Genomic DNA, 72,089 nt, shown 5'->3' with positions numbered 1-72,089 from the left:
CAACACTCTCCTCACTGCAAATCAGCTTAAATTTGATATGGCATGTAGCAGAGTTTAATTCATTAACAAATTCCTCAAGGGTTCCAATGTCGCCCAGCCAAACGCCAAAAATATCGTCTATATATCGCCACCAGGTGGCGCCATACTGTAGAAAAAGTGGGTTACTATAGACAAAATATTCTTCAAACATATTCATGTAGATATTGGCGTATGTAGGGGCGACATTGGAACCCATGGCTGTGCCTTGGAGCTGCATGTAATAATGATCTTCAAAAAGAAAATAATTGCATCTCAGGATAATACTTAACAATCGTAAAATAAATTCCCTTTGCTGGGGATTATATTACTTATCCTGACTCATTATTTTACTCACAGCACCAATGCCAGCCTTGTGTGTAATAGACGTATACAATGAATTAACGTCTAAGCTAAAGAGGATCCCTTTAGTGTTCTCAATTGGTATGTTTTGTAATTTTGTCAGAAAATCCCCAGTGTCCTTAATAAAAGAACTTGAATAAACATAAGGTCTCAAAACTTTGTCTAGAAAAATGGATATACTAGACAATAAGGACCCCATCCCTGCCACTATAGGGCGGCCTGGATGGGCAGTAGGGTTTTTATGTACCTTGGGGAGGGTATAGAGGACCGGGGTAATGTCCTCTGTGTCTTAAAGGAACTGTGCAGCATTATTGTCAATGATACCCTTCTTAACTGCTGTCTGTACACAAAATATAACCTCCTTTTTGATCTTAAAAAGAGGATTGTACTCCAGCTTTTGATATACATCCTTATCAGATAATTGGTTATAAATTTCATTGACATAATAATGTTTGTCAAGGAGCACTGTGGCTCCGCCCTTATCAGCCCCTTTTATGACCAGTGATTTATTTTTCTTAAGCTTATCAAGGGCTTTCCTCTCATCACCCTATCAACCTTATAACCTTTTTGATTACAATGATGTTTAAAAAGTTCTGACACATCTCTCTCTACTAATTTAATGAAAGTTTGAACCCATGCATTCACCTGTGCCGGTGTAAAAGTACTTTTTTTCATCAAACCTAGAGATTTCAAGTTTAAAGCCTGCATACATTCAGTTGAGGTCTGACTCATAGTATCACATTCAGGAGTGTCTGCAAAAAAACTTTTTAATTTAACCAATCTGAAGAAGCGAAACAAATCTTTATGCATCTCAAACATATCAAACACATGCTGTGGACAGTAAGATAGTCCCTTGTTCAGCTACCGGTGTGTACTATTCACTCTCTGGCAGAAAAGGGATGAAGATTTCTGCAAGGAAAATGATGATGATCTTAGCACTTTGTAACTAAGATCCACTGCTGTTCTCACAAGGGCTGAAGAGTACAGGAAAACTTCAGTTGGGGGAACGGTTTGCATGCTAATCTGCATTGAGGTATGTTTAGTCTATTTTTTTCTAGACAGACTGTGATAATTCTAGAAAAGGCTGGCAATATCCCCATGAGGGAAGGGTAAGCTGTATTCAGAGACTTAGTAGGAATCCCAGCTTGCATAAAAGGGCTCATTGGTTACTGGTGACACTGATAGGAAAAAACTTTTTTTATTGCAAACATAACGTTTTTTGGAGGCACTTTATGGGTTATTGTGGCTTGTTTAAGGGTTATTAACCCACATGGCTAGTTTAGAAACACTCTGGTGTGTTTCTTTTAGGCCCCATAACATCGAGTGAGGTGGGAGGGGCCTATTTTCACGCCTAAGATGCGCAGTTTCTTTTACTCAGAGACATCCAGCTGCTTCTCCAGAGGGTCCTGCTGTGTTTGATGGCTTAAAAGAAGTTTTTCCCCCCACAAATCTTTCCTAAAGGGCAGGTAGGCACCACAGCAGAGCTGTGGCAAGGTGCTGAACGTTTTTTTACCGGTTTTTGATGTTTTGTCAATCTGGTTTTTACATTAAAGGGTTAATCGTTTATTTGTTAAGCTGTGCAAAATTACTAAGGCTTTATGATGCTACTGTAAAAAATTTTTTAAGTTTACTGCTTTTTTACACTGTTTTGCAGAGTTTGTGCATCTTTTTTTTCTCTTAAAGGCACAGTACTATTTTTTTCTAAGTATTATTTGCTTTGATTAAAGTGTTTTCCAAGCTTGCTTGTTTCATTACTAGCCTGTTTAACATGTCTGACATCAAGGAAAATCTTTGTTCAATGTGTTTAGAAGCCATTGTGGAACCCCCTCTTAGAATGTGTCCCACTTGCACGGATATGTCTATCAATTATAAAGAGCATATTTTAGCACTTAAAAATAAAGCAATAGATGATTCTCAGACAGAAGGAAATGAGGGTTTGCCATCTAGCTCTCCCCAAGTGTCACAACCAGTAATGCCCGCACAAGTGGTGCCAAGTACCTCTAGTGAATCGAATTCATTTACTTTACAAGACATGGCCACAGTTATGAATACAACCCTCACAGAGGTTTTATCTAAGCTGCCTGGTTTACAAGAAAAGCGTGACAGCTCTGGGTTAAGAACAAATGCTGAGCCGTCTGACACTTTAGTAGCCGTATCTGATATACCCTCACAATGTTCTGATGTAGGGGTAAGGGATTTGTTATCTGAGGGAGAAATTTCTGATTCAGGAAAGACGCTCCCTCAGACAGATTCTGATATGACGGCCTTTAAATTTAAGCTTGAACACCTCCACTTATTGCTCAGGGAGGTATTAGTGACTCTAGATGATTGTGACCCTATAGTGGTCCCAGAGAAATTATGTAAAATGGACAAATACTTAGAGGTTCCTGTTTACACTGATGTTTTTCCAGTCGCTAAGAGGATTGTGAATATTGTTACTAAGGAGTGGGATAGACCAGGTATTCCGTTCGCTCCCCCTCCTGTTTTTAAGAAAATGATTCCCATATCTGACACCATGCGGGACTCGTGGCAGACGGTTCCTAAGGTGGAGGGAGCTATTTCTACTCTTGTTAAGCGTACAACTATATCTATTGAAGACAGTTGTGCTTTCAAAGATCCTATAGATAAAAAATTAGAACGTCTCCTGAAGAAAATTTTTGTTCATCAAGGTTTTCTTCTCCATCCTATTGCGTGCATTGTTCCTGTAACTACTGCAGCTGCTTTCTGGTTCAAGGCTCTAGAAGAGGCTCTTCAGATGGAGACTCCATTAGAGGATATTATGGATTAAGGCCCTTAAGTTTGCTAATTCTTTCATTACAGATGCCGCTTTTCAACTGGCTAAATTAGCGGCAAAGAATTCAGGTTTTGCCATCTTAGCATGCAGGGCATTATGGCTTAAGTCCTGGTGTGCTAATGTGTCACTTTTGAACATCCCTTTCAAAGGAAAGAACCTATTCGGGCCTGAACTGAAAGAGATTATCTCAGACATCACTGGAGGGAAAGGCCATGCCCTCCCTCAGGATAAAACAAATAAAATAAGGACCAAACTAAATAATTTTCATTCCTTTCGGAACTTCAAGGGTGGTCCCGCTTCAGCTTCCTCTGCTGCAAAGCAAGAGGGGAATTTTGCCCAATCCAAGTCAGTCTGGAGACCTGATCTAGTAGGGGGCCGACTCTCTCTCTTCGCTCAGGCTTGGGCAAGAGATGTTCATGATTCCTGGACTTTAGAAATTGTGTCCCAGGGATATCTTCTGGACTTCAAAGACTCCCCCCCAAGAAGGAGATTTCACATTTCTCAATTGTCTGCAAACCAGACAAAGAGAGAGGCGTTCTTACGCTGTGTAGAAGATCTACATACCATGGGAGTGATCCGCCCAGTTCCAAAAGCGGGAACAAGGGCTAGGGTTTTACTCAAACCTGTTTGTGGTTCCCAAAAAAGAGGGAACTTTCAGACCAATCTTGGATCTCAAAATTCTAAGCAAATTCCTCAGACTACCATCATTCAAGATGGAGACTATTTGGACTATTCTACCGTTGATCCAGGAGGGTCAATATATGACTACCGTGGACTTAAAGGTTGCGTATCTACACATCCCTATTCACAGAGATCATCATCAATTCCTCAGATTCATCTTTCTGGACAGGCATTACCAGTTCGTGGCCCTTCCCTTCGGGTTGGCCACGGCTCCCAGAATTTTCACAAAGGTGCTAGGGTCCCTTTTGGTGGTTCTAAGACCGCGGGATATAGCAGTGGCACCTTATCTAGATGACATCTTAATTCAGGCATTGACTTTCCAGCTAGCCAAGTCTTACATGGACATCGTGTTGGCTTTTCTGAGATCTCACGGGTGGAAGGTGAACATAAAAAAGAGTTCTCTCTTCCCTCTCACAAGAGTTTCCTTCCTAGGGACTGTGATAGACTTGGTAGAAATGAAAATATTTCTGATGGAGGTCAGAAAATCAAAACTCTTAACCACTTTCCGAGCTCTTCATTCCATTCCTCAGCCATCAGTGGCTCAGTGTATGGAGGTATCAGACTCATGGTAGCAGCAATGGACATAGTACCTTTTGCCCGCCTACACCTCAGACCACTGCAACTATGCATGCTCAAACAGTGGAATGGGGATTATGCAGATTTATCTCCTCAACTACATCTGGACCAGGAGACCAGAGATTCTCTTCTCTGGTGGTTGTCACAGGACAACCTGTCTCAGGGAATGTGTTTCCGCAGGCCAGAGTGGCTCATAGTAATGACAGATGCCAGCCTGCTAGGCTGGGGTGCAGTCTGGAACTCTGTGAAAGTACAGGGCTTATGGTATCAGGAGGAAACTCTCCTCCCAATAAACATTCTAGAACTTAGAGCGATATTCAATGCGCTTCAGGCGTGGCCTCAGCTAGCTGTGGCCAAATTCATCAGATTTCAGCCGGACAACATCACGACTGTAGCTTATATCAATCATCAAGGAGGAACATGGAGTTCTCTAGCGATGATGGAGGTAACCAAAATAATCCGATGGGTGGAGGATCACTCTTGCCATCTCTCAGTAATCTATATCCCAGGGGTAGAGAACTGGGAGGCGGATTTCCTAAGTCGTCAGACTTTTCATCCGGGGGAGTGGGAGCTCCATCCGGAGGTATTTGCCCAGCTGACTCAGCTATGGGGCACACCAGAATTGGATCTGATGGTGTCCCATCAGAACGCCAAGCTTCCGTGTTACAGGTCCAGGAACCGGGATCCCCAGGTGGTACTGATAGATGCTTTAGCCGTGGGGCATAGCAGTGACTACAATATATGACTACCGTGGACTTAAAGGATGCATATCTACACATCCCTATTCACAGAGATCATCATCAATTCCGCCTTTCTGGACAGGCATTACCAGTTCGTGGCCCTTCCCTTCGGGTTACCCACGACTCCCAGAATTTTCACAAAGGTGCTAGGGTCCCTTTTGGCGGTTCTAAGACCGTGGGGCATAGCATTGGTGCCTTATCTAGACGACATCTTAATTCAGGCGTCGACTTTCCAGCTAGCCAAGGCTTACACAGACATCATGTTGGCTTTTCTGAGATCTCAAGGGGTGGAAGGTGAACATAAAAAAGAGTTCTCTCTACCCTCTCACAAGAGTTTCCTTCCTAGGGACTCTGATAGACTCGGTAGAAATGAAAATATTTCTGACGGAGGTCAGAAAATCAAAACTCTTAACCACTTGCCGAGCTCTTCATTCCATTCCTCGGCCATCAGTGGCTCAGTGTATGGAGGTAATCGGACTCATGGTAGCGGCAATGGACATAGTTCCTTTTCATCAGATTTCAGTCAGACAACATCACGACTGTAGCTTATATCAATCATCAAGGAGGAACACAGAGTTCTCTAGCGATGATGGAGGTAACCAAAATAATCCGATGGTCGGAGGATCACTCTTGCCATCTCTCAGCAATCCATATCCCAGGGGTAGAGAACTGGGAGGCGGATTTCCTAAGTCGTCAGACTTTTCATCCGTGGGAGTGGGAGCTCCATCCGGAGGTATTTGCCCAGCTGACTCAGCTATGGGGCACACCAGAATTGGATCTGATGGCATCCCGTCAGAACGCCAAGCTTCCGTGTTACGGGTCCAGGTCCCGGGATCCCCAGGCGGTACTGATAGTTGCTCTAGCAGTGCCCTGGTCCTTCAATCTGGCCTATGTATTTCCACAGTTTCCTCTCCTCCCACTTCTAGTTGCCAGAATCAAGCAGGAGAGAGCTTTGGTGATTCTGATAGCACCTGCGTGGCCACCAGGACTTGGTATGCAGACCTAGTGGACATTTGTTCCACCGTGGATTCTGCCAATGAGGCAGGACCTTCTAATCCAAGGTCCGTTCCAGCATCCAAATCTAATTTCTCTGCATCTGACTGCTTGGAGATTGAACGCTTGATTCTATCAAAGCGTGGTTTCTCTGAGTCGGTCATAGATACCCTGATTCAAGCTAGAAAGCCTTCACCAGGAAAATCTATCATAAGATATGGTGCAAATATCTTTATTGGTGTGAATCCAAGGGTTACTCATGGAGTAAGATTAGGATTCCTAGAATATTGTCTTTTTTCCAAGAAGGATTGGAGAAGGGATTACCTGCTAGCTCTTTAAAAAGACAGATATCTGCTTTGTCTATTCTTTTACACAAATGTCTGGCAGATCTCCCAGACGTTCAGGCATTTAGTCAGGCTTTAGTCAGAATCAAGCCTGTGTTTAAACCCATTGCTCCGCCATGGAGCCTAAACTTAGTTCTTAAAGTTCTTCAAGGGGTTCCTTTTGAACCTATGCATTCCATAGATATTAAGCTTCTATCTTGGAAAGTTCCGTTTTTAGTAGCTATCTCTTCGGCTCGAAGAGTTTCTGAGTTATCTACTTTGCAATGTGACTCACCTTATCTTGTTTTCCATGCAGATAAGGTGGTTTTGCGTACCAAACCTGGATTCCTTCCTAAGGTTGTTTCTAATAGGAATATCAATCAGGAAATTGTTGTTCCTTCGTTGTGTCCTAATCCTTCTTCAAAGAAGGAATGTCTGTTGCACAATCTTGATGTGTTTCGTGCTTTAAAGTTGTACTTACAAGCAACTAAAGATTTCCGTCAAAAATCTTCATTGTTTGTTGTTTACTCTGGTAAGCGGAGAGGTCAAAAGGCTACGGCTACCTCTCTTTCCTTTTGGATGAAAAGCATCATCCGTTTGGCTTATGAGACTGCTGGCCAGCAGCCTCCTGAAAGGATTACTGCTCATTCTACTAGAGCAGTGGCTTTCACATAGGCTTTTAAAAATTAGGCTTCTGTTGAACAGATTTGTAAGGCGGCGACTTGGTCTTCGTTCATACTTTTTCCAAATTTTACAAATTCAATACTTTTGCTTCTTCGGAGGCTATTTTTGGGAGAAAGGTTCTACAAGCAGTGGTGCCTTCCGTTTAAGGTACCTGTCTTGTCCCTCTCTTCATCCGTGTCCTAAAGCTTTGGTATTGGTATCCCACAAGTATGGATGAATCCGTGGACTCGATACATCTCACAAGAGAAAACATAATTTATGCTTACCTGATAAATTTATTTCTCTTGTGATGTATCGAGTCCACGGCCCGCCCTGTTTATTTAAGACAGGTATTTTTATTTAAAAAACTTCAGTCACCTCTGCACCCTATAGTTTCTCCTTTTTCTTCCTAGCCTTCGGTCGAATGACTGGGGGGTGGAGCTAAGGGAGAAGCTATATAGACAGCTCTGCTGTGGGTGCTCTCTTTGCCACTTCCTGTAAGGAAGGAGAATATCCCAAAAGTATGGATGAATCCGTGGACTCGATACATCACAAGAGAAATAAATTTATCAGGTAAGCATAAATTATGTTTTTTTAGCGTTGCTTCTTCTGAGCATGTCTTCACTTGTTTTGTTTCAGCGTTTCTTCTTTTGAGCATGTCTTCACTTGTTTTGTTTCAGCGTTACTTCTTCTGAGCATGGCCTCTAGTTATCAAGCCATCAACCTCAAATACGCTGGAATTCCACAGCGTATTTGTGGTGAGGCTGATTCGCCTAAGTTATCAAGCCCTGCTGCCCGGCAAAAGTAGAATTTTGTGATGTAAGCTTCGATCCGCCGGATTCAGTCCAACACAGATCGATTCTTACATCACTCCAGATGTTCTGAACGCAAGTTCGGCACAATCTGACTACTTTTGCTAGTTATCAAATGACTAGCAGGTACGCTCGGCACTTTTCCGGCCCAGCGTACCTGGTTTTCAATAGGAATCAATGGGAGTCTGACCATAGCGAAAGCTCATGTTCGCTGCTGCCAGACATCCCATTGATTCCTATGGGAAACGTCTGCACCTAACACCCTAACATGTACCACGAGTCTAAACACCCCTAATATGTTCCCCCTACACCACCCACTGCCACTCTAATAAACTTATTAACCCCCAAACCGCCGCTCCCGGACCCCGCCACCAATGTTCCCTCTAATTTTTTTTCCGTGCGTGCAATTATTTTTTTCTGTGTGCGGCACTATATATATATATATATATATATATAAAAACCCATCAGTTGTACAGTGTTACCCTCCAATGGTCATCTGCCCGGGTGCCAACATGCAGTCAATATTCCAAAAGAAATGGTCGCACTCTCAGGTCTTTTAGTGAAAAATCGTGGTAAATTTTAATGAAACGTTTTCGGGGTATTCTTCCCCATCATCAGCATAAACATACAGTGCATCAAACAAACTTAAATAGAAGCCTATTGCTCGTTAAACATAAATCAAAAATACCTGTGTGTGAAGATTTCTCAGTGTGGTGGCGCCAAACAGTGTGTGTGTGGACCGCATGTTTGCGTTCCACTATGTGAACCGGAAGTGTTAAGTGCAGTATTGTATCCGGTATCCTCATTTCTATACAAAGCTTATAATGTTATAATATCGATACAAACTTACTGTGTTAATAAATTACGTTACTAAAGTATGTAATAGTGTTTCAAACTCTGTGCCATTATTGACAGTGTAACTTATTCTACGTATTGTTACAATTGCGTGAATTTATTTAGCCGGTGCCTCCTGCACTGCTCATAGGCTCATATATATGTAAGTGCATTGTTCCCTATTGTCTAAATTACATCTCCCTTACTGGAGTGCTACTATTGTTCGTTATGATGATCTCTGTGACAGGTTCTATAGAGTTCGCTGTCATCTTCTAGTTGTCATAGGAACCATTTGTTCTGCCGGTTCTACTTGGGCGGATGGATCTATTGGTTTACCTAGTTCAGATTTACCACTATTCTATGGCCAGTATGCATTACCTTCATGTCTCACTATTAACATGATTTTTTGGACTTCATTCATTTACATATCACTTGTACTTGTCCTGGAATGTGCTTGTTAGAGGGGCTAAAAGTATTCTCTGGCACTTATTGTATGTAGTATATGTATATCATCTTAAGTATCGTATATGTTTTCCTAGGCTGTCTTTATAGATTATGTGATTGATCCCCTCCTATGGACCTAGGTACCAGTAAAGGAAAATAAAATCATCTAACCATTTAGCATGGGTAAAAATACAAAATTATTAGTAAAAAATAAGAAATATATAGAAACTAAAAATAAGAAATAGCAACCTAACTGCTGTTGCTACATTACACACTTAGCTCTAGTAATGTATAATTGGTATTGATTTTGTTCTAAATTATATCTATCTCTCTTGTGCCTGTATACACATTACATATATTATATACATCTTAGCTCTCTTAATATGTATTAGAGAAAGCTATTGTTGCCCTGTTAGTCCATATAGTTACTCCGTGTCAAATTTCTATATAGTGATGTCCATCCTTAATTGAATCTTTGAGTTCATCATAGTTGGACAGTCCTAGTGCAGTGTCCCTATTTTTTGGTGTTGGCACAAACTGACCCTTGGACGTATGGGATGTCATCCTCAATTGGATGGTTGATGTCATCTCTGTCATGGTTATATATCCATGGTTCCTAGACCTGTGTCTTTTCTGATGTTCCTGTCGGTTATTCTCTGCACGTTAAGATTGTCGCCTTAGATTGGTGCAGATGGATCATCTCTGTGTGGTTGCCATGGATTTAAAGGAAGCTCCGTATTTTAAGTCTGCATGAGAACTTGTTGGCAATTGGCATTAATATGCCGAGTGATGTTGCATTGGAGGAATCATTACCATGACTCCCCCAACGCCAGGTAGTGCACCCTGCGCTGAATGGTCTACCCCCCAAGAGGCCTGACCCTCAGTGCATTGTCACATATTACTCAAGGTGTAATTGCCATGCCCCAGTATGTGTCTCGGCTTAAATGAGCGCTTTAAAATCCGGAGGTGAGTTTAACCCTCCTGGGGCTACCGTGCCCAATCTATATATCCATTCAGCTTCTCTTCTAAGCAGGGCCTTATTTCTGTCACCACCCCTATCAAGGGGGGGGATGTGATCAATCAGGATATATCTGATAGTGGACACCTGGTGTCTCATGTCGGCACAGTGTCTGGCCACCGGTTGGTCCGATCCTCCTTGTTCTAATGCCAGCCGTATTGCCCGTCTGTGGTTAGCCATCCTATCGCGGAGTGTTCCGCTCGTCTTGCCCACGTAGAACCGGGCACATGGACAGAATAATAGGTAAACTACAAATGTTGTAGTGCAGGATATTGAGTGCTTGATCTTGAATACTTTATTCGTGTGAGGATGGTGAAAGTTTTTAGTTGTTATGAGACCATTACATGTTGTGCACCCTAGGCACCTGTATGAACCTTTGATGTTAGTATGGGCAGTATCCATGTAACTTGATTTAGGGTCTGTGCGTACCAAGCTGTCCTTAAGGTTAGTTCCCCTCCGGTATGCTACCATTGGTGTCAGGTTGTGCGTGAAGGTCAATTTAGGGTCAGACTGCACTATTGGCCAGTGTTCTCTTAGTATGTTACCAGCTTGTGTGGTGTTAGGTGAAAACGTTGTTGCCATTATCAATTTGTTCAGCTTCTCTGTCAGATTCCCCTTATGTATCAGGCTGTCCTGAGAGTGTGGAAGGACTTGTTTTAGGGTACTGTCAAGTATCTGTTGCTTGTATCCCCGCTGTAAGAATTTGTCTCGCATGAGCTGTAGCTGTGAGACCCCTGTGGCTCTGTTTGAATTATTCCGCATTACTCTAGTCATCTGTGATTTGACTATCCCTTTTAATAGGGCTGGGGGGTGACAGCTTGTTGCACTTAAAATGGAATTTTTATCAGTAGGCTTGCTGTAGAGTGTGGTGCCTAAGGAATTACCATCTATGTAGATAGTGAGGTCTAGGAATTGTATCTCTTTATGGTGGTGCGTGATCTTGAATCTCACTGGTGTAGGGGTATTATTCCATTTCATAAACCACTCTGACAGCGCCTGTTGTCCGCCACGCCACACCATGAACACATCATCGATGTATCTTGCGTAGTAAACAACCTGCGATGTGTCAGTGCTCCATAGGAATTGGTTTTCAAATTGAGACATATATATATTGGCATACGATGGGGCCATGTTAGACCCCATCGCAGTGCCTGTAAGTTGCAAATAAAAAGATGTCTCAAAGCGAAAGTAGTTCCTAGTGAGGCAGTATTCCATTAGTGTCAAAAAATAGTCAATGGGGGGTCCCTCATATAGTGTACTGTCTATGAGGTGTTGTTTGGTAGCCATGAGTCCTGTGTCATGAGGGATGATAGTGTAGAGACTGTTGACATCCAGGGTGACCAGGATGTCTCCAGTCTCCACACGCACATCCCTCATCTTCCTAATGAGGTCATTAGTGTCTGAAATGAATGATCTGACAGTCTTGACAATGGGTTGGAGGAAAATATCTATTACTTGTGCCACTGGCTGTGTAAGTGATTGTACTGCGGAGACTATGGGTCGCCCTGGTGGGTGGTGTAGGGTTTTGTGTATCTTTGGGGTGGTGTATAGTATTGGGATTCTTGGATGTGTTGTAGTGCAGTATTCAAAGAGTTGTTCCGTTAGGTATCCTTGTTCAAATCCTAATTTAAGGATACCATCCAGTTCTTTCTTGTATTTGACCGTAGGGTCACCTGGTAACTTGCTATAAGTGTTGTTGTCAGTCAATTGCTTAAGTATGTCTTCTTTGTAATCCTCATAGTCCATCAGGACTATTGCCCCACCTTTATCCGCAGGGCGAATGACCAGAGCATGGTCATTTTGTAAGGTTTTAATAGCTGCTCTTTCAGTGTTTGTGAGGTTGTGTCTCCATTTGTTGGACTTATTCTGTGTTTCCATATCTTGTGCTACTAGCCTCATAAATGTCTTGGTGCTAGCACTACTGTTTGTTGGCTCAAATGTACTGGGTTTTTTGCACTTATGGATAGGATTAGTAAGTTCTGGTGTTATTGGGGCGTTCTGAAAATATTCTTTAATTTTCATTGTGCGATTCAATTTATACAAGTCCAATTTAAGGTCCATTTCATTAGTTTTATGACTTGGTATAAACGATAGACCTTTATTGAGCATGGAGCTCTCTGCTGCTGTAAGAGCATGCCTACTAAGATTGATCACTATATCCTCCGTCTGTTGCGGCGTGTGGGTCTGTGTCTGTCCCCTTGCCCTCCTGATGTGTGGTCTAGAGTGCCTCCCCCTCCTCTGCGTGACCTTGTGGTAACCCCTAAAAAATGATGATCTGGGGTGGATTGTCCCCTATGTATATATGGGGGATGGTATGGGGGTTGCGTCTGGTATGTATTTGGTGATGTGGGTGTGTGTCTTGTGATGCTAGTGTCTGTTTCTGATGAATCAGCACCACTGGTGTCAACTGTTGTAAATTGTACTCTCCTAGGTCGAAAAGGTCTCCTAGGTCTACCCTCTGATGTACTGGTTAGCCACTTGTAGACTCTACCATTAGTGTAGTCTGCTTTCACAGATTCAAGTTTCCTGTTTTTAAATACTGCTAATTCAGTTTTATATTTATCAACTTGTTGCTGTAATTTGGTGAGCCAGTTTTCCTGCTGATCTGCTGCAAGTGTTTCATTATGTATTTGTTCAAATGCTACTATCTCATTTTTGACCTTGTTAAGTACTGTAGTGACCTCCTCTATTACTAGTAAGATAAGATCTAGGGAGCACTTATTTAATATGTGGCACCACTTCTTTCTAAATTCAGGATTGTCACGACCTATTGTAGGGATATTTTTTACCCTGAAACCCCTAGGGATATGGTTTAACCTGTGATATTCTGAGAGATAGCTACCGTGTAGTGTTAGGTCTGTTTCCCGCTTTTTGAGTTTCAATAAGTTATGGTATATATTAACAGGGGTCTCACCAGCCGTCGCTCTGCTGATAGGGGCGAACAGGATTCTTGCCGCATCATCTGGGGTGTATGTGACTGTGCCGATCTGGGCCCCACGGGCTTGTGCTCCTACATCCGGATCTTGTTCCATGGTAGTTGTCCCAATGGGAGGAAGGGTCAAAGACGTAAGGGGAACTGGTTCCATAACTGCGCTTGCTGTAAGTTGTAGAAATGTTCAGCGTGGATCCCAATTTATTGTAGTGTGAGCACTGGAGAAATTCAATACCAAATCCAAAACTATAGTTCACTGAGTGAAAAAATCAGGCTGAGGGGGTACACTTGTATAAGAATATCAAAACCCATCAGTTGTACAGTGTTACCCTCCAATGGTCATCTGCCCGGGTGCCAACATGCAGTCAATATTCCAAAAGAAATGGTCGCACTCTCAGGTCTTTTAGTGAAAAATCGTGGTAAATTTTAATGAAACGTTTTCGGGGTATTCTTCCCCATCATCAGCATAAACATACAGTGCATCAAACAAACTTAAATAGAAGCCTATTGCTCGTTAAACATAAATCAAAAATACCTGTGTGTGAAGATTACTCAGTAAAATCAATACCAATTATACATTACTAGAGCTAAGTGTGTAATGTAGCAACAGCAGTTAGGTTGCTATTTCTTATTTTTAGTTTCTATATATTTCTTATTTTTTACTAATAATTTTGTATTTTTACCCATGCTAAATGGTTAGATGATTTTATTTTCCTTTACTGGTACCTAGGTCCATAGGAGGGGATCAATCACATAATCTATAAAGACAGCCTAGGAAAACATATACGATACTTAAGATGATATACATATACTACATACAATAAGTGCCAGAGAATACTTTTAGCCCCTCTAACAAGCACATTCCAGGACAAGTACAAGTGATATGTAAATGAATGAAGTCCAAAAAATCATGTTAATAGTGAGACATGAAGGTAATGCATACTGGCCATAGAATAGTGGTAAATCTGAACTAGGTAAACCAATAGATCCATCCGCCCAAGTAGAACCGGCAGAACAAATGGTTCCTATGACAACTAGAAGATGACAGCGAACTCTATAGAACCTGTCACAGAGATCATCATAACGAACAATAGTAGCACTCCAGTAAGGGAGATGTAATTTAGACAATAGGGAACAATGCACATACATATATATGAGCCTATGAGCAGTGCAGGAGGCACCGGCTAAATAAATTCACGCAATTGTAACAATACGTAGAATAAGTTACACTGTCAATAATGGCACAGAGTTTGAAACACTATTACATACTTTAGTAACGTAATTTATTAACACAGTAAGTTTGTATCGATATTATAACATTATAAGCTTTGTATAGAAATGAGGATACCGGATACAATACTGCACTTAACACTTCCGGTTCACATAGTGGAACGCAAACATGCGGTCCACACACACACTGTTTGGCGCCACCACACTGAGAAATCTTCACACACAGGTATTTTTGATTTATGTTTAACGAGCAATAGGCTTCTATTTAAGTTTGTTTGATGCACTGTATGTTTATGCTGATGATGGGGAAGAATACCCCGAAAACGTTTCATTAAAATTTACCACGATTTTTCACTAAAAGACCTGAGAGTGCGACCATTTCTTTTGGAATATATATATATATATATATATATATATATATGTGGATATATATATATATATATGTGGATAATGATATATATATATATATATATATATACACACACACATATATACAGTGCTAGACATATATAGATTATTATATATTCTATATTATCAGGGATGATAGATAGTGTGTCTCTCTCTCTCTCTCTCTCTCTCTCTCTCTCTATATATATATATATATATATATATATATATATATATATATATATTTATATTTAACATTTTATTACAGATTATATTATTAAATATTTCAAGCTTTTTACACCGGATTTACTTTAACCACGTCTATAAAAACATCCTAACATAAAATATTCCTGCTTTAAAATATAAACATATATATATATATATATATATATATATATATATACACACACACAGCATAATGAAATAAACCTGGAGACAGAGTTATAATCACCTTATAACAACATTTACTGAGACCTGGGGTGTGAGAATATTTTGTTGGAATATTCACAATTCTTAAAGTTCATGTGAATACCCTCAGTTTTTACCAACTTCTAGTGCAAAAAACAGGCCCCCTTTATTTAATTGCTGATAACTGATTTTCGCATATATATATATATATATATATATATATATATACACACACGCATATATATATATACACTAAAATCAGTTATCAGCAATGTGAGATAGATATATATATATATCCTAGTTTGTGGATCCAAGCACTCACTGTACGTAGATATGCCTGGGTGCAGTCTATGGTAGATAGGTAGAAACTTTGGTAGAGAAGAGGCACTCACATGTCTTAAATAACATAATCTTTATTTCATAAATTCAGTCAACGTTTCAGTCCTCGCAGGGACCTTTGTCAAGACTGTTCCCAGTGGTAGGCTGTGTAGTATAATCAGCGGTTGACTGAATTTATGAAATAAAGATTGTTATTTAAGACCTGTGAGTGCCTCTTCTCTACCAAAGTTTATATATATATATATATACTAAAATCAGTTAACAGCAATGTGATATAAATATATATACATATACTAAAATCAGTTAACAGCAATGTGATATAAATATATATACATATACTAAAATCAGTTATCAGCAATGTGATATAAATATATATACATATACTAAAATCAGTTATCAGCAATGTGATATAAATACAGGGAGTGCAGAATTATTAGGCAAATGAGTATTTTGACCACATCATCCTCTTTATGCATGTTGTCTTACTCCAAGCTGTATAGGTTCGAAAGCCTACTACCAATTAAGCATATTAGGTGATGTGCATCTCTGTAATGAGAAGGGGTGTGGTCTAATGACATCAACACCCTATATCAGGTGTGCATAATTATTAGGCAACTTCCTTTCCTTTGGCAAAATGGGTCAAAAGAAGGACTTGACAGGCTCAGAAAAGACACAAATAGTGAGATATCTTGCAGAGCGATGCAGCACTCTAAAAATTGCAAAGCTTCTGAAGCGTGATCATCGAACAATCAAGCGTTTCATTCAAAATAGTCAACAGGGTCGCAAGAAGCGTGTGGAAAAACCAAGGCGCAAAATAACTGCCCATGAACTGAGAAAAGTCAAGCGTGCAGCTGCCAAGATGCCACTTGCCACCAGTTTGGCCATATTTCAGAGCTGCAACATAACTGGAGTGCCCAAAAGCACAAGGTGTGCAATACTCAGAGACATGGCCAAGGTAAGAAAGGCTGAAAGACGACCACCACTGAACAAGACACACAAGCTGAAAAGTCAAGACTGGGCCAAGAAATATCTCAAGACTGATTTTTCTAAGGTTTTATGGACTGATGAAATGAGAGTGAGTCTTGATGGGCCAGATGGATGGGCCCGTGGCTGGATTGGTAAAGGGCAGAGAGCTCCAGTCCGACTCAGACGCCAGCAAGGTGGAGGTGGAGTACTGGTTTGGGCTGGTATCATCAAAGATGAGCTTGTGGGGCCTTTTTGGGTTGAGGATGGAGTCAAGCTCAACTCCCAGTCCTACTGCCAGTTTCTGGAAGACACCTTCTTCAAGCAGTGGTACAGGAAGAAGTCTGCATCCTTCAAGAAAAACATGATTTTCATGCAGGACAATGCTCCATCACACGCGTCCAAGTACTCCACAGCGTGGCTGGCAAGAAAGGGTATAAAAAAAGAAAATCTAATGACATGGCCTCCTTGTTCACCTGATCTGAACCCCATTGAGAACCTGTGGTCCATCATCAAATGTGAGATTTACAAGGAGGGAAAACAGTACACCTCTCTGAACAGTGTCTGGGAGGCTGTGGTTGCTGCTGCACGCAATGTTGATGGTGAACAGATCAAAACACTGACAGAATCCATGGATGGCAGGCTTTTGAGTGTCCTTACAAAGAAAGGTGGCTATATTGGTCACTGATTTGTTTTTGTTTTGTTTTTGAATGTCAGAAATGTATATTTGTGAATGTTGAGATGTTATATTGGTTTCACTGGTAAAAATAAATAATTGAAATGGGTATATATTTGTTTTTTGTTAAGTTGCCTAATAATTATGCACAGTAATAGTCACCTGCACACACAGATATCCCCCTAAAATAGCTATAACTAAAAACAAACTAAAAACTACTTCCAAAAATATTCAGCTTTGATATTAATGAGTTTTTTGGGTTCATCGAGAACATGGTTGTTGTTCAATAATAAAATTAATCCTCAATAATACAACTTGCCTAATAATTCTGCACTCCCTGTATATATACATATACTAAAATCAGTTATCAGCAATGTGATATAAATATATATATCACATTGCTGTTAACTGATTTTAGCAAATATAGAAGAGAGAAAAAGTCTAAAAATAAGATTACATCTTTGAGAAGCTCAGCCTTACCACCAGTATATAAAGTACACTTGAACATCCCATATTCCTGATCTACTACTGTTTCCTTTAGGAGAGCTATAAATTACTCACCGGCAGCTCACACAAACAGTAGCAACTAGCAAGAACGGAACAGCTGCCCATGTGACCTCCTGCTCCGTTTGCGTTTACCATACATTCTTCCTAAATATGTTAGCACACAGAGGAGAGCACAGTTAACCCCATGTCTACCAACAAGGGTTGCTTGCAGCAAAAAAAAAACAGCAGCACCCTCTGGCAGAGCAGACACGGGGTGGAAAGAAATAAAGGAAGCTCTTTTAAAATTATTTTATAAGGGGAAGTAAGCTATACTTTAATCACAGATTCTGTGTTCCTGTATACAGCGCTGCTACCAGCACCGAGCTAATGTACTTTTAAGCTGAGTACATTAGCTCGGTGCTGGCATACAGGAACACAGAATCAGGCTAGATGAGTGACAGATTGCTGGGTCCAATGCGCAGTGCATGCGGCACTTGACAAATTAGTTCTACAGGCATTTTCCTCTCTCTGCTTCTGCTCACAGCAGGTGCTGCGCGGCCTAATATTCTGCCTGCGCTACACCAGAAGGGAAGGTGTGCGGCCACGCAGCCGCGCACCTTAGAGGGAACAGTGCCCACCACCACCTACATAATCATTAAATAAATTAAATAAATTAACTACAAATACCTACAATTAAATACAATTAAATAAACTAACTAAGTAAGAAATATAAAAAAAACTAAGTTACAAAAAAATAAAAAAATATTACAAGATTTTTAAGCTAATTACACCTAATCTAAGCCCACTAATAAAATAACAAAGCCCCCCAAAATAAAAAAATGCAGTACCCTATTCTAAAATATGAAAGTTAACAACTCTATTACCTTTTTTTTTTTTTTTGCTCAATGAATTGGATGCACCGGAAGCCAGATTAGTGAAACAGGTAACTTTATTCAAAGAAATCTTAAAAAGCATTACAATGCTAAATGGCAATAGAATCTCCTACTTCAACGTGAGTGGTGTGTGTCCCACTCCAGGGACTGCTTGCTGACGCGTTTCGGCGCAAAAGGCCGTAATCGTAGCTGCAGTCACTTGTCCTAATGATCCTTATATATCCATTAGAACAAGCTAATAGGTTAAAAACAAACTCCACCTTCTTTTACCTGTAGTGGAACTTTAAACACACCCACAATATGGTTTATTAGATATTTTAAAGGTAAAGAAAACATAATAAAACAACTTCTTTCCCATTATCTACAAATACATATTTATAAAACCATAACCTCACTTACAGTTATTTAAACTCCTTTCTTACATGTTGCAAAAATATTTTTGGACTGCTATTGAGATAAAACATTATACACTTTTACTCTGTAAACCCTGATTATTCTAATCTTTCTAAAGAACATTCTATACCAATTAATGTGAAAACATATATAAGTCTAGCTTGTATGTTCAATTTAGATAAGCATAATAATAATGATACAGCAACAATTTTAGTGTACATAGTCTCTTGTAACAGTTCTAAAACTGTGTCAACATCTTACAATTAATAATTCTCTCTCAGAGAAATGATCTATGTAAAAAGGGGGGGTTGTGGGTCCTTTTAAACACTCGCAACTTCTCAAGAATCATGTCAATGCTAACAGTACTCTAATGTGGACAGTAACAATCAAAACCTTATGGTATTTACCGGTTAATCTGCATAACTACCTATATGCTTATTTATTTTGCATATAATGTTACTCTTCCTTTTTATGCTCAAAATTCTAATAACCTATGTTTTCCATAAATACCTATTGAATAGTACGCTAATGTGTAACAACTCCAATTCTCTATAGCAATACTACGATAAAATGAATACTTGTATAAACAAATGGATACACAGGCCCAGTGATTCTATTCCCAAAAATTGATCAGATCGAACTCGGAATTTAACCCACTGGGTATTCTGGTTCTGAGCCTATGTATCCAATATGCCTCTCTTTTATACAACACTTTTTCTCTATCACCTCCTCTGTACCCACATTTCACTAGTTCAATAATTTTCCATCTAAAGGATTTGGTATTGCTACCATGCTCTCTTTTAAAATGTTGTACTAGAGGTGTGGTGAGTTTGCCAGCTTTAATGTTTGTTAAGTGTTCCCTTATCCTTTCTCTGGTTTCTCTCGTTGTTAAACCTGTATACTGTATCCTACATTCAATGCAGGTAATAAGATATACAGGGAGTGCAGAATTATTAGGCAAATGAGTATTTTGACCACATCATCCTCTTTATGCATGTTGTCTTACTCCAAGCTGTATAGGCTCGAAAGCCTACTACCAATTAAGCATATTAGGTGATGTGCATCTCTGTAATGAGAAGGGGTGTGGTCTAATGACATCAACACCCTATATCAGGTGTGCATAATTATTAGGCAACTTCCTTTCCTTTGGCAAAATGGGTCAAAAGAAGGACTTGACAGGCTCAGAAAAGTAAAAAATAGTGAGATATCTTGCAGAGGGATGCAGCACTCTTAAAATTGCAAAGCTTCTGAAGCGTGATCATCGAACAATCAAGCTTTTCTTTCAAAATAGTCAACAGGGTCGCAAGAAGCGTGTGGAGAAACCAAGGCGCAAAATAACTGCCCATGAACTGAGAAAAGTCAAGCGTGCAGCTGCCAAGATGCCACTTGCCACCAGTTTGGCCATATTTCAGAGCTGCAACATCACTGGAGTGCCCAAAAGCACAAGGTGTGCAATACTCAGAGACATGGCCAAGGTAAGAAAGGCTGAAAGACGACCACCACTGAACAAGACACACAAGCTGAAACGTCAAGACTGGGCCAAGAAATATCTCAAGACTGATTTTTCTAAGGTTTTATGGACTGATGAAATGAGAGTGAGTCTTGATGGGCCAGATGGATGGGCCCGTGGCTGGATTGGTAAAGGGCAGAGAGCTCCAGTCCAACTCAGACGCCAGCAAGGTGGAGGTGGAGTACTGGTTTGGGCTGGTATCATCAAAGATGAGCTTGTGGGGCCTTTTCGGGTTGAGGATGGAGTCAAGCTCAACTCCCAGTCCTACTGCCAGTTTCTGGAAGACACCTTCTTCAAGCAGTGGTACAGGAAGAAGTCTGCATCCCTCAAGAAAAACATGATTTTCATGCAGGACAATGCTCCATCACACACGTCCAAGTACTCCACAGCGTGGCTGGCAAGAAAGGATATAAAAGAAGAAAATCTAATGACATGGCCTCCTTGTTCACCTGATCTGAACCCCATTGAGAACCTGTGGTCCATCATCAAATGTGAGATTTACAAGGAGGGAAAACAGTACACCTCTCTGAACAGTGTCTGGGAGGCTGTGGTTGCTGCTGCACGCAATGTTGATGGTGAACAGATCAAAACACTGACAGAATCCATGGATGGCAGGCTTTTGAGTGTCCTTGCAAAGAAAGGTGGCTATATTGGTCACTGATTTGTTTTTGTTTTGTTTTTGAATGTCAGAAATGTATATTTGTGAATGTTGAGATGTTATATTGGTTTCACTGGTAAAAATAAATAATTGAAATGGGCATATATTTGTTTTTTGTTAAGTTGCCTAATAATTATGCACAGTAATAGTCACCTGCACACACAGATATCCCCCTAAAATAGCTATAACTAAAAACAAACTAAAAACTACTTCCAAAACTATTCAGCTTTGATATTAATGAGTTTTTTGGGTTCATTGAGAACATGGTGGTTGTTCAATAATAAAATTAATCCTAAAAAATACAACTTGCCTAATAATTCTGCACTCCCTGTACAGCAAAACTCGATCTGCAATTTGAACACGAAGAGTGATCAAATTTTTCCCCAGTAACAGTACTTTCGAATCCATCACCTTGTTGTAAGAATTCACACGCTGTGCACTGTGAATAACTACATTTATACGTGCCTTTAAATCTTAACCAGGAAGAATTGTTATTTGGTTTTTCAGATTTAAGCAGTGTAGGTGCTAAAATATTGCCTATGCTCCTCCCTCTTCTAAAGGCATATCTACACCCTTTTGGTATTATATGTGTCAATTTATCATCCGCTGTTAGCATAGAGAAGTGCTTCCTTAGTATGTTACAAATTTGATGATATTGTAAACTATATTCTGTGATGAATGTGACTCCCTCAAACTTATCATTACTTCTTTCCTTGTGTTTGAAAAAAGATGTTCTGTCTGTTGCAGCAATCCTATCTTTCGAAGCTTTAATCTCACTGTACTTGTATCCTCTATTACGAAATCTCTCCTCCAGCTCCAGAGCTTGTCTTTCAAATTCCTTTAGATGGAAAATTATTGAACTAGTGAAATGTGGATACAGAGGAGGTGATAGAGAAAAAGTGTTGTATAAAAGAGAGGCATATTGGATACATAGGCTCAGAACCAGAATACCCAGTGGGTTAAATTCCGCGTTCGATCTGATCAATTTTTGGGAATAGAATCACTGGGCCTGTGTATCCATTTGTTTATACAAGTATTCATTTTATCGTAGTATTGCTATAGAGAATTGTAGTTGTTACACATTAGCGTACTATTCAATAGGTATTTATGGAAAACATAGGTTATTAGAATTTTGAGCATAAAAATGAAGAGTAACATTATATGCAAAATAAATAAGCATATAGGTAGTTATGCAGATTAACCGGTAAATACCATAAGGTTTTGATTGTTACTGTCCACATTAGAGTACTGTTAGCATTGACATGATTCTTGAGAAGTTGCGAGTGTTTAAAAGGACCCACAACCCCCCCCCCCCCTTTTACATAGATCATTTCTCTGAGAGAGAATTATTAATTGTAAGATGTTGACACAGTTTTAGAACTGTTACAAGAGACTATGTACACTAAAATTGTTGCTGTATCATTATTATTATGCTTATCTAAATTGAACATACAAGCTAGACTTATATATGTTTTCACATTAATTGGTATAGAATGTTATTTAGAAAGATTAGAATAATCAGGGTTTACAGAGTAAAAGTGTATAATGTTTTATCTCAATAGCAGTCCAAAAATATTTTTGCAACATGTAAGAAAGCAGTTTAAATAACTGTAAGTGAGGTTATGGTTTTATAAATATGTATTTGTAGATAATGGGAAAGAAGTTGTTTTATTATGTTTTCTTTACCTTTAAAATATATAATAAACCATATTGTAGGTGTGTTTAAAGTTCCACTACAGGTAAAAGAAGGTGGAGTTTGTTTTTAACCTATTAGCTTGTTCCAATGGATATATAAGGATCATTGGGACAAGTGACTGCAGCTACGATTACGGCCTTTTGTGCCGAAACGCGTCAGCAAGCAGTGCCTGGAGTGGGACACACACCACTCACGTTGAAGTAGGAGATTCTATTGCCATTTAGCATTGTAATGCTTTTTAAGATTTCTTTGAATAAAGTTACATTTTTCACTAATCTGGCTTCCGGTGCATCCAATTCATTGAGCAAAGAATTATTTCGAAACAGAGGTTTGCACGGCAGAGGATTGGAATCCTGCAAGCATTAGTCCACTCACCTCACAGACGGCTGGGAGACGCGATACCGGAAGTGAGGTCTGATGACATCAGACGCCGAAGGATCGATGGAGACCTGAAGCTAGAGGAGCTAGACAAGTCACTGAGGGTCAATTCCTTGTATAATACAAGTGGATAGAATTGACACTTACAGTGTGAAGCGGCTCAGCTTCCAAAGGGACGGTCACATCAAATATCCAGGTAAAAATACAGAAGCCGGTGTCGATGACCTAAACGGAGGTGAGTGGTGAAGATACTATTGTATAGTTCCACACTTTCTATTTGGAACAATGATGTTTGAGAGGTAAACCCTAACATTCAAGTTGCGAAGAGATCTTTATAGTATATATACAGGTGCTGACACTGTTTGCAAACTCTATTACCTTACCAGCCCTTAAAAGGGCCTTTTGCGGGGCATGCCACAAAGAAATCAGCTCTTTTGCATGTTAAAAAAATACAACCCCCCCACAACATTAAAACCCACCACCCACATACCCCTTCTCTAACCCACCCAATCCCCCCATAAAAAACCTAACACTAGCCCCCCTGAAGATCATCCTACCTTTAGCCATCTTCAGCCAGCCGACCACAGATGGAACAGAAGAGGACATCCACAGCGGCCAAAGTCTTCATCCAAGGGGCGCTGAAGAGGTCTTCCATCCGATAGAAGTCTTCATCCAGGCGGTGTCTTCAATCTTCATCCATCCAGAGCGGAGCCATCTTCATCCATCGATGCCTACTCGCCGAATGAATATTCCTTTAAGTGACGTCATCCAAGATGGCGTACCTCGAATTCCGATTGGCTGATAGGAATCTATCAGCCAATCGGAATTAAGGTAGGAAAAATCTGATTGGCTGATCCAATCAGATTGAGATTGCATTCTATTGGATGATCGGAAAAGCCAATAGAATGCGAGCTCAATCTGATTGGATCAGCCAATCAGATTGAACTTGAATCTGATTGGCTGATTGGATCAGCCAATCAGATTTTTACTAACTTAATTCCGATTGGCTGATAGAATCCTATCAGCCAATCGGAATTCGAGGGGCGCCATCTTGGATGACGTCACTTAAAGGAATATTCATTCGGTGAGTAGGCGTCGGTGGATGAAGATGGCTCCGCGTCGGCTGCTTTGAAGATGGCTCCGCTCAGCTTTGGATGGATGAAGATTGAAGACGCCACCTGGATGAAGACTTCTATCGGATGCAAGACCTCTTCAGCGCCCATTGGATGAAGACTTCGGCCGCTGCGGATGTCCTCTTCTGTTCCATCAGTGGTCGGCTGGCTGAAGACGGCTAAAGGTAGGATGACCTTCAGGGGGGTAGTGTTAGGTTTTTTTAAGGGGGGATTGGGTGGGTTAGAGTAGGGGTATGTGGGTGGTGGGTTTTAATGTTGGGGGGTTGTATTTTTTTTAACATGCAAAAGAGCTGATTTCTTTGGGGCATGCCCCTCAAAAGGCCCTTTTAAGGGCTGGTAAGGTAATAGAGCTGTTAAATTTCGTAATTTAGAATAGGGTAGGGCATTTTTTATTTTGGGGGGCTTTGTTATTTTATTAGGGGGCTTAGATTAGGTGTAATTAGCTTAAAAATCTTGTAATATTTTTTTATTTTTTGTAACTTATTTTTTTTTAATTTTTGTACTTTAGTTAGTTTGTTTAATTGTATTTAATTGTAGGTATTTGTAGATAATTAATTTAATTTATTTAATGATAGTGTAGTGTTAGGTTTAATTGTAACTTAGGTTAGGATTTATTTTGCAGGTAATTTTGTATTTATTTTAGCTAGGTAGTTATTAAATAGTTAATAACTATTTAATAACTATTCTACCTAGTTAAAATAAATACAAAGTTACCTGTAAAATAAATATAAATCCTAAAATAGCTACAATGTAATTATTAATTAGATTGTAGCTATATTAGGGTTTATTTTATAGGTAAGTATTTAGTTTTAAATAGTAATAACTAATTTAATAAGAGTGATATTTATTTAGATTTATTTAATTAATATTTAAGTTAGGGGGGTGTTAGGGTTAGACTTAGGTTTAGGGGTTAATAATTTTATTATAGGTTGCAGCGGTATAGGAGGGGCAAGATAGGGGTTAATACATTTATTATAGATGGCGACGGTGTAGGGGGGGCAGATTAGGGGTTAATAAGTTTAATATAGGTTGCGGCGGGGTCCGGGAGCGGCGGTTTAGGGGTTAAACAATTTATTTAGCTGTGGCGGGGTACGGTAGCGGCGGATTAGGGGTTAATCAGTTTATTAGAGTGGTGGTGGGCTCAGGGAGCGGCGGTTTAGGGGTTAATACATTTATTATAGTTGCGGCGGGGTCTAGGAGTGGCGGTTTAGGGGTTAATAACTTTATTTAGTTGCGGGGGGCTCCGGGGGCGCCGGTATAGGGGGTGGAACAGTGTAGTTTAGTGTGGGTGCTTAGTGACAGCTTATCAATAAAGCTGTAGAAAAGCCGAAGAGCAGCGAGATTGGATGAGTGATAACTGTCACAGTCCGCTGCTCATCGCCCCCTACTTGGTGCGCGGCTTTTTGGCAGTTTTTTTTATAACTTTGGCGAGCATATTCAGGTCCGCGGCGGCGATGCGAGGTGAGCTTAGGCGGGCGTATTGGGGCCGGCGATGGCAGGTAAGTAGACACGTTTATAACTAGAAGCCCATGTCTTCACTTGTTTTTTTTTGTGTTGCTTCTTTTGAGCATGTCTACACTTGTTTTGTTTCTCTAGTGTTACTTCTGAGCAGTCCACTTTTTTTTTTTTTTCAGTGTTACTTCTGATCATTTCTTTACTTCTTTTGTTTTGTTTCAGCATTGCTTCTTCTTAGCATGTCTTTACGTGTTTTGTTTTTTTCCTGTGTTACTTCTTCTGAGTTTTTCTTCACTTGTTTTTTTTGTCCAGTGTTACTTCTTCTGAAAATGTCTTCAGTTGTTTTATTATTTTAAAGTTACTTCTTCTGAGCATGTCTTCACTTGTTTTGTTTCAGCGTTACTTTTTCTGAGCATGTCTTCAATTGTTTTGTTTCAGCGTTACTTTTTCTGAGCATGTCTTGAATTGTTTTGTTTAGTGTTACTTTTTCTGAGCATGTCTTCACTTGTTTTGTTTGTGTTACTTTTTATGAGCATGTCTTCATTTGTTTTGTTTCAGCGTTACTTCTGAGCATGTCTTCACTTGTTTTGTTTCAAAGTTGCTTTTTCTGAGCATGTCTTCACTTCTTTTGTTTCTCCATTGTTACCTCTTCTGAGCATGTCTTCACTTGTTTTGTTTCAGCGTTGCTTCTTCTGAGCATGTTTTCACTTGTTTTGTTTCTCCAGTGTTACTTCTTCTGAGCATGTCTTCACTTGTTTTGTTTCTCCAGTGTTACTTCTTCTGAGCATGTCTTCACTTGTTTTGTTTCTCCAGTGTTGCTTCTTCTGAGCATGTCTTCACTTGTTTTGTTTCAGCGTTACTTCTTTACTTGTTTTGTTTCAGAGTTGCTTCTTCTGAGCATGTCTTCACTTGTTTTGTTTCTCCAGTGTTACTTCTTCTGAGCATGTCTTCACGTGTTTTGTTTCAGCGTTGCTTCTTTCAAGCATGACTTCACTTGTTTTGTTTCAGCGTTACTTCTTCTGAGCATGTCTTCATTTGTTTTGTTTCTCCAGTGTTACTTCTTCTGAGCATGTCTGCACTTGTTATGTTTCAGCGTTACTTCTTCTGAGCATGTCTTCACGTGTTTTGTTTCAGCGTTGCTTCTTTCAAGCATGACTTCACTTGTTTTGTTTCAGCGTTACTTCTTCTGAGCATGTCTTCATTTGTTTTGTTTCTCCAGTGTTACTTCTTCTGAGCATGTCTGCACTTGTTATGTTTCAGCGTTACTTCTTCTGAGCATGTCTTCACTTGTTTTGTTTCAGAGTTACTTCTTCTGAGCATGTCTTCATTTGTTTTGTTTCAGAGTTACTTCTTCTGAGCATGTCTTCATTTGTTTTGTTTCAGCGTTACTTCTTCTGAGCATGTCTTCATTTGTTTTGTTTCAGCGTTGCTACTTCTGAGCATGTCTTCACTTGTTTTGTTTCAGCGTTACTTCTTCTGAGCATGTCTTCATTTGTTTTGTTACAGCGTTGCTTCTTCTGAGCATGTCTTCATTTGTTTTGTTTCTCCAGTGTTGCTTCTTCTGAGCATGTCTTCACTTGTTTTGTTTCAGTGTTACTTCTTCTGAGCATGTCTTCACTTGTTTTGTTTCAGCGTTGCTTCTTCTGAGCATGTCTTCACTTGTTTTGTTTCAGCGTTACTTCTTCTGAGCATGTCTTCACTTGTTTTGTTACAGCGTTGCTTCTTCTGAGTTTCTCCAGTGTTACTTCTTCTGAGCATGTCTGCACTTGTTTTGTTTCAGTGTTGCTTCTTCTGAGCATGTCTTCACTTGTTTTGTTTCAGAGTTACTTCATCTGAGCATGTCTTCACTTGTTTTGTTTCAGCGTTACTTCTTCTGAGCATGTCTTCACTTGTTTTGTTTCAGCGTTACTTCTTCAGAGCATGTCTTCACTTGTTCTGTTTTGTTTCAGCGTTACTTCTTCTGAGCATGTCTTCACTTGTTTTGTTTCAGCGTTACTTCTTCTGAGCATGTCTTCACTTGTTTTGTTTCAGCGTTGCTTCTTCTGAGCATGTCTTCACTTGCTTTGTTTCAGCGTTACTTCTTCTGAGCATGTCTTCACTTGTTTTGTTACAGCGTTGCTTCTTCTGAGCATGTCTTCATTTGTTTTGTTTCTCCAGTGTTACTTCTTCTGAGCATGTCTGCACTTGTTTTGTTTCAGTGTTGCTTCTTCTGAGCATGTCTTCACTTGTTTTGTTTCAGAGTTACTTCATCTGAGCATGTCTTCACTTGTTTTGTTTCAGCGTTGCTTCTTCTGATCATGTCTTCACTTGTTTTGTTTCAGTGCTACTTCTTCTGAGCATGGGGGGTAGTTATCAACGCGTCTACTTTACCTGCCTTCGCCGGTTTAATACGCCCGCCTAAGCTCGCCTACCATCGCCACTGCGGACCTGCAAAATTTCGCCTAAGTAATCAATAAAGCTGTCAAAAAGCCGCGCACCAAGTACGGGGCAATGAGCAGCGGACTGTGATAGTTATCACTCATCCGATCTTGCTGCTCTTCGGCTTTTTCCCAGCTTTATTGCTAGCTTGTCACTAAGCACCCACATTAACTACACTGTTCTACCCCCTATACTGGCACCCCCTGAGCCCCCCGCAACTAAATAAAGCTATTAACCCCTAAACCGCCGCTCCTAGACCCCGCTGCAACTCTTATAAATGTATTAACCCCTAGACCGCCGCTCCCGGACACCGCCGCCACCTACATTATACCTAGTAATCCCTATCCTGCCCCCCTATACCGTTGCCACCTATAATAAAGTAATTAACCCCTATCCTGCCGATCCCGGACCTCGACGCAACCAAATAAATAGTTTAACCCCATAAACCGCTGCTCCCGGACCCCGCCGCAACCTATATTAAACTTATTAACCCCTAATCTGCCCCCCCCCTACACCGTCGCCACCTATAATAAAGTTATTAACCCCTATCATGCCCCCCTTACACAGCCACCACTGTAATAAAATTATTAACGCCTAAACCTAAGTCTAACACTAACCCTAAATCCCCCCTAACTTAAATATGAATTAAATAAATCTAAATAATATTTCTCTTATTAAATAAATTAATCCTATTTAAAACTAAATACTTACCTTTAAAATAAACCCTAATATAGCTACAATATAAATAATAATTATATTGTAGCTATCTTAGGATTTAGTTTTATTTTACAGGCATCTTTCAATTTATTTTAACTAGGTACAATAGCTATTAAATAGTTATTAACTATTTAATAGCTACCTAGCTAAAATAAAGAGAAATTTACCAGTAAAATAAAAACTAACCTAAGTTACAATTACACCTAACACTACACTATACTTTAATAAATTATTCCTATTTAAAACTAAATACTTACCTGTAAAATAAACTCTAGGATAGCTACAATATAATTAATAATTACATTGTAGCTATTTTAGGATTTATATTTATTTTACAGGTAACTTGGTATTTATTTTAGCTAGTTAGAATAGTTATTAAATAGTTATTAACTATTTAATAACTACCTAGCTAAAAGAAATACAAAATTACCTGTAAAATAAATCCTAACCTAAGTTACAATTAAACCTAACATTACACTATCATTACATTAATTAAATAAATTAGCTACAAATAACTACAATTAAATTAAATAAACTAACTAAAGTACAAAAAATAAAAAAAAACTAAGTTACAAAAAATAAAAAAAATAAGTTACAAACATTTAAAACATATTACAACAATTTTAAGCTACTTACACCTAATCTAAGCCCCCTAATAAAATAACAAAGCCCCCCAAAATAAAAAAATGCCCTACTCTATTCTAAATTAAAAAAGCTCAAATCTCTTTTACCTTACCAGCCCTTAAAAGGGCCTTTTGCAGGGCATGCCCCAAAGAATTCAGCTCTTGTAAAAGAAAAATACAACCCCCCCAACATTAAAACCCACCACCCACATACCCCTAATCTATCCCAAACCCCCCTTAAATAAACCTAACACTACCCCCTGAAGATCATCCTACCTTTAGTCGTCTTCAGCCAGCCGACCCACCGATGGAACCGAAGAGGAGATCCGGAGCGGAAGAAGTCATCATCCAGGTGGCGCTGAAGAAGTCTTCCATCCGATGAAGTCATCATCAAGGCGGCACTGAAGAAGTCTTCCATCCGATAGAAGTCTTCATCCATGCGGCGTCTTCAATCTTCATCCATCCGGAGTGGAGCCATCTTCAGACGAGCCGACGCGGAGCCATCCTCTTCTTCCGGACGACTACAGACGAATGGATATTCCTTTAAGGGTCGTCATCAAAGATGGCGTCCCTTCAATTCCGATTGGCTGATTGGATTCTATCAGCCAATCAGAATTAAGGTAGAAAAAATTTGATTGGCTGATTGAATCAGCCAATCAGATTGAAGTTCAATCCAATTGGCTGATCCAATCAGCCAATCAGATTGAGCTCGCATTCTATTAGCTGATCGGAACAGCCAATAGAATGTGAGCTCAATCTGATTGGCTGATTGAATCAGCCAATCGGATTGAACTTCAATCTGATTGGCTGATTCAATCAGCCAATCAGATTTTTCCTACCTTAATTCCGATTGGCTGATAGAATCCTATCAGCCAATCGGAATTGAAGGGACACCATCTTGGATGACGTCCCTTAAGGGAATATCCATTCGTCGGTAGTTGTCGGGAAGAAGAGGATGGCTCCGCGTCGGCTTGTCTGAAGATGGCTCCGCTCCGGATGGATGAAGAATGAAGACGCTGCATGGATGAAGACTTCTATCGGATGGAAAACTTCTTCAGCGCCTCCTGGATGATGACTTCATCGGATGGAAGACTTCTTCAGTGCCGCCTGGATGATGACTTCTTCCCCTCCGGATCTCCTCTTCGGTTCCATTGGTGGGTCGGCTGGCTGAAGACGACTAAAGGTAGGATGATCTTCAGGGGGTAGTGTTAGGTTTATTTAAGGGGGTTTGGGTTAGATTAGGGTTATGTGGGTGGTGGGTTTTAATGTTGGGGGGTTGTATTTTTCTTTTACAGGCAAAAGAGCTGAATTCTTTGGGGCATGATCTGCAAAAGGCCCTTTTAAGGGCTGGTAAGGTAAAAGAGCTTTGAACTTTTTAAATTTAGAATAGGGTAGGGCATTTTTTTATTTTGTGGGGTTTGTTATTTTATTAGGGGGCTTAGATTAGGTGTAAGTAGCTTAAAATTGTTGTAATATGTTTTAAATGTTTGTAACTTATTTTTTTTATTTTTTGTAACTTAGCTTTTTTATTTTTTGTACTTTAGTTAGTTTATTTAATTTAATTGTAGTTATTTGTAGCTAATTGTTTTAATTAATGTAATGATAGTGTAGTGTTAGGTTTAATTGTAACTTAGGTTAGGATTTATTTTACAGGTAATTTTGTATTTCTTTTAGCTAGGTAGTTATTATATACAGGGAGTGCAGAATTATTAGGCAAGTTGTATTTTTGAGGATTAATTTTATTATTGAACAACAACCATGTTCTCAATGAACCCAAAAAACTCATTAATATCAAAGCTGAATAGTTTTGGAAGTAGTTTTTAGTTTGTTTTTAGTTATAGCTATTTTAGGGGGATATCTGTGTGTGCAGGTGACTATTACTGTGCATAATTATTAGGCAACTTAACAAAAAACAAATATATACCCATTTCAATTATTTATTTTTACCAGTGAAACCAATATAACATCTCAACATTCACAAATATACATTTCTGACATTCAAAAACAAAACAAAAACAAATCAGTGACCAATATAGCCACCTTTCTTTACAAGGACACTCAAAAGCCTGCCATCCATGGATTCTGTCAGTGTTTTGATCTGTTCACCATCAACATTGCGTGCAGCAGCAACCACAGCCTCCCAGACACTGTTCAGAGAGGTGTACTGTTTTCCCTCCTTGTAAATCTCACATTTGATGATGGACCACAGGTTCTCAATGGGGTTCAGATCAGGTGAACAAGGAGGCCATGTCATTAGATTTTCTTCTTTTATACCCTTTCTTGCCAGCCACGCTGTGGAGTACTTGGACGCGTGTGATGGAGCATTGTCCTGCATGAAAATCATGTTTTTCTTGAAGGATGCAGACTTCTTCCTGTACCACTGCTTGAAGAAGGTGTCTTCCAGAAACTGGCAGTAGGACTGGGAGTTGAGCTTGACTCCATCCTCAACCCGAAAAGGCCCCACAAGCTCATCTTTGATGATACCAGCCCAAACCAGTACTCCACCTCCACCTTGCTGGCATCTGAGTCGGACTGGAGCTCTCTGCCCTTTACCAATCCAGCCACGGGCCCATCCATCTGGCCCATCAAGACTCACTCTCATTTCATCAGTCCATAAAACCTTAGAAAAATCAGTCTTGAGATATTTCTTGGCCCAGTCTTGACGTTTCAGCTTGTGTGTCTTGTTCAGTGGTGGTCATCTTTCAGCCTTTCTTACCTTGGCCATGTCTATGAGTATTGCACACCTTGTGCTTTTGGGCACTCCAGTGATGTTGCAGCTCTGAAATATGGCCAAACTGGTGGCAAGTGGCATCTTGGCAGCTGCACGCTTGACTTTTCTCAGTTCATGGGCAGTTATTTTGCGCCTTGGTTTTTCCACACACTTCTTGCGACCCTGTTGACTATTTTGAATGAAACGCTTGATTGTTCGATGATCACGCTTCAGAAGCTTTGCAATTTTAAGAGTGCTGCATCCCTCTGCAAGATATCTCACTATTTTTGACTTTTCTGAGCCTGTCAAGTCCTTCTTTTGACCCATTTTGCCAAAGGAAAGGAAGTTGCCTAATAATTATGCACACCTGATATAGGGTGTTGATGTCATTAGACCACACCCCTTCTCATTACAGAGATGCACATCACCTAATATGCTTAATTGGTAGTAGGCTTTCGAGCCAATACAGCTTGGAGTAAGACAACATGCATAAAGAGGATGATGTGGTCAAAATACTCATTTGCCTAATAATTCTGCACTCCCTGTAGTTAATAACTATTTAATAACTATTCTAACTAGCTAAAATAAATACCAACTTACCTGTAAAATAAATAGAAATCCTAAAATAGCTACAATGTAATTATTAATTACATTGCAGCTATCTTAGGCCTAGATTTGGAGTTTGGCGGTAGCCATGAAAACCAGCGTTAGAGGCTCCTAACGCTGGTTTTAGGCTACCGCCAGTATTTGGAGTCAGTCAGGAAAGGGTCTAACGCTCACTTTTCAGCCGCGACTTTTCCATACCGCAGATCCCCTTACGTCATTTGCGTATCCTATCTTTTCAATGGGATCTTTCTAACTCCGGTATTTAGAGTCGTGGCTGAAGTGAGCGTTAGAAATCTAACGACAAAACTCCAGCCACAGAAAAAAGTCAGTAGTTAAGAGCTTTCTGGGCTAACGCCGGTTCATAAAGCTCTTAACTACTGTGCTCTAAAGTACGCTAACACCCATAAACTACCTATGTACCCCTAAACCGAGGTCCCCCCACATCGCCGCCACTCGATTACATTTTTTTAACCCCTAATCTGCCGACCGCCATCTACGTTATACTTATGTACCCCTAATCTGCTGCCCCTAACACCGCCGACCCCTATATTATATTTATTAACCTCTAACCTGCCCCCCACAACGTCGCCGCCAGCTACCTACAATAATTAACCCCTAATCTGCCTTCCGCAAGCCGCCCCCACCTACATTATAGCTATGTACCCCTAATCTGCTGCCCCTAACACCGCCGACCCCTATATTATATTTATTAACCCCTAATCTGCCCCCCTCAACGTCCCCTCCACCTGCCTACACTTATTAACCCCTAATCTGCCGAGCGGACCGCACCGCTACTATAATAAAGTTATTAACCCCTAATCCGCCTCACTAACCCTATAATAAATAGTATTAACCCCTAATCTGCCCTCCCTAACATCGCCGACACCTAACTTCAAACATTAACCCCTAATCTGCCGACTGGAGCTCACCGCTATTCTAATAAATGTATTAACCCCTAAAGCTAAGTCTAACCCTAACACTAACACCCCCCTAAATTAAATATAATTTAAATCTAACGAAATTAATTAACTCTTATTAAATAAATTATTCCTATTTAAAGCTAAATACTTACCTGTAAAATAAATCCTAATATAGCTACAATATAAATTATATTTATATTATAGCTATTTTAGGATTTATATTTATTTTACAGGTAACTTTGTATTTATTTTAACCAGGTACAATAGCTATTAAATAGTTAAGAACTATTTAATAGCTAAAATAGTTAAAATAATTACAAAATTACCTGTAAAATAAATCCTAACCTAAGTTACAATTAAACCTAACACTACACTATCAATAAATTAATTAAATAAAATACCTACAATTACCTACAATTAAACCTAACACTACACTATCAATACATTAATTAAATACAATATCTACCAATAAATACAATGAAATAAACTAACTAAAGTACAAAAAATGAAAAAGAACTAAGTTACAAAAAATAAAAAAATATTTACAAACATCAGAAAAATATTACAACAATTTCAAACTAATTACACCTACTCTAAGCCCCCTAATAAAATAACAAAGACCCCCAAAATAAAAAAATGCCCTACCCTATTCTAAATTACTAAAGTTCAAAGCTCTTTTACCTTACCAGCCCTGAACAGGGCCCTTTGCGGGGCATGCCCCAAGAAATTCAGCTCTTTTGCCTGTAAAATAACACATACAATACCCCCCCAACATTACAACCCACCACCCACATACCCCTAATCTAACCCAAACCCCCCTTAAATAAACCTAACACTAAGCCCCTGAAGATCTTCCTACCTTGTCTTCACCTCAACGGGTATCACACCGATCCGTCCTGGCTCCGATATCTTCATCCAACCCAAGAGGGGGCTAGACATCCATCATCCGATGGCTGAAGAAGTCCAGAAGAGGGTCCAAAGTCTTCATCCTATCCGGGAAGAAGAGTAGATCCGGACCGGCAACCATCTTCTTCCAAGCGGCATCTTCTATCTTCATCCGATGAGGACCGGCTCCATCTTGAAGACCTCTACCGCGGACCCATCTTCTTCCGACGACGACTTGCCGATGAATGACGGTTCCTTTAAGGGACGTCATCCAAGATGGCGTCCCTCGAATTCCGATTGGCTGATAGGATTCTATCAGCCATTCGGAATTAAGGTAGGAATATTCTGATTGGCTGATGGAATCAGCCAATCAGAATATTCCTACCTTAATTCCGATTGGCTGATAGAATCCTATCAGCCAATCAGAATTCAAGGGACACCATCTTGGATGACGTCATTTAAAGGAACCGTCATTCGTCGTCTAGTCGTCGGTTGAAGAGGATGTTCCGCGTCGGCTTGGAAGAAGATGGTTCCGCTCCGCTCCAGAAGAAAGAAGATTGAAGATGCGGCTTGATAGAAGACTTCATCCAGATGATGGACTTCCGACTTCAGCCCGAGGATGTATTTCTTCAGTCGCCGTTTGGATCCAGACATCAGCCCGAGGATGGACATCGCTCTTCAGCCCCCCGCTTGGGCTTGGATCAACACTTCCGAGGCTTGGATCAAGACTTCCGAGTACGGATCAGTGAACCTGGCAGGGTGAAGATAAGGTAGGAAGATCTTCGGGGGCTTAGTGTTAGGTTTATTTAAGGGGGGTTTGGGTTAGATTAGGGGTATGTGGGTGGTGGGTTGTAATGTTGGGGGGGGTATTGTATGTTTTTTTTTTACAGGCAAAAGAGCTGAATTCTTTGGGGCATGCCCCGCAAAGGGCCCTGTTCAGGGCTGGTAAGGTAAAAGAGCTTTGAACTTTTGTAATTTAGAATAGGGTAGGGCATTTTATTATTTTGGGGGTCTTTGTTATTTTATTAGGGGGCTTAGAGTAGGTGTAATTAGTTTAAAATTGTTGTAATATTTTTCTAATGTTTGTAAATATTTTTTTATTTTTTGTAACTTAGTTCTTTTTTATTTTTTGTACTTTAGTTAGTTTATTTCATTGTATTTATTTGTAGATATTGTATTTAAATAATTTATTGATAGTGTAGTGTTATGTTTAATTGTAGGTAATTGTAGGTATTTTATTTAATTAATTTATTGATAGTCTAGTGTTAGGTTTAATTGTAACATAGGTTAGGATTTATTTTACAGGTAATTTGTAATTATTTTAACTATTTTAGCTATTAAATAGTTCTTAACTATTTAATAGCTATTGTACCTGGTTAAAATAAATACAAAGTTACCTGTAAAATAAATATAAATCCTAAAATAGCTATAATATAAATATAATTTATATTGTAGCTATATTAGGATTTATTTTACAGGTAAGTATTTAGCTTTAAATAGGAATAATTTATTTAATAAGAGTTAATTAATTTCATTAGATTTAAATTATATTTAACTTAGGGGGGTGTTAGTGTTAGGGTTAGACTTAGCTTTAGGGGTTAATACATTTATTAGAATAGCGGTGAGCTCCAGTCGGCAGATTAGGGGTTAATGTTTGAAGTTAGGTGTCGGCGATGTTAGGGAGGGCAGATTAGGGGTTAATACTATTTATTATAGGGATAGTGAGGCGGAATAGGGGTTAATAACTTTATTATAATAGCGGTGCGGTCCTGTCGGCAGGTGGAGGCGACGTTGTGGGCGGCAGATTAGGGGTTAATAAATATAATATAGGGGTCGGCGGTGTTAGGGACAGCAGATTAGGGGTACATAGGGATAATGTAAGTAGCGGCGGTTTACGGAGCGGCAGATTAGGGGTTAATAATAATATGCAGGGGTCAGCGATAGTGGGGGCGGCAGAATTGGGGTTAATAAGTGTAAGGTTAGGGGTGTTTAGACTCGGGGTACATGTTAGAGTGTTAGGTGCAAACGTAGGAAGTGTTTCCCCATAGCAAACAATGGGGCTGCGTTAGGAGCTGAACGCTGCTTTTTTGCAGGTGTTAGGGTTTTTTTTAGCTCAAACAGCCCCATTGTTTTCTATGGGGGAATCGTGCACGAGCACGTTTTTGAGGCTGGCTGCGTCCGTAAGCAACTCTGGTATCGAGAGTTGAAGTTGCGTTAAATATGCTGTACGCTCCTTTTTTGGAGCCTAACGCAGCCATTCTGTGGACTCTTAATACCAGAGTTATTTTAAAGGTGCGGCCAGAAAAAAGCCAGCGTTAGCTACGCGGGTCGTTACCGAAAAAACTCTAAATCTAGCCGTATGGGTTTATTTTACAGGTAAGTATTTATTTTTAAATAGGAATAATTTATTTAAGTATAGTGTAGTGTTAGGTGTAATTGTAACTTAGGTTAGTTTTTATTTTACTGGTAAATTTCTCTTTATTTTAGCTAGGTAGCTATTAAATAGTTAATAACTATTTAATAGCTATTGTACCTAGTTAAAATAAATTGAAAGATGCCTGTAAAATAAAAATAAATCCTAAGATAGCTACAATATAATTATTATTTATATTGTAGCTATATTAGGGTTTATTTTAAAGGTAAGTATTTAGTTTTAAATAGGATTAACTTATTTAATAAGAGAAATATTATTTAGATTTATTGAATTAATATTTAAGTTAGGGGGGTTTTAGGGTTAGTGTTAGACTTAGGTTTAGGGGTTAATAATTTTATTACAGTGGCGGCAGTGTAGGGGGGGCAGGATAGGGGTTAATAAACTTATTATAGGTGGCGACGGTGAAGGGGGGGCAGATTAGGGGTTAATAAGTTTAATATAGGTTGCGGCGGGGTCCGGGAGCGGCGGTTTAGGGGTTAAACTATTTATTTAGTTGCGGCGAGGTCCGGGATCGGCAGGATAGGGGTTAATAACTTTATTATAGAGGGCGACGGTATAGGGGGGGCAGGATAGGGGTTAATAGGTATCATGTAGGTGGCGGCGGGGTCTGGGAGCAGCGGTTTAGGGGTTAATACATATATTATAGTTGCGGCGGGGACCGGGAGCGGCGGTTTAGGGGTTAACATATTTATTATAGCTTGCAGTGGGCTCTGGGAGCGGCGGTTTAGGGGTTAATCAGTTTATTAGAGTGGCGGTAGGCTCCGGGAGCGGCGGTTTAGGGGGTAATACATTTATTTAGTTGCGGCGGTGTAGGGGGGGACAGATTAGGGGTGTTTAGACTCGGGGTACATGTTAGGGTGCAGACATTTAAAAACAGGGTGGAGTGAGTGCACCTTAAAATATAAAATATGTGATTTTTAAGAGAGCTCTAAACCCAACATTAAGACAAATGTTCCTCCAAGCAGTTGTCAGTTAGGTAATTGATTAGAAAAGGTTAGGGGAGCTATTAATATGTCTAGAGATAAATGTGGAAATAAGTAAATATATATATATATAATACTGGTTTCTGTATATGTAGACTGACAAATAAATATACTTCTGCTTAGTATAGACCAATACTATGGGGTAAACTTAAATTGGATGATGTGTTTGTAATTAAACGTTACTAAGTGAGATGTGCAAAACTATGTATGAATATAACTTCTAAAAAATACAAGAATTTAGCCTAAAACATTGTAAAATTTAAATAAGTATGTTTTTAATACAATATTGCAAATGACAGGAAATAGCAAAAGTTAATATTCAATGATTAAAACAATGTTGTATAAGATTTGATACAATAATGATTCATTTGAGCTCAAACGATGATTAATTTAAAAAGATTAATCTTTGTATAAAAGATAACTTTGTTATAAAATGTCTTTGATGCATTACAATTAGTGTATCGCACTGCAGTGGATTATAACAAAAATAAAAATAAAAATAGGTAATGTCACTTAATACCCGTCTTATTTTTAGACACCACTATGATAATGTGGGTAGATGATATCTTAAGTAAAACCAATGAAAAAAGTACCTTTGGGTGTAGTGTCACACACTTCTACTTTTAGCGAGTGGCAAACTTTGTTTGAGAAAGGACAGATTTAGGCGTTTCGGCCGTAGCCTTTATCAAGATGCCCAAAATGAATCTTAGTTACACTTATAAAGGGTAAAGGTGTGATCCTATTGGGTGATTAGGTCTTAACCAATGGGATAACTTTAAAATTCAAACTAACGTAGAATACAGCTGTTATATCTAATTATCAAAGTTTTGATGCAATGTGAATATGAGGTGAAATATAATAATTGGTGTATTTACTAATCGAATAACTGGTTTATTTACACTATGGTCAATAAATTATATATAATTTATATTTAGAGCGTAGTTTAAATACAGCAATTGGTTAATGAGGGAAAGTAGATATGGATTTTTTGTTACTTATATTTAGGGGCTACCTTCACAGTTTATGTAAGAGAAAAATGTTTATAGTAATAAAGGTTTATAGTTAAGATTATAATTTTGTGAGGTGACTTGTGCCTTTAATAATACGTGTTCTTACTAGAGATTTGATATAATCCGTTATAACTACATTCTTTCGTAAGGTTTGATACAGAGTTGTATTAATATAGATATATGTACACAAATTGAGGTGACGTTTTAACGGAAAATAATAGTGATGGAGGTTAGTTTTAATAATGATCTTTCCCAAAACGATAGTTTAAAGGGATTTTAGATCAGGATGATAAGCTACCTTTCTGTGTGTTGTAACATAAATTGTGATTTACTTGAGTGGTGAATATATGTGAATTTATTTTTGGAATTATGTGCTCTTACCGATTAAAGGATGTGAAAAGGGGGCAAAAGAAACGTATGTATAAAAAACATTAAATGTCATGAAATTATTTTGTTTGGGGATCTAGTTTTAAATATGGAAATGTTTTTCACATCCTTTAATGACGCTGAAGTATACTACGGTCAGTGGACGTGATCTTAACTGTGAGTTCCCCTTCTTATTATGCTTAAGCTGTTTTATTAAGTTTATTTATTGAATGTATACTGTTGCTTAAAGCTTATAGGGGTGAAGCAACTCACGTATTAGAACTGTGAAGACACTGGGACAGCTGTTTGTTTATATCTGCAAGCCGCACACTTGCGTACAGTGTTTTTTACCTGCTTTTGGTTTAAAACCCCCCCTTTTTTCGTACCATTCTATGGGATCTGCCGCCTCCAGGGCGGAAAAGTGCCGAGCGTACCTGCTAGTTTTTTGATAACTACCAAAAGTAGTCAGATAGTGCCGCACTTGTGTGCGGAACATCTGGAGTGACGTAAGAATCGATCTGTGTCGGACTGAGTCCGGCGGATCGAAACTTACGTCACTAAATTCTACTTTTGCCGGTATCTAGGGCTTGATAACTAAGGCGAATCAGCCTCGCCACAAATACGCTATGGAATTCCAGTGTATTTGAGGTTGACGGCTTGATAACTACCCCCCCATGTCTTCACTTGTTTTGTTTCAGCGTTACTTCTTCTGAGCATGTCTTCACTTGTTTTGTTTCAGCGTACTTCTTCTGAGCGTGTCTTCACTTGTTTTGTTTCAGCGTTACTTCTTCTGAGCATGTCTTCACTTGTTTTGTTTCAGCGTTACTTCTTCTGAGCATGTCTTCACTTGTTTTTGTTTCAGCATTACTTCTTCTGAGCATGTCTTCACTTGTTTGTTTCAGCGTTACATCTTCTGAGCATGTCTTCACTTGTTTTGTTTCAGCGTTACTTCTTCTGAGCATGTCTTCACTTGTTTTGTTTCAGCGTTACTTCTTCTGAGCATGTCTTCACTTGTTTTGTTTCAGCGTTGCTTCTTCTGAGCATGTCTTCACTTGTTTTGTTTCAGCGTTACTTCTTCTGAGCATGTCTTCACTTGTTTTGTTTCAGCGTTACTTCTTCTGAGCATGTCTTCACTTGTTTTGTTTCAGCGTTACTTCTTCTGAGCATGTCTTCACTTGTTTGTTTCAGCGTTACATCTTCTGAGCATGTCTTCACTTGTTTTGTTTCAGCGTTACTTCTTCTGAGCATGTCTTTCACTTGTTTGTTTCAGCGTTACTTCTTCTGAGCATGTCTTCACTTGTTTTGTTTCAGCGTTACTTCTTCTGAGCATCGTCTCACTTGTTTTTTGGTTCACCTGTTTGATCGGTTCTTGAGCAATGTCTTCACTTGTTTTTCAGCGTTACTTCTTCTGAGCATGTCTTCACTTGTTTTGTTTCAGCATTACTTCTTCTGAGCATGTCTTCACTTGTTTTGTTTCAGTGTTACTTCTTCTGAGCATGTCTTCACTTGTTTTGTTTCAGCGTTACTACTTCTGAGCATGTCTTCACTTGTTTTGTTTCAGCATTACTTCTTCTGAGCATGTCTTCACTTGTTTTGTTTCAGCGTTGCTTCTTCTGAGCATGTCTTCACTTGTTTTGTTTCAGCATTACTTCTTTTGAGCATGACTTCACTTGTTTTGTTTCAGCATTACTTCTTCTGAGCATGTCTTCACTTGTTTTGTTTCAGCGTTACTTCTTCTGAGCATGTCTTCACTTGTTTTGTTTCAGCGTTACTTCTTCTGAGCATGTCTTCACTTGTTTTGTTTCAGCACTACTTCTTCTGAGCATGTCTTCACTTGTTTTGTTTCAGCGTTGCTTCTTCTGAGCATGTCTATACTTGTTTTGTTTCAGCGTTACTTCTTCTGAGCATGTTTTCACTTGTTTTGTTTCAGCGTTACTTCTTCTGAGCATGTCTTCACTTGTTTTGTTTCAGTGTTGCTTTTTCTGAGCATGTCTTCAATTGTTTTGTTTCACCGTTACTTCTTCTGAGCATGTTTTCAATTGTTTTGTTTCAGCGTTACTTCTTCTGAGCATGTCTTCACTTGTTTAGTTTCAGCGTTACTTCTTCTGAGCATGTCTTCACTTGTTTTGTTTCAGCTTTGCTTCTTCTGAGCATGTCTTCACTTGTTTTGTATTAGCGTTACTTCTTCTGAGCATGTCTTCAATTGTTTTGTTTCAGCGTTACTTCTTCTGAGCATGTCTTCACTTGTTTTGTTTCAGCGTTACTTCTTCTGAGCATGTCTTCATTTGTTTTGTTTCAGCGTTACTTCTTCTGAGCATGTCTTCACTTGTTTTGTTTCAGCGTTACTTCTTCTGAGCATGTCTTCACTTGTTCTGTTTCAGTGTTACTTTTTCTGAGCATGTCTTCACTTGTTTTGTTTCAGTGTTGCTTCTTCTGAGCATGTATTCACTTATTTTGTTTCAGCGTTACTTCTTCTGAGCATGTCTTCACTTGTTTTGTTTCAGCACTACTTCTTCTGAGCATGTCTTCACTTGTTTTGTTTCAGCGTTGCTTCTTCTGAGCATGTCTATACTTGTTTTGTTTCAGCGTTACTTCTTCTGAGCATGTTTTCACTTGTTTTGTTTCAGCGTTACTTCTTCTGAGCATGTCTTCACTTGTTTTGTTTTAGCGTTACTTCTTCTGAGCATGTTTTCACTTGTTTTGTTTCAGCGTTACTTCTTCTGAGCATGTCTTCACTTGTTTTGTTTCAGCGTTACTTCTTCTGAGCATGTCTTCACTTGTTTTGTTTTAGCGTTACTTCTTCTGAGCATGTCTTCACTTGTTTTGTTTCAGCGTTACTTTTTCTGAGCATGTCTTCACTTGTTTTGTTTTAGCGTTACTTCTTCTGAGCATGTCTTCACTTGTTTTGTTTCAGCGTTACTTCTTCTGAGCATGTCTTCACTTGTTTTGTTTCAGCGTTACTTCTTCTGAGCATGTCTTCACTTGTTTTGTGTCAGTGTTACTTCTTCTGAGCATGTCTTCACTTGTTTTGTTTTAGCGTTACTTCTTCTGAGCATGTCTTCACTTGTTTTGTTTCAGCGTTGCTTCTTCTGAGGATGTCTTCACTTGTTTTTTTTCAGCTTTGCTTCTTCTGAGCATGTCTTCACTTGTTTTGTTACAGCGTTACTTCTTCTGAGCATGTCTTCACTTGTTTTGTTTCAGCGTTACTTCTTCTGAGCATGTCTTCACTTGTTTTGTTTCAGCGTTGCTTCTTCTGAGCATGTCTTCACTTGTTTTGTTACAGCGTTACTTCTTCTGAGCATGTCTTCACTTGTTTTGTTTCAGCGTTACTTCTTCTGTGCATGTCTTCACTTGTTTTGTTTCAGCGTTGCTTCTTCTGAGCATGTCTTCACTTGTTTTGTTTCAGCGTTACTTCTTCTGAGCATGTCTTCACTTGTTTTGTTTCAGCGTTACTTCTTCTGAGCATGTCTTCACTTGTTTTTTTTCAGCTTTGCTTCTTCTGAGCATGTCTTCACTTGTTTTGTTACAGCGTTACTTCTTCTGAGCATGTCTTCACTTGTTTTGTTTCAGCGTTACTTCTTCTGAGCATGTCTTCACTTGTTTTGTTTCAGCGTTGCTTCTTCTGAGCATGTCTTCACTTGTTTTGTTTCAGCGTTACTTCTTCTGAGCATGTCTTCACTTGTTTTGTTTCAGCGTTACTTCTTCTGAGCATGTCTCCACTTTTTTTGTTTCAGCGTTGCTTCTTCTGAGGAATAGAAGAAAATAGAGGGGCGCCTCATGTGTAGGATCAACAGATATAAAAATCAGTAATAACAGTAAGAGAGCCAAATGGGTACTCACACACTTCACAAGTACACCAATGTGCTGGTAGTAGCAGGCTGCAGATTCAAATAGGTGTGGCAGCTCACCTCTCAGGTAGTACTGTGATGCTGGAGATGGAAAAGGAGACACAGAAAAAAAGCACTACATGTGCAGACTGTTAAAAATATAACAAACAATATTTTCAGTGGTACAGATGGTTACTCACATACTCCATGAGCACACTTATGTGCTGGTAGAAACAAGCTGCAAATTTTAGGCAGGTGTAGCAGCTCACCCCAGATCAGATTTCTTAATGCTGTAATCAAATGGCTCCAATAGGTAAAACAGAGTCCCAAAAAGGTAGAGAGACTCTTATGTATCAGCAGGGCAGTAGGTAGGTAAAGATATCCACTCAAAGGCGTATTTCCAGTAAAATACAAATATTTATTAAAAACAAAAGTTAAAAAACACAACAGAACAATTGCGGTGGATAAAAAAGGGGTTAACAGTGACCCCAATAATGCAACGCGTTTCTCGGTTTTGCACCGTTTCATCAGGCATAAAATTGTTCTTATTCCTACATCTCCTGCCTCTGCTTTATATAGCCAGCTAACAAACATTATCCTCCTTTCAGAGGGGTGTGTTTAACAATTAATCACTGACACCTGTCTAAGGTGGCTAGTCTCCTAATTACAGAATGTTAAGGAAATCCAATGTACTTATATATGCAAGAAAACTTTCTATTTGTTGTTTATAATATACGTGTATATGTACAAAAGACTAGCTTTCTATCTGATATACGTATGTGTATAAGTGTAAGGGGGATTTTCTTTCTATTCCATCTATTCTATAGATCTCCCAACAGTGATAGTCTATTCCTATACTATATATGTTATATGGCTCATCCATCAGTAATATTTCCCTATATTAATTCCCTATATTAATTGGCCGGGGTGCATATGAATTTTAACCTCAGTGGGGTTTTTTTCCCCTATATCTAGAAATATTCATAGCCGGAAACTTTTTACAAAATAATCTGTCCTCTTAATAATATGTCCTAACGTTGTACTTTATAGGTATTAATGGGGTTTTCTATACTACGGTAATTTTACCAATGCTGCACTCCACAAGCAGCATATATGAAATTTACAGCGAAACATTTACCCAATATTGACTTGGCTCAACTAAATGGTATGTACTGTAATATAAATAGTGCCCTAGTGTTCCGATTTCTTTAGATAAATTTGTAATTTTTATAGTTACATAGTATATTCGATCCCAAAATGTGATAAAAATCACACATAATAAATATCAAAATAAACCACGATTGTGGAGCAAAACACAGTCTAAAATCTAGTATATAAATATGAAAAAATCAAATTTATGTTGATAAATCCTGGAGTAATGCATAAAGTAGCATATGGTGAATATTAATATGGTGTATAATATAACATAATATGTCTCAAAGTGTGATATTGCAACTAAATGTGACAGTAATATAAAAGTGATTAGACCATCTAATGTGATAAAAATGTGTCAAGATAATCTATTTATAAATTCAAAGAAAATACTTATTCACTAAAGGTTAAAACTGTAACTAAAAAATACTAATACTAAAGTGATTCCTAACTCTAAGTGTCCTCTATATGTGAAAAAAATAAAAAATAATAATAAAAAAAATAAAAAATAAAAATAAAATAAAAAATAAAATAAAAATAAAAAAATAAAAAAATAAATAATAAAAATAAAACTGAGTGTTGTGTAAATATATTTTAATAATAATGAAACAACCACACTTGTAATTCGGGTGTGGAAAAAATTATAACTAGTTAAGGAAACTATTGTTTAAAAGGCCGCCAGATCTAATACCTCGTTCAGGCCAGAGGGAAACAAAGACTGGAATTTTTAACCTTTAGTGAATAAGTATTTTCTTTGATTTTATAAATAGATTATCTTGACACATTATTTTGTAAAATGTTTCCGGCTATGAATATTTCTAGATATAGGGAAAAAAAACCCACAGAGGTTAAAATTCATATACACCCCGGCCAATTAATATAGGGAATTAATATAGGGAAATATTACTGATGGATGAGCCATATAACATATATAGTATAGGAATAGACTATCACTGTTGGGAGATCTATAGAATAGATGGAATAGAAAGAAAATCCCCCTTACACTTATACACATACGTATATCAGATAGAAAGCTAGTCTTTTGTACATATACACGTATATTATAAACAACAAATAGACAGTTTTCTTGCATATATAAGTACATTGGATTTCCTCAACATTTTGTAATTAGGAGACTAGCCACCTTAGACAGGTGTCAGTGATTAATTGTTAAACACACCCCTCTGAAAGGAGGATAATGTTTGTTAACTGGCTATGTAAAGCAGAGGCAGGAGAGGTAGGAATAAGAACAATTTTATGCCTGATGAAACGGTGCAAAACCGAGAAACGCGTTGCATTATTGGGGTCACTGTTAACCCCTTTTTTATCCACCTAACACAGCAATTGTTCTGTTGTGTTTTTTAACTTTTGTTTTTAATAAATATTTGTATTTTACTGGAAATACACCTTTGAGTGGATATCTTTACCTACCTACTGCCCTGCTGATAAATAAGAGTCTCTCTACCTTTTTGGGACTTTGTTTTACCTATTGGAGCCATTTGATTACAGCATTAAGACATTTTATCTGGGGTGAGCTGCTACACCTGCCTAAAATTTGCAGCTTGTTTCTACCAGCACATAAGTGTGCTCATGGAGTATGTGAGTAACCATCTGTACCACTGAAAATATCGTTTGTTATATTTTTAACAGTCCGCACATGTAGTGCTTTTTTTCTGTGTCTCCTTTTCCATCTCCAGCATCACAGTACTACCTGAGAGGTGAGCTGCCACACCTATTTGAATCTGCAGCCTGCTACTACCAGCACATTGGTGTGCTTGTGAAGTGTGTGAGTACCCATTTGGCTCTCTTACTGTTATTACTGATTTTTATATCTGTTGATCCTACACATGAGGCGCCCCTCTATTTTCTTCTATTCCTCATAGTTATACCCGGACCAGTCAGCAAGGAGGAGGCAGCCACCACAGGGCTTTTCCACTTGGTTTTGAAAAGGACTTATTTTTGCCTTGATTTTGTAATTATATTTGGACTTTCCTCATTTGAGAGGATTTTATTTCATTTTTCTTTTATTTTGTTTTATTTTTTATTTGTATTGTATACACAATTACCAATTTGCATTTTTTAAAGAGTATATAGATTAATATCACTATCTATATTATCACTAGCGCCCCCTTATTTTGCTGTAAGGCTATATAAACACATTACTTTTTCTGAGCATGTCTTCACTTGTTTTGTTTCACCGTTACTTCTTCTGAGCATGTCTTCAATTGTTTTGTTTCAGCGTTACTTCTTCTGAGCATGTCTTCACTTGTTTTGTTTCAGTGTTACTTCTTCTGAGCATGTCTTCACTTGTTTTGTTTCACCGTTACTTCTTCTGAGAATGAGGCATATTTATGAAAGGTCTTGCGGACCTGACCCGCAAGACCTCACTGAATGCGGAGAGCAATATGATCTCCATATTCAGCATTGCACCAGCAGCTCACAAGAGCTGCTGGTGCAACGCCGCACCCTGCTGACTCACGGCCAATCGGCTGCCAGCAGGGAGGTGTCGATCGTATTCGATTAGGTTGAATTGCGGCGATTCCTGTCCGCCTCATCAGAGCAGATGGACAGGGTTATGGAACAGCGGTCTTCACTTGTTTTGTTTCAGTGTTACTTCTTCTGAGCATGTCTTCACTTGTTTTGTTTCAGTGTTACTTCTTCTGAGCATGTCTTCACTTGTTTTGTTTCAGCGTTACTTCTTCTGAGCATGTCTTCACTTGTTTTGTTTCAGTGTTACTTCTTCTGATCATGTCTTTACTTGTTTTGTTACAGCGTTACTTCTTCTGAGCATGTCTTCACTTGTTTTGTTTCAGTGTTACTTCTTCTGAGCATGTCTTAACTTGTTTTGTTACAGCGTTACTTCTTCTGAGCATGTCTTCACTTGTTTTGTTTCAGCGTTACTTCTTCTGAGCATGTCTTCACTTGTTTTGTTTCAGCGTTACTTCTTCTGAGCATGTCTTCACTTGTTTTGTTTCAGTGTTACTTCTTCTGATCATGTCTTTACTTGTTTTGTTACAGCGTTACTTCTTCTGAGCATGTCTTCACTTGTTTTGTTTCAGTGTTACTTCTTCTGAGCATGTCTTAACTTGTTTTGTTACAGCGTTACTTCTTCTGAGCATGTCTTCACTTGTTTTGTTTCAGCGTTACTTCTTCTGAGCATGTCTTCACTTGTTTTGTTTCAGTGTTACTTCTTCTGATCATGTCTTTACTTGCTTTGTTTTAGCGTTACTTCTTCTGAGCATTTCTTCACTTGTTTTGTTTCAGCATTGTTTCTTCTGAGCATGTCTTCACTTGTTTTGTTTCAGCGTTGCTTCTTCTGAGCATGTCTTCACTTGTTTTGTTTCAGCGTTGCTTCTTCTGAGCATGTCTTCACTTGTTTTGTTTCAGCGTTGCTTCTTCTGAGCATGTCTTCAATTGTTTTGTTTCAGCGTTGCTTCTTCTGAGCATGTCTTCACTTGTTTTGTTTCAGCGTTGCTTCTTCTGAGCATGTCTTCACTTGTTTTGTTTCAGCGTTGCTTCTTCTGAGCATGTCTTCACTTGTTTTGTTTCAGCGTTACTTCTTCTGAGCATTTCTTCACTTGTTTTGTTTCAGCGTTACTTCTTCTGAGCATGTCTTCACTTGTTTTGTTTCAGCGTTACTTCTTCTGAGCATGTCTTCACTTGTTCTGTTTTAGAGTTACTTCTTCTGAGCATGTCTTCAATTGTTTTGTTTCAGCGTTACTTCTTCTGAGCATGTCTTCAATTGTTTTGTTTAAGCGTTACTTCTTCTGAGCATGTCTTCACTTGTTCTGTTTCAGTGTTACTTCTTCTGAGCATGTCTTCACTTGTTTTGTTTCAGCGTTGCTTCTTCTGAGCATGTCTTCACTTGTTTTGTTTCAGCGTTGCTTCTTCTGAGCATGTCTTCACTTGTTTTGTTTCAGCGTTGCTTCTTCTGAGCATGTCTTCACTTGTTTTGTTTCAGCGTTGCTTCTTCTGAGCATGTCTTCACTTGTTTTGTTTCAGCGTTGCTTCTTCTGAGCATGTCTTCACTTGTTTTGTTTCAGTGTTACTTCTTCTGAGCATTTCTTCACTTGTTTTGTTTCAGCGTTACTTCTTCTGAGCATGTCTTCACTTGTTTTGTTTCAGAAGAAGTAACGCTAAAACAGTTACTTCTTCTGAGCATGTCTTCAATTGTTTTGTTTCAGCGTTACTTCTTCTGAGCCTGTCTTCAATTGTTTTGTTTAAGCGTTACTTCTTTTGAGCATGTCTTCACTTGTTTTGTTTCAGCGTTACTTCTTCTGAGCATGTGTTCACTTGTTTTGTTTCTGCAGTGTTACTTCTTCTGAGCATGTCTTCACTTGTTTTGTTTCAGCGTTGCTTCTTCTGAGCATGTTTCACTTGTTTTGTTTCAGCGTTACTTCTTCTGAGCATGTCTTCACTTGTTTTGTTTTAGCGTTACTTCTTCTGAGCATGTCTTCAATTGTTTTGTTTCAGCGTTACTTCTTCTGAGCATGTCTTCATTTGTTTTGTTTCAGCGTTACTTCTTCTGAGCATGTCTTCACTTGTTTTGTTTCAGCGTTACTTCTTCTGAGCATGTCTTCAATTGTTTTGTTTCAGCGTTACTTCTTCTGAGCATGTCTTCACTTGTTTTGTTTCAGCGTTACTTCTTCTGAGCATGTCTTCACTTGTTTTGTTTTAGCGTTACTTCTTCTGAGCATGTCTTCACTTGTTTTGTTTCAGCGTTGCTTCTTCTGAGCATGTCTTCACTTGTTTTGTTTCTCTAATGTTACTTCTGAGCATGTCTTCACTTGTTTTGTTTTAGCGTTACTTCTTCTGAGCATGTCTTCACTTGTTTTGTTTCAGCGTTGCTTCTTCTGAGCATGTCTTCACTTGTTTTGTTTCAGTGTTACTTCTTCTGAGCATGTCTTCACTTGTTTTGTTTCTCCAGTGTTACTTCTTCTGAGCATGTCTTCACTTGTTTTTTTTCAGCGTTACTTCTTATGAGCATGTCTTCACTTGTTTTGTTTCAGTGTTACTTCTTCTGAGCATGTCTTCACTTGTTTTGTTTCAGCGTTGCTTCTTCTGAGCATGTCTTCACTTGTTTTGTTTTAGCGTTACTTCTTCTGAGCTTGTCTTCAATTGTTTTGTTTCAGCGTTACTTCTCCTGAGCATGTCTTCATTTGTTTTGTTTCAGCGTTACTTCTTCTGAGCATGTCTTCACTTGTTTTGTTTCAGCGTTACTTCTTCTGAGCATGTCTTCAATTGTTTTGTTTCAGCGTTACTTCTTCTGAGCATGTCTTCACTTGTTTTGTTTTAGCGTTACTTCTTCTGAGCATGTCTTCACTTGTTTTGTTTCAGTGTTACTTCTTCTGAGCATGCTTTCACTTGTTTTGTTTCAGCGTTGCTTCTTCTGAGCATGTCTTCACTTGTTTTGTTTCTCTAATGTTACTTCTGAGCATGTCTTCACTTGTTTTGTTTTAGCGTTACTTCTTCTGAGCATGTCTTCACTTGTTTTGTTTCAGCGTTGCTTCTTCTGAGCATGTCTTCACTTGTTTTGTTTCAGTGTTACTTCTTCTGAGCATGTGTTCACTTGTTTTGTTTCTCCAGTGTTACTTCTTCTGAGCATGTCTTCACTTGTTTTTTTTCAGCGTTACTTCTTATGAGCATGTCTTCACTTGTTTTGTTTCAGTGTTACTTCTTCTGAGCATGTCTTCACTTGTTTTGTTTCAGTGTTACTTCTTTTGAGCATGTCTTCACTTGTTTTGTTTCAGTGTTGCTACTTCTGAGCATGTCTTCAATTGTTATGTTTCAGCGTTGCTACTTCTGAGCATGTCTTCACTTGTTTGGTTTCAGTGTTACTTCTTCTGAGCATGTCTTCACTTGTTTTTTTTAGAGTGTCTTCTTTTGAGCATGTCTTCACTTGTTTTGTTTCAGCGTTACTTCTTCTGAGCATGTCTTCACTTGTTTTGTTTCAGCGTTACTTCTTCTGAGCATGTCTTCACTTGTTTTGTTTCAGCGTTACTTCTTCTGAGCATGTCTTCACTTGTTTTGTTTCAGCGTTACTTCTTCTGAGCATTTCTTCACTTGTTTTGTTTCAGCGTTACTTCTTCTGAGCATGTCTTCACTTGTTTTGTTTTAGCGTTACTTCTTCTGAGCATTTCTTCACTTGTTTTGTTTCAGCGTTACTTCTTCTGAGCATGTCTTCAATTGTTTTGTTTCAGCATTACTTCTTCTGAGCATGTTTTCACTTGTTTTGTTTCAGCATTACTTCCTCTGAGCATGTCTTCACTTGTTTTGTTTCAGCATTACTTCTTCTGAGCATGTCTTCACTTGTTTTGTTTCAGCATTACTTCTTCTGAGCATGTCTTCACTTGTTTTGTTTCAGCATTACTTCTTCTGAGCATGTCTTTACTTGTTTTGTTTAAGCGTTACTTCTTCTGAGCATGTCTTCACTTGTTTTGTTTAAGCGTTACTTCTTCTGAGCATGTCTTCACTTGTTTTTTTAGCGTTACTTCTTCTGAGCATGTCTTCACTTGTTTTGTTTAGCGTTACTTCTTCTGAGCATGTCTTCACTTGTTTTGTTTCAGCGTTGCTTCTTCTGAGCATGTCTTCACTTGTTTTTTTTAGCGTGGCTTCTTCTGAGCATGTCTTCACTTTTTTTGTTTCAGCGTTGCTTCTTCTGAGCATGTCTTCACTTGTTTTGTTTCAGCGTTGCTTCTTCTGAGCATGTCTTCACTTGTTTTGTTTAGCGTTACTTCTTCTGAGCATGTCTTCACTTGTTTTGTTTCAGCGTTGCTTCTTCTGAGCATGTCTTCACTTGTTTTTTTTAACGTTGCTTCTTCTGAGCATGTCTTCACTTGTTTTGTTACAGCGTTACTTCTTCTGAACATGTCTTCACTTGTTTTGTTTAAGCATTACTTCTTCTGAGCATGTCTTCACTTGTTTTTTTTAACATTGCTTCTTCTGAGCATGTCTTCATTTGTTTTGTTTCAGCGTTACTTCTTCTGAGCATGTCTTCACTTGTTTTGTTTCAGCGTTACTTCTTCTGAGCATGTCTTCAATTGTTTTGTTTCAGCGTTACTTCTTCTGAGCATGTCTTCACTTGTTTTGTTTCTCCAGTGTTACTTCTTCTGAGCATGTCTTCACTTGTTTTGTTTCAGCGTTACTTCTTCTGAGCATGTCTTCACTTGTTTTGTTTTAGCGTTACTTCTTCTGAGCATGTCTTCACTTGTTTTGTTTCAGCGTTGCTTCTTCTGAGCATGTCTTCACTTGTTTTGTTTCTCTAATGTTACTTCTGAGCATGTCTTCACTTGTTTTGTTTTAGCGTTACTTCTTCTGAGCATGTCTTCACTTGTTTTGTTTCAGCGTTGCTTCTTCTGAGCATGTCTTCACTTGTTTTGTTTCAGTGTTACTTCTTCTGAGCATGTCTTCACTTGTTTTGTTTCTCCAGTGTTACTTCTTCTGAGCATGTCTTCACTTGTTTTTTTTCAGCGTTACTTCTTATGAGCATGTCTTCACTTGTTTTGTTTCAGTGTTACTTCTTCTGAGCATGTCTTCACTTGTTTTGTTTCAGTGTTACTTCTTATGAGCATGTATTCACTTGTTCTGTTTTAGTGTTACTTCTTCTGAGCATGTGTTCACTTGTTTTGTTTCAGCGTTGCTTCTTCTGAGCATGTCTTCACTTGTTTTGTTTTAGCGTTACTTCTTCTGAGCTTGTCTTCAATTGTTTTGTTTCAGCGTTACTTCTCCTGAGCATGTCTTCATTTGTTTTGTTTCAGCGTTACTTCTTCTGAGCATGTCTTCACTTGTTTTGTTTCAGCGTTACTTCTTCTGAGCATGTCTTCAATTGTTTTGTTTCAGCGTTACTTCTTCTGAGCATGTCTTCACTTGTTTTGTTTTAGCGTTACTTCTTCTGAGCATGTCTTCACTTGTTTTGTTTCAGTGTTACTTCTTCTGAGCATGCCTTCACTTGTTTTGTTTCAGCGTTGCTTCTTCTGAGCATGTCTTCACTTGTTTTGTTTCTCTAATGTTACTTCTGAGCATGTCTTCACTTGTTTTGTTTTAGCGTTACTTCTTCTGAGCATGTCTTCACTTGTTTTGTTTCAGCGTTGCTTCTTCTGAGCATGTCTTCACTTGTTTTGTTTCAGTGTTACTTCTTCTGAGCATGTGTTCACTTGTTTTGTTTCTCCAGTGTTACTTCTTCTGAGCATGTCTTCACTTGTTTTTTTTCAGCGTTACTTCTTATGAGCATGTCTTCACTTGTTTTGTTTCAGTGTTACTTCTTCTGAGCATGTCTTCACTTGTTTTGTTTCAGTGTTACTTCTTTTGAGCATGTCTTCACTTGTTTTGTTTCAGTGTTGCTACTTCTGAGCATGTCTTCAATTGTTATGTTTCAGCGTTGCTACTTCTGAGCATGTCTTCACTTGTTTGGTTTCAGTGTTACTTCTTCTGAGCATGTCTTCACTTGTTTTTTTTAGCGTGTCTTCTTTTGAGCATGTCTTCACTTGTTTTGTTTCAGCGTTACTTCTTCTGAGCATGTCTTCACTTGTTTTGTTTCAGCGTTACTTCTTCTGAGCATGTCTTCACTTGTTTTGTTTCAGCGTTACTTCTTCTGAGCATGTCTTCACTTGTTTTGTTTCAGCGTTACTTCTTCTGAGCATTTCTTCACTTGTTTTGTTTCAGCGTTACTTCTTCTGAGCATGTCTTCACTTGTTTTGTTTTAGCGTTACTTCTTCTGAGCATTTCTTCACTTGTTTTGTTTCAGCGTTACTTCTTCTGAGCATGTCTTCAATTGTTTTGTTTCAGCATTACTTCTTCTGAGCATGTTTTCACTTGTTTTGTTTCAGCATTACTTCCTCTGAGCATGTCTTCACTTGTTTTGTTTCAGCATTACTTCTTCTGAGCATGTCTTTACTTGTTTTGTTTAAGCGTTACTTCTTCTGAGCATGTCTTCACTTGTTTTGTTTAAGCGTTACTTCTTCTGAGCATGTCTTCACTTGTTTTTTTAGCGTTACTTCTTCTGAGCATGTCTTCACTTGTTTTGTTTAGCGTTACTTCTTCTGAGCATGTCTTCACTTGTTTTGTTTCAGCGTTGCTTCTTCTGAGCATGTCTTCACTTTTTTTTTTTAGCGTTGCTTCTTCTGAGCATGTCTTCACTTTTTTTGTTTCAGCGTTGCTTCTTCTGAGCATGTCTTCACTTGTTTTGTTTCAGCGTTGCTTCTTCTGAGCATGTCTTCACTTGTTTTGTTTAGCGTTACTTCTTCTGAGCATGTCTTCACTTGTTTTGTTTCAGCGTTGCTTCTTCTGAGCATGTCTTCACTTGTTTTTTTTAACGTTGCTTCTTCTGAGCATGTCTTCACTTGTTTTGTTTCAGCGTTGCTTCTTCTGAGCATGTCTTCACTTGTTTTGTTTCAGTGTTACTTCTTCTGAGCATGTCTTCACTTGTTTTGTTTCTCCAGTGTTACTTCTTCTGAGCATGTCTTCACTTGTTTTTTTTCAGCGTTACTTCTTATGAGCATGTCTTCACTTGTTTTGTTTCAGTGTTACTTCTTCTGAGCATGTCTTCACTTGTTTTGTTTCAGTGTTACTTCTTATGAGCATGTATTCACTTGTTCTGTTTTAGTGTTACTTCTTCTGAGCATGTGTTCACTTGTTTTGTTTCAGCGTTGCTTCTTCTGAGCATGTCTTCACTTGTTTTGTTTTAGCGTTACTTCTTCTGAGCTTGTCTTCAATTGTTTTGTTTCAGCGTTACTTCTCCTGAGCATGTCTTCATTTGTTTTGTTTCAGCGTTACTTCTTCTGAGCATGTCTTCACTTGTTTTGTTTCAGCGTTACTTCTTCTGAGCATGTCTTCAATTGTTTTGTTTCAGCGTTACTTCTTCTGAGCATGTCTTCACTTGTTTTGTTTTAGCGTTACTTCTTCTGAGCATGTCTTCACTTGTTTTGTTTCTCTAATGTTACTTCTGAGCATGTCTTCACTTGTTTTGTTTTAGCGTTACTTCTTCTGAGCATGTCTTCACTTGTTTTGTTTCAGCGTTGCTTCTTCTGAGCATGTCTTCACTTGTTTTGTTTCTCTAATGTTACTTCTGAGCATGTCTTCACTTGTTTTGTTTTAGCGTTACTTCTTCTGAGCATGTCTTCACTTGTTTTGTTTCAGCGTTGCTTCTTCTGAGCATGTCTTCACTTGTTTTGTTTCAGTGTTACTTCTTCTGAGCATGTGTTCACTTGTTTTGTTTCTCCAGTGTTACTTCTTCTGAGCATGTCTTCACTTGTTTTTTTTCAGCGTTACTTCTTATGAGCATGTCTTCACTTGTTTTGTTTCAGTGTTACTTCTTCTGAGCATGTCTTCACTTGTTTTGTTTCAGTGTTACTTCTTTTGAGCATGTCTTCACTTGTTTTGTTTCAGTGTTGCTACTTCTGAGCATGTCTTCAATTGTTATGTTTCAGCGTTGCTACTTCTGAGCATGTCTTCACTTGTTTGGTTTCAGTGTTACTTCTTCTGAGCATGTCTTCACTTGTTTTTTTTAGCGTGTCTTCTTTTGAGCATGTCTTCACTTGTTTTGTTTCAGCGTTACTTCTTCTGAGCATGTCTTCACTTGTTTTGTTTCAGCGTTACTTCTTCTGAGCATGTCTTCACTTGTTTTGTTTCAGCGTTACTTCTTCTGAGCATGTCTTCACTTGTTTTGTTTCAGCGTTACTTCTTCTGAGCATTTCTTCACTTGTTTTGTTTCAGCGTTACTTCTTCTGAGCATGTCTTCACTTGTTTTGTTTTAGCGTTACTTCTTCTGAGCATTTCTTCACTTGTTTTGTTTCAGCGTTACTTCTTCTGAGCATGTCTTCACTTGTTTTGTTTCAGCATTACTTCTTCTGAGCATGTTTTCACTTGTTTTGTTTCAGCATTACTTCCTCTGAGCATGTCTTCACTTGTTTTGTTTCAGCATTACTTCTTCTGAGCATGTCTTTACTTGTTTTGTTTAAGCGTTACTTCTTCTGAGCATGTCTTCACTTGTTTTGTTTAAGCGTTACTTCTTCTGAGCATGTCTTCACTTGTTTTTTTAGCGTTACTTCTTCTGAGCATGTCTTCACTTGTTTTGTTTAGCGTTACTTCTTCTGAGCATGTCTTCACTTGTTTTGTTTCAGCGTTGCTTCTTCTGAGCATGTCTTCACTTTTTTTTTTTAGCGTTGCTTCTTCTGAGCATGTCTTCACTTTTTTTGTTTCAGCGTTGCTTCTTCTGAGCATGTCTTCACTTGTTTTGTTTCAGCGTTGCTTCTTCTGAGCATGTCTTCACTTGTTTTGTTTAGCGTTACTTCTTCTGAGCATGTCTTCACTTGTTTTGTTTCAGCGTTGCTTCTTCTGAGCATGTCTTCACTTGTTTTTTTTAACGTTGCTTCTTCTGAGCATGTCTTCACTTGTTTTGTTTAAGCATTACTTCTTCTGAGCATGTCTTCACTTGTTTTTTTTAACATTGCTTCTTCTGAGCATGTCTTCACTTGTTTTGTTACAGCGTTACATCTTCTGAGCATGTCTTCACTTGTTTTGTTTCAGTGTTACTTCTTCTGAGCATGTCTTCACTTGTTTTGTTTCAGCATTACTTCTTCTGAGCATTTCTTCACTTGTTTTGTTTCAGCGTTACTTCTTCTGAGCATGTCTTCACTTGTTTTGTTTCAGTGTTACTTCTTCTGAGCATGTCTTCACTTGTTTTGTTTCAGCGTTACTTCTTCTGAGCATTTCTTCACTTATTTTGTTACAGCGTTGCTTCTTCTGAGCATGTCTGCACTTGTTTTGTTTCAGCGTTACTTCTTCTGAACATGTCTTCACTTGTTTTGTTTAAGCGTTACTTCTTCTGAGTATTTCTTCACTTGTTTTGTTACAGCGTTACTTCTTCTGAGCATGTCTTCACTTGTTTTGTTTCAGTGTTACTTCTTCTGAGCATGTCTTCACTTGTTTTGTTTCAGCGTTACTTCTTCTGAGCATTTCTTCACTTGTTTTGTTACAGCGTTGCTTCTTCTGAGCATGTCTGCACTTGTTTTGTTTCAGCGTTACTTCTTCTGAACATGTCTTCACTTGTTTTGTTTAAGCGTTACTTCTTCTGAGTATTTCTTCACTTGTTTTGTTTCAGTGTTACTTCTTCTCAGCATGTCTTCACTTGTTTTGTTTCAGCGTTGCTTCTTCTGAGCATGTCTTCACTTGTTTTGTTTCAGTGTTACTTCTTCTCAGCATGTCTTCACTTGTTTTGTTTCAGTGTTACTTCTTCTCAGCATTTCTTCACGTGTTTTTTTTTTTGTCCAGTGTTACTTCTTCTGAAAATGTCTTCACTTGTTTTCTTATTTTAAAGTTTGTTCTTCTGAAAATGTCTTCACTTTTTTTTTCCAGTCTTCTGTCTTCTGCGCATTCTAGCAATATGTCAAAATAAGCAACTTAATGTTTATGATTTCAGCAATCACTGTTTTTTTTTTAATAACTAACATGGACCTAGCAGAACAATAAAATGTACTTATTTATATATATTTTTTTTCCAGTCCATCCCTTAATTATTTTCGACATGTCCTGGCATTCATTTTTGCAGTGGAAGAAATAAATAATCAGACAAATCTCTTACCAAACATTACTTTGGGATTCATAATTCATGATACCTGCTTATCAGAAACCATTGCCCTGCAGAGCCTTATATGCTTACTCACAGGAAAAAGAGCCATTGTTCCCAACTACAACTGTAGGGGAGAGACTGCTCTGGCTGCAGTTATAGGACACTTGATGTCTTCATCCACTTATGTCACAGCTCTGCTGACCGGAATCTACAGATATCCTCAGGTGAGGCTTTTTTATGCTGTGTTACAAGATACAAAGTTACACTGTTTAAATTAGTGTTAGTCATGTAATAAATTGTAATGATGGCAGTTCTGAGGACGATAGTCAAGCTCAAGTAAAAGGAATAACTATGCAGGTTTATATAAATGTATAACACATAGCTGACAACATTTGGAAAAAAAAATTCCCAGGGACACTTGGCAGCAAAGCTGTGCCAATTTATGGTTTGCATAGCTCTGCCCACTCAAATGCACCCCAAGACAAGCAAGTGCTTGTAGTATAATTTATCCATACTGATTGCTTAAAATCAAATTGCTTTATTCTCTTAGGTACCTTTGTTGAAAAGAATATCCTCAGCAGCAATGCACTATTGGGAGTGAACTGTTGATTGATGGCTACGTACATCCACCAATAGTGCATTGCTGCTCTGGTACTTACTTTAATTCCTTTGCTGAGGTTAAGAATATGGTTATGCACAAACATTAATACAATTGCTCTAATATTACAGCATTTTCATTTTGCATTGTTGTAGCCCTTTAATGCAGCTGAAATCAGGAAGCTCTTCACTTCTCTTACTCTATAGCACAGAATTGTCAGAGTTAAAATAGCTTCTACCCCTCTCTTTCCATAAAACTTATTGATTGCTTTATATAAATATACTAGGGGATAAGCCTGCGCAGAGGGCAGTCTATTTATTTTTTAAACTACAGATGTAGCAACACCCTATTTTGTAAGTCTGCTGTTATATAAATATTTAACTTACAGGTGTAGCAATACTGTATTTTTATGGATTGCTGTCCTAAATATATCACAAATACACCCTATTTGGTCACACTTACTTTAAATATATAAGCTACAGATGTAGCGACACCCTATTTGGACGGACTGCAATCCTAAATATATCCAAAATTGCTGTTTTTCAAATGATGTCTACTTTGAGTATATTTGTTTGTGAACAACATTTTTAGTAAAGCAGGCATCACTTCCAGTTAATAAGTAGCCTTGTTCTTGTCCGTCTATTACTTTTACATTAGCAGAGATTTTTACCCGAGAGAAAGCTACATATATATCTGTGCATGGCTGAAAACAGGCTCAGGCAAATAGTGCCAACTCTATCAAAAGTTTGACCTTGAGACGTGTTAATGGTCATAGCAAATGCCAATTTAACTGGAAATTGTCTTCTTCGTAATATAAAAAGAAGTTCTGTATTACTTGGGGCTAAGGCCCCTACTTATCAAGCTGTCTACTTACCTACATTCGATGGCACCAATACGCTCGCCTAAGTTCGCCTAACATCGCCGCCGCGGACCTGAATACGTTCACCAAATTTATCAAGAAAGCTGTCAAAAAGCCACGCACCAAGTACGGGGCGGTGAGCAGCGGTCTGTTGTTAACTAACAGTTATCGATCTCGCTGCTCTTTGGCTTATTCGCAGCTTTCTTGCTATACTGTCACTAAGCACCCACACTATACTATGCAGTTTCACCCCCTAAACCACCACTCCCGGAGCCCCCCAAAACTAAATAAACTTATTAACCCCTAAACCACCGCTACCGGACCCCGCTGCAACTATAATACATATATTTACCCCTATCCTGCCGATCCCGGACCCCGCCGCAACTAAGTAAATTGTTTAACCCCTAAACCGCCGCTCCCGGAGCCCACGGCAACTAAATAAAATGTTTAACCCCTAAACTGCCGCTCCCAGAGCACGCCGCCACCTACATTATACATATTAACCACTATCCTGCCCCCCCCTACACCGCCGCCATTATAATAAAGTTATTAACCCCTAAACCTAAGTCTAACCCTAACACCCCCTAACTTAAATATAATTTAAATAAATCTAAATAAATATTACTGCTATTAACTAAATTATTCATATTTAAAACTAAATACTTACCTATAAAATAAACCCTAAGATAGCTACAATATAATTAATAATTACATTGTAGCTATTTTAGGATTTATTTTTATTTTACAGGCAACTTTGTATTTATTTTAACTAGGTACAGTAGTTATTAAATAGTTATTAACTGTTTAATAACTACTTAGTTAAAATAAAGACAAATTTACCTGTAAAATAAAACCTAACCTAAGTTACAATTACACCTAACACTACACTATAATTAAAATAATTAAATAAATTAACTACAATTAAATAAAACTAACAAAAGTACAAAAAAACAAACACTAAATAACAGAAAATAACAAAATACAAGAATTTTAAACTAATTACACCTACTCTAATTCCCCTAATAAACTAAAAAAGCTCCCCAAAATAATAAAATTCCCTACCCTATACTAAATTACAAATAGCCCTTAAAAGGGCCTTTTGCGGGGCATTGCCCCAAAGTAATCAGCTCTTTTACCTGTAAAAAAAAATACAAACCCCCCAACATTACAACTCACCACTCATACACCCAAACCTACTCTAAAACCCACTCCCTTAAAAAACCTAACACTAACCCCCTGAAGATCACCCTACCTTGAGATGTCTTCATCTCGACCTAACGAAGAATGGAGGTTCCTTTAAATGAAATCATCCAAGATGGCATCCCTTGAATTCCGATTGGCTGATGTAATCAGCCAATAGGATTGAAGTTCAATCCTATTGGCTGATCCAATCAGCCAAAAGGATTGAGCTCACATTCTATTGGCTGTTAAAATTAGCCAATAGAATGTGAGCTCAATTCTATTGGCTGATTGCATCAGCCAATAGGATTTTTCCTACCTTAATTCCAATAGGCTGATAGAATCCTATCAGCCAATCGGAATTCAAGGGACGCCATCTTGAATGACGTCATTTAAAGGAACCTTCATTCTTCGTTAGGACATCTATGGAAGAGGATGCTCCGCGTCGGATGGATTGAAGATGGACCTGCTCCGCTCCGGATGGATGAAGATAGAAGATGCCGCCTGGATGAAGACTTCTGGCCATATGGAGGACCTCTTCTACCAGGATCGGATGAAGACTTCTGCCCCTCTGGAGGTCCACTTGTGCCCGGCTGGGTGAAGACGGCTCAAGGTAGGGTGATTTTCAAGGTGGTAGTGTTAGGTTTTTGGGTTTGGGTGGGTTTTAGAGTAGGGTTGGGTGTGTGGGTGGTGGGTTTTAATGTTTGGGGGGGTTGTATTTCTTGTTTTACAGGTAAAAGAGCTGATTACTTTGGGACAATGCCCCGCAAAAGGCCCTTTTAAGGGCTATTTGTAATTTAGTATAGGGTAGGGAATTTTATTATTTTGGGGGGCTTTTTTATTTTATTTGGGGGCTTTGATTAGGTGTAATTAGTTTAAAATTCTTGTAATTTTTTTTATTTTCTGTAATTTAGTGTTTTTTTTTACTTTAGTTTATTTTATTTTATTGTATTTAATTGTAGGTAATTGTAGTTAATTAATTTAATTTATTTAATTGTAGTGTTAGGTGTAATTATAACTTAGGTTAGGATTTATTTTACAGGTACTTTTGTATTTATTTTAGCTAGGTAGTTATTAAATAGTGAATAACTATTTAATAAGTATTGTACCTAGTTAAAATAAATACAAAGTTGCCTGTAAAAAAAAAAAAATCCTAAAATAGCTACAATGTAACTATAAATTATATTGTAGCTATCTTAGGGTTTATTTTATAGGTAAGTATTTAGTTTTAAATAGGAATAATTTAGTTAATAGTAAATTTATTTTGATTAATTTAAATAATATTTAAGTTAGGGGGGTGTTAGGGTTAGGGTTAGACTTAGGTTTAGGTGTTAATAAAATTAATATAGTGGCAGCGGTGTATAATGTAGGTGGCGGCGGGGTCCGGGAGCAGAGGTTTAGGGGTTAATAACTTTATTTAGTTGCGGCGGGGATTAGAGTGGCAGTGGTCTCAAGGAGTGGCGGTTTAGAGGTTAAACACTTTATTTAGTTGCTGCGGTGTAGGGGGGGGGCAGATTAGGGGTGTTTAGACTCGGTGTACATGTTAGGGTGTTAGGTGTAGACACTACCATAGAAATCAATGGGATATCGGGCAGCAGCGAACATGAGCTTTCACTGCTGTCAGACTCCCATTGATTCCTATGGCATCCGCCGCCTCCAGGGCGACGTATTGAAAACCAGGTACGCTGAGCCGGAAAAGTTGCGAGCGTACCTGGTAGGATCTCGATAACTTCCAAAAGTAGTCAGATTGTGCCGAACTTGCGTTCGGAACATATGGAGTGTTGTAGCAACAACCTATTTTGTAAGTCTGCTGTTATATAAATATTTAACTTACAGGTGTAGCAATACTGTATTTTTATGGATTGCTGTCCTAAATATATCACAAATACACCCTATTTGGTCACACTTACTTTAAATATATAAGCTACAGATGTAGCGACACCCTATTTGGACGGACTGCAATCCTAAATATATCTGTGCATGGCTGAAAACAGGCTCAGGCAAATAGTGCCAACTCTATCAAAAGTTTGACCTTGAGACTTGTTAATGGTCATAGCGAATGCCAAATTAACTGGAAATTGTCTTCTTCGTAATACAAAAAGAAGTTCTGTATTACTTGGGGCTAAGGCCCCTACTTATCAAGCTGTCTACTTACCTACATTCGATGGCCCCAATACGCTCGCCTAAGTTCGCCTAACATCGCCGCCGTGGACCTGAATACATTCACCAAATTTATCAAGAAAGCTGTCAAAAAGCCACGCACCAAGTACGGGGCGGTGAGCAGAGAACTGTTGTTAACTAACAGTCATCGATCTCGCTGCTCTTTGGCTTATTCGCAGCTTTCTTGCTATATTGTCACTAAGCACCCACACTATACTATACAGTTTCACCCCCTAAACCGCCACTCCCGGAGCCCCCCAAAACGAAATAAACTTATTAACCCCTAAACCACCGCTACCGGACCCCGCCGCAACTATAATACATATATTAACCCCTGAACTGCCGCTCCCGGACCCCGCCACCACCTACATTATACTTATTAACCCCCTTATCTGCCGCCCCCTATACCGCCGCAACCTACATAAAGTTATTAACCCCTATCCTGCCGATCCCGGACCCCGCCGCAACTAAGTTAATTTTTTAACCCCTAAACCGCCACTCCCGGAGCCCACGGCAACTAAATAAAATGTTTAACCCCTAAACTGCCGCTCCCAGAGCACGCCACCACCTACATTATGCATATTAACCCCTATCCTGCCCCCCCTACACCGCCGCCATTATAATAAAGTTATTAACCCCTAAACCTAAGTCTAACCCTAACACCCCCTAACTTAAATATAATTTAAATAAATCTAAATAAATATTACTGCTATTAACTAAATTATTCCTATTTAAAACTAAATACTTACCTATAAAATAAACCCTATGATAGAAACAATATAATTAATAATTACATTGTAGCTATTTTTATTTTACAGGCAACTTTGTATTTATTTTAACTAGGTACAGTAGTTATTAAATAGTTATTAACTGTTTAATAACTACTTAGTTAAAATAAAGACAAATTTACCTGTAAAATAAAACCTAACCTAAGTTACAATTACACCTAACACTACACTATAATTAAAATAATTAAATAAATTAACTACAATTAAATAAAACTAACAAAAGTACAAAAAAACAAACAAACACTAAATAACAGAAAATAAAAAAATACAAGAATTTTAAACTAATTACACCTACTCTAATTCCCCTAATAAACTAAAAAAGCCCCCCAAAATAATAAAATTCCCTACCCTATACTAAATTACAAATAGCCCTTAAAAGGGCCTTTTGGGGGCATTGCCCCAAAGTAATCAGCTCTTTTACCTGTAAAAAAAAAATACAAACCCCACAACATTACAACTCACCACTCACACACCCAAACCTACTCTAAAACCCACCCAAATCCCCCTTAAAAAAACCTAACACTACCCCCTGAAGATCACCCTACCTTGAGATGTCTTCATCTCGACCTAACGAAGAGTGGAGGTTCCTTTAAATGACATCATCCAAGATGGCATCCCTTGAATTCCGATTGGCTGAGGTAATCAGCCAATAGGATTGAAGTTCAATCCTATTGGCTGATCCAATCAGCCAAACGGATTGAGCTCACATTCTATTGGCTGTTCCAATTAGCCAATAGAATGTGAGCTCAATTCTATTGGCTGATTGCATCAGCCAATAGGATTTTTCCTACCTTAATTCCAATAGGCTGATAGAATCCTATCAGCCAATCGGAATTCAAGGGACGCCATCTTGAATGACGTCATTTAAAGGAACCTTCATTCTTCGTTAGGACATCTATGGAAGAGGATGCTCCGCGTCTGATGGATTGAAGATGGACCTGCTCCGCTCCGGATGGATGAAGATAGAAGATGCCGTCTGGATGAAGACTTCTGGCCATATGGAGGACCTCTTCTGCCCGGATCGGATGAAGACTTCTGCCCCTCTGGAGGTCCACTTGTGCCCGGCTGGGTGAAGACGGCTCAAGGTAGGGTGATCTTCAAGGGGGTAGTGTTAGGTTTTTGGGTTTGGGTGGGTTTTAGAGTAGGGTTGGGTGTGTGGGTGGTGGGTTTTAATGTTTGGGGGGGTTGTATTTCTTGTTTTACAGGTAAAAGAGCTGATTACTTTGGGGCAATGCCCCGCAAAAGGCCCTTTTAAGGGCTATTTGTAATTTAGTATAGGGTAGGGAATTTTATTATTTTGGGGGGCTTTTTCATTTTATTAGGGGGCTTTGATTAGATGTAATTAGTTTAAAATTCTTGTAATTTTTTTTATTTTCTGTAATTTAGTGTTTTTTTTTACTTTAGTTTATTTTATTTTATTGTATTTAATTGTAGGTAATTATAGTTAATTAATTTAATTTATTTAATTGTAGTGTTAGGTGTAATTATAACTTAGGTTAGGATTTATTTTACAGGTACTTTTGTATTTATTTTAGCTAGGTAGTTATTAAATAGTGAATAACTATTTAATAACTATTGTACCTAGTTAAAATAAATATAAAGTTGCCTGTAAAAAAAAAAAAATCCTAAAATAGCTACAATGTAACTATAAATTATATTGTAGCTATCTTAGGGTTTATTTTATAGGTAAGTATTTAGTTTTAAATAGGAATAATTTAGTTAATAATAGTAAATTTATTTTGATTAATTTAAATAATATTTAAGTTAGGGGGGTGTTAGGGTTAGGGTTAGACTTAGGTTTAGGGGTTAATAAAATTAATATAGTGGCGGCGGTGTAGGGGTGGCAGAATAGGGGTTATTAATATAATGTAGGTGGCGGCGGGGTCCGGGAGCAGTGGTTTAGGGGTTAATAACTTTATTTAGTTGCGGCGGGGATTAGAGTGGCAGTGGTCTCAAGGAGTGGCGGTTTAGAGGTTAAACACTTTATTTAGTTGCTGCGGTGTAGGGGGGGGGGCAGATTAGGGGTGTTTAGACTCGGTGTACATGTTAGGGTGTTAGGTGTAGACACTACCATAGAAATCAATGGGATATCGGGCAGCAGCGAACATGAGCTTTCACTGCTGTCAGACTCCCATTGATTCCTATGGCATCCGCCGCCTCCAGGGCGACGTATTGAAAACCAGGTACGCTGGGCCGGAAAAGTTGCGAGCGTACCTGGTAGGATCTCGATAACTCCCAAAAGTAGTCAGATTGTGCCGAACTTGCGTTCGGAACATATGGAGTGTTGTAGCAACAACCTATTTTGTAAGTCTGCTGTTATATAAATATTTAACTTACAGGTGTAGCAATACTGTATTTTTATGGATTGCTGTCCTAAATATATCACAAATACACCCTATTTGGTCACACTTACTTTAAATATATAAGCTACAGATGTAGCGACACCCTATTTGGACGGACTGCAATCCTAAATATATCCAAAATTGCTGTTTTTCAAATGATGTCTACTTTGAGTATATTTGTTTGTGAACAACATTTTTAGTAAAGCAGGCATCACTTCCAGTTAATAAGTAGCCTTGTTCTTGTCCGTCTATTACTTTTACATTAGCAGAGATTTTTACCCGAGAGAAAGCTACATATATATCTGTGCATGGCTGAAAACAGGCTCAGGCAAATAGTGCCAACTCTAACAAAAGTTTGACCTTGAGACTTGTTAATGGTCATAGCAAATGCCAATTTAACTTGAAATTGTCTTCTTCGTAATATAAAAAGAAGTTCTGTATTACTTGGGGCTAAGGCCCCTACTTATCAAGCTGTCTACTTACCTACATTCGATGGCCCCAATACGCTCGCCTAAGTTTTTCTAACATCGCCGCCGTGGACCTGAATACGTTCACCAAATTTATCAAGAAAGCTGTCAAAAAGCCACGCACCAAGTACAGGGCGGTGAGCAGCGGACTGTTGTTAACTAACAGTTATCGATCTCGCTGCTCTTTGGCTTATTCGCAGCTTTCTTGCTATACTGTCACTAAGCACCCACACTATACTATACAGTTTCACCCCCTAAACCGCCACTCCCGGAGCCCCCCAAAACTCAATAAACTTATTAACCCCTAAACCACCGCTACCGGACCCCGCCGCAACTATAATACATATATTAACCCCTAAACTGCCGCTCCCGGACCCCGCCACCACCTACATTATACTTATTAACCCCCTAATCTGCTGCCCCCTATACCGCCGCAACCTAAATAAAGTTATTAACCCCTATCCTGCCGATCCCGGACCCCGCCGCAACTAAGAAAATTGTTTAACCCCTAAACCGCCGCTCCCGGAGCCGACGGCAACTAAATAAAATGTTTAACCCCTAAACTGCCGCTCCCAGAGCATGCCGCCACCTACATTATACATATTAACCCCTATCCTGCCCCCCTACACTGCCGCCATTATAATAAAGTTACTATCCCCTAAACCTAAGTCTAACCCTAACACCCCCTAACTTAAATATAATTTAAATAAATCTAAATAAATATTACTGCTATTAACTAAATTATTCCTATTTAAAACTAAATACTTACCTATAAAATAAACCCTAAGATAGCTACAATATAATTAATAATTACATTGTAGCTATTTTTATTTTACAGGCAACTTAGTATTTATTTTAACTAGGTACAGTAGTTATTAAATAGTTATTAACTGTTTAATAACTACTTAGTTAAAATAAAGACAAATTTACCTGTAAAATAAAACCTAACCTAAGTTACAATTACACCTAACACTGCACTATAATTAAAATAATTAAATAAATTAACTACAATTAAATAAAACTAACAAAAGTACAAAAAAACAAACAAACAAACACTAAATAACAGAAAATAAAAAATACAAGAATTTTAAACTAATTACACCTACTCTAATTCCCCTAATAAACTAAAAAAGCCCCCCAAAATAATAAAATTCCCTACCCTATACTGAATTACAAATAGCCCTTAAAAGGGCCTTTTGGGGGCATTGCCCCAAAGTAATCAGCTCTTTTACCTGTAAAAAAAAAATACAAACCCCCCAACATTACAACTCACCACTCACACACCCAAACCTACTCTAAAACCCACCCAAAACCTAACACTAACCCCCTGAAGATCACCCTACCTTGAGATGTCTTCATCTCGACCTAACGAAGAGTGGAGGTTCCTTTAAATGACATCATCCAAGATGGCATCCCTTGAATTCCGATTGGCTGATGTAATCAGCCAATAGGATTGAAGTTCAATCCTATTGGCTGATCCAATCAGCCAAAATGATTGAGCTCACATTCTATTGGCTGTTCCAATTAGCCAATAGAATGTGAGCTCAATTCTATTGGCTGATTGCATCAGCCAATAGGATTTTTCCTACCTTAATTCCAATAGGCTGATAGAATCCTATCAGCCAATCGGAATTCAAGGGACGCCATCTTGAATGAAGTCATTTAAAGGAACCTTCATTCTTCGTTAGGACATCTATGGAAGAGGATGCTCCGCGTCGGATGGATTGAAGATGGACCTGCTCCACTCCGGATGGATGAAGATAGAAGATGCCGCCTGGATGAAGACTTCTGGCCATATGGAGGACCTCTTCTGCCCGGATCGGATGAAGACTTCTGCCCCTCTGGAGGTCCACTTGTGCCCGGCTGGGTGAAGATGGCTCAAGGTAGGGTGATCTTCAAGGGGGTAGTTTTAGGTTTTTGGGTTTGGGTGGGTTTTAGAGTAGGGTTGGGTGTGTGGGTGGTGGGTTTTAATGTTTGGGGGGGTTGTATTTCTTGTTTTACAGGTAAAAGAGCTGATTACTTTGGGGCAATGCCCCGCAAAAGGCCCTTTTAAGGGCTATTTGTAATTTAGTATAGGGTAGGGAATTTTATTATTTTGGGGGGCTTTTTTATTTTATTAGGGGGCTTTGATTAGGTGTAATTAGTTTAAAATTCTTGTATTTTTTTTATTTTCTGTAATTTAGTGTTTTTTTTTACTTTAGTTTATTTTATTTAATTGTATTTAATTGTAGGTAATTGTAGTTAATTAATTTAATTTATTTAATTGTAGTGTTAGGTGTAATTATAACTTAGGTTAGGATTTATTTTACAGGTACTTTTGTATTTATTTTAGCTAGGTAGTTATTAAATAGTGAATAACTATTTAATAACTATTGTACCTAGTTAAAATAAATACAAAGTTGCCTGTAAAAAAAAAATAAATCCTAAAATAGCTAAAATGTAACTATAAATTATATTGTAGCTATCTTAGGGTTTATTTTATAGGTAAGTATTTAGTTTTAAATAGGAATAATTTAGTTAATAGTAAATTTATTTTGATTAATTTAAATAATATTTAAGTTAGGGGGGCGTTAGGGTTAGGGTTAGACTTAGGTTTAGGTGTTAATAAAATTAATATAGTGGCGGCGGTGTAGGGGGGGGCAGAATAGGGGTTAATAAATATAATGTAGGTGGCGGCGGGGTCCGGGAGCAGTGGTTTAGGGGTTAATAACTTTATTTAGTTGCGGCGGGGATTAGAGTGGCAGTGGTCTCAAGGAGTGGCGGTTTAGAGGTTAAACACTTTATTTAGTTGCTGCGGTATAGGGAGGGCAGATTAGGGGTGTTTAGACTCGGTGTACATGTTAGGGTGTTAGGTGTAGACACTACCATAGAAATCAATGGGATATCGGGCAGCAGCGAACATGAGCTTTCACTGCTTTCAGACTCCCATTGATTCCTATGGCATCCGCCGCCTCCAGGGTGACGTATTGAAAACCAGGTACGCTGGGCCGGAAAAGTTGCGAGCGTACCTGGTAGGATCTTGATAACTTCCAAAAGTATTCAGATTGTGCCGAACGTGCGTTCGGTACATCTGGAGTGATGTAGCCATCGATCTGTGTCGGACTGAGTCCGGCGGATAGTATGTTACGTCACAAAATTCTACTTTTGCCAGTCTCTAGCCTTTGATAACTAAGGCGAATCAGGCTCGCCACAAATACGCTGCGGAATTCCAGCGTATTTGCGGTTGACAGCTTGATAAATAGAGGCCTAAGTATTTTCTAGGAATAAAGACATTTTGCCTTTCAGCTGTACCTGTTAATACTTGAGCAATAATAAAATGTTTTTCGTAAAGCTTTCACAACCAATCTGGTACCATTACAAAGACCTCTCTTCGTATTAAGGATATGCAATTTTAAGATTGAGTTTATGAACTGGGATTCCAGAAGGAGCCAATTCATTTAAAAATTAAACTGGATAATTATCCCTATCTTCCTATGATTCATCAATAGAATCAGTGCTTAAATAAGCAGAGGTTTCACCATCTAACAAACTAACACCTAGATTTAGAGTTCTGCTTTAGCCGTCAAAAGCAGCGTTAAGGGCTCCTAACGCTTCTTTTGGCCGCCCGCTGGTATTTAGAGTCGGCCAGGTAAAGGTGTACCGCTCACTTTCAAACCTCGACTTTTCCATACCGCAGATCCCCTTACGTCAATTGCGTATCCTATCTTTTTAATGGGAGCTGCCTAACGCTGGTATTTAGTCTTGGCTTAAGTGAGCGGTACACCCTCTACCGACAAGACTCCTACCGCCAAAAAAAGTCAGTAGTTAAGAGCTTTATGGGCTAACGCCGTTATATAAAGCTCTTAACTACAGTGCTCTAAAGTACACTAACACCCATAAACTACCTATGTACCCCTAACCCGAGGCCCACCCACATCGCCGCCACTATAATAATCTTTTTTAACTCCTAATCTGCCGACCGCAGATCGCCGCCACCTACATTATCCCTATGAACCCCTAATCTGTTGCCCCTGACATCGCCGACACCTACATATTATTTATTAACCCCTAATCTGCCCCCCCCAATGTCGCCGCTACCTTACCTACACTTATTAACCCCTAATCTGCTGACCGGACCTCACCGCCACTATAATAAATGTAGTAACCCCTAAACCGCCGCACTCCCGCCTCACAAACACTATAATACATTTTATTAACCCCTAATCTGCCCTGCCTAACATCGCCGCCACCTACCTTCAATTATTAACCCCTAATTTCACCGTTGCCGCTACTATAATAAAGTTATTAACCCCTAAACCTAACTCTAACCCTAACCCTAACACCCCCCTAACATAAATATAATTTATATTAAACAAAATTATATTCCTAAAATTAACTTAATTATTCCTATTTAAAACTAAATGCTTACCTATTAAATAAACCCTAATATAGCTACAATATAACTAATAATTACATTGTAGCTATTTTAGGATTTATATTTATTTTACAGGCAACGTTGTATTTATTTTAACTAGGTACAATAGCTATTAAATAGTTATTAACTATTTAATAGCTACCTAGTTAAAATAATTACAAAATTACCTGTAAAATAAATCCTAACCTAAGTTGCTATTAAACCTAACACTACACTATTAATACATTAAATAAATAAATTACCTACAATTACATACAATTAAATAAACTAAACTAAATTACAAAAAAAAAAAGATTACAAGAATATTAGGCTAATTACACCTACTCTAAGCCCCCTAATAAAATAAAAAAGCCCCCCCCCAAAAAAAAATGCCCTACCCTATTCTAAAATACAAAAGTAATCAGCTCTTTTACCAGCCCTTAAAAGGGCTTTTTGCGGGGCCTTGCCCCAAAGTAATCAGCTCTTTTGCATAAAAATAAAAATACAATACCCCGCCCAACATTACAACCCACCACCCACATACCCCTACTCTAACCCACCCAAACCCCCCTTAAAAAAACCTATTGCTAACCCCCTGAAGATCATCCTACCTTGAGTTGTCTTCACTCAGCCAAGCCAAATTCTTCATCCAAAGTGCGCAGAGGAGGTCCATCATCCGGTAGAAGTCTTGATCCAAGCGGGGCAAGAAGAGGTCTTCCATCCGATTGAAGTCTTCATCCAGGCGGCGTCTTCAATCTTCATCCATCTGGAGCGGAGCGGGACCATCTTCAAAGGAGCCGACGCGGACCCATCCTGTTCAACCGACGCCTACTCGCCGAATGAAGGTTCCTTTAAATGATGTTATCCAAGATGACGTCCCTCAAATTCTGATTGGCTGATAGGATTCTATCAGTGTATAAGTGTAAGGTTAGGGGTGTTTAGACTCGGGTACATGTTAGTGTGTTAGGTGCAGACTTAGAGAGTGTTTCCCCATAGGAAACAATGGGGCTGCGTTAGGAGCTGAATGCTGCTTTTTTGCAGGTTTTTTTTCAGCCCAAACTGCCCCATTGTTTCCTATGGGGATATCGTGCATGAGCACGTTTTCCCAGCTTACCGCTACCGTAAGCAACGCTGGTATTGAGGGTTGAAGTGGAGCTAAGTTAGGCTCAATGCACCATTTTTTGAGCCTAACGCAGCCCCTCAGACAACTCTAAATACCAGCGTTGTCTTAAGGGTGCATTGGGGAAAAAAGCAGCGTTCGATACGCTGTTTTTTACCGACAAAACTCTAAATCTAGGAGTAAGAATTTCTGCATTGATCTTGTCAACATTATTTTTTGGCCATAAAATTACCATTTTGGCAAACTTAAAAGCATCAGAATCTTTTAACTGTTTACCAAAAATCACCTTTACAATGGAGTGTTTGCAGATAATTTGAGATGGCATTTCAAACATATCTTCATGAAAGCCATGCCCGTTTGTCAGTATTCCATCTCCAAGCTTTAAAAGCCAAGAGCTAAACTCAGGATCAACAGATCTTACATTATTTGTCAGCTTAAAAAGCTTAAACTTATGCCAGAGTGGATTGAATTGTATGCTGGCTTCAACTATAGCTGATCTACTTCCATGTGCAACAACAGGAAGAGTTTGTCTGAAACTGCCACCGAGCAGAATTGTGCATCGTTAGAGGTTAGCTTCATGAAAGAGGTTGAAGTAGCCAACAAAGGAACTGGCAACTTAAACTGCGAGTGGAGTGGTATGTTCATCCACCTTCAAGCAAATTTGCCAGAATACCTGTTGAAGCAACTGGTAATGCTACCTCACTATTTCCTCTAAATGTCCTCAACAAAGTCTTGTATAGGTAGGTTTCACCACTACCACATGGACCATAAATCATCGTCTCTTTGAAGGTCATTAAAAGATGCCTTCATTTGGACTCCAGTATAACTTTCAAAAGAAGCAGCATAGAGGTCTCTGGGATTTTCTGGAAAATTGTTTGGAGGATTTGGTCAGCCAAAATCCTGACAATGTTTGCCATTTATCCTGAATATCTCTAAGTGCATAATTTAAACAACTTTGACACTCCGGTGTGTGACCAGAGTGTCTTGAAAAGTCTTCAAAGAGTTTTTCTTTATACTTTTCAAAAAGCTCTTTAGTATTTGGTGGAGATGCTAAAGAACAAATATGAGCAAAAAGCTCTCTAAGCAGTCGAGACATTATTTCACTTGCAGCTTCATGAAGAGTAAAGTCCCATGCTTGATCATCTTCAAAACGTTTTTGAGCTGCTTCTTTAAA

This window comes from Bombina bombina, chromosome 4 (genome assembly GCF_027579735.1).
Source record: "Bombina bombina isolate aBomBom1 chromosome 4, aBomBom1.pri, whole genome shotgun sequence".
In the NCBI taxonomy this organism is placed as follows: domain Eukaryota; kingdom Metazoa; phylum Chordata; class Amphibia; order Anura; family Bombinatoridae; genus Bombina; species Bombina bombina.
This window is presented reverse-complemented; position numbering follows the sequence as displayed.